The sequence below is a fragment of the Mesocricetus auratus genome, unplaced genomic scaffold, assembly GCF_017639785.1.
Source record: "Mesocricetus auratus isolate SY011 unplaced genomic scaffold, BCM_Maur_2.0 Super-Scaffold_100022, whole genome shotgun sequence".
Taxonomy (NCBI): Eukaryota; Metazoa; Chordata; class Mammalia; order Rodentia; family Cricetidae; genus Mesocricetus; species Mesocricetus auratus.
Window position 1 is genome coordinate 10,135,542 of NW_024429203.1, and position 71,009 is coordinate 10,206,550.

Here is a 71,009-nt window from a genome sequence, read left to right on the forward strand (position 1 = left end):
ACCCAGACCAATTAAATCAGAATAGCTAAAGACTGAAAGTTGGCAATGGCACTGAAAAATATTCTCTGGGCAATTCTGGTATATAATGAAGACTGAAAATTCATACTCATCTGATTTTGTCTTCTTCCTAATTATGAATCTATAAAAGGAGATGCAGGATTACAGTTAATTCATTAATAAAATCCATGAGCCACCCTACAACTTACAAACCATAACATTACCAATATTTTGTAACTACCTACTATACCCTCTCTTGAGTCCAATTCCCCTGAATATAACAAATATCCCAACTTCTATGACAGTCATTCTTAGCAGTTATCGTGTGTATATATGTATATATGTATATATATATATATATATATATATCAGATCAGCTTGTTGGTTTTGAGTTTCATTACTATACTACTATCAAGCTAGAGATGTAGTTCAGTAGAGAGCTAGCCTAGCATATACAAGGCCTGGATTTGATTCCCAGCAACACACACACACACACACACACACCATCACCATCATCATCATCATCATCATCATCATCATCATCATCATCATCAGTAGCTGTAGGGCTTTGCTATTCAAAATGTTACCCATAGACTTGTTAGAAATCTAGAATCCCAGGCACCAGCTCAGATCCACTAATAAGAACCTTTGCTGTAATAAATCTCACATACTAATGTTTAAGGACCATTATTCTAAAGACTTGATGCTGAGGTTTATCCAAATTGCGGCATGTAGATACAGCTCCACAGTGAGTGCTTTGGTGTTTTTATTTTTTATGTAGAAATATAATGATATAGTATTGTCTTACATGAAGAACATTACATGTCTTCTTATATATAAGTAAAGGGTTTTTAAGGACTCAGGCTGGAGTTGACTTGGTAGAATACCTACCTGAGATGCACAAAGCCTGGGGTTTGATCACCAGGACCATATATATACCAAGATATTACATGTTACCCACACATAATACCAATACTTGGAAGGACCAGAAGTTCAAGGTCATCCTTGATTATATACAAAGTTTGGGGACAGTCTACTGTACTACATGAGAAGCTATCAAAAAAAAGACATACCCAGAAGTATGAATATAGAAAATAAATTATATAGTTCCAAATTATTTTATTATACTTTTCATATACCCACCAGACTATGTAAAAGTTCTTACTACATCATAGCTTCTCTAATATCAATAATTGTCAGATTCCTTGATTTTTACCCACTTATTGGAGAATAACTGAGATCTTAATTCCTATCTCCCAGGCTTACTAAGTTTGACAATTTTAGTTGCTTATATTTATATTTTATGTCCCATGGAATGTCTATTCATTTATTTTGCCAGTTTTTAAATTGAGATATTTGGATGGTTTTCTAACTAGTGTATAGTCTTTTATGTTTATAGATATGGATATTTTCAATTACACACATTTTAAATTATGCCTGCTAATATATAGCTTGTCTTTTCATTTTCGTCTTGGTGGCTAACAATCAAGAGAAATTCTAACCTCTCCTGTTATAAATTATCTTTCTTATTTTAGTTAGTGATTTTTATCTTTTTCAAGAGAGATTTCTTTGCCCTAAGGTCTAAAATATATTCTCCCACATTTTCTTCTAGCAATGTTAAAGTTCTGCTTTCTTGTTAAAGTCCTTAATCCATCTGGAATTGATTTTGTGCTCTTTGTGCAGGAGGGATCTAATGTCATTTCTTTTGTGTGGAGAATCAATTGTCCCAGAACTGTTATTGAATAGTCCCCCTTCACTTCCAGTTGATCTCAAAGCCTCTTGGGTCATGTATATTCATCAGTTTGTTCCTGGCTCTCTGTCTTATTTCATTGGACAAATCGTCTCTCCTAGCACCAGTGCCACAGAGTTTTAATCACTACAACTTTATAATAAATCTTCATGTCTGGTAGGGCAAGGCCTTCCGATTTATTTTCTCTTTTAGTGGTCTGGCTATTTGGGCCCTTTAACTCCCATATAAATTATAAAATCAATGTGTCATGTTACACTCAAAATACTGTTTGGATTTTTATTAGAATTGCATTAAAAATCAATTTGGGGAAATTGATTTATTTCTAGTATTGAGCCTTCCTTTCTATGAACATTGAACATTCATGTCTTTCAATAAAAATTTAAAACCTCTCCACAAAGTTCTTGAATGTGTTTGTTTATACTGATACCTACATGTATTTTCTTTGGTTATTAAAGTTTTAATTCCTAGTTTTTGTATATTACATACAGAAACTTAAATAAATTTATTGGCCATTCACTTAGATAACCTGTCTCAATATTTCTAATACTTTTAAGAAATTATAAGCAAGTCATTTATCTGAAAAAATGAGTTTTGTTTCTAGTTTCTAGTTCATATTTGTTACAGAAGATATTAACGTCATTCAATATATATCATATCATGTCATCTTTTTCTCACTTTGAGTAAGAGAATACCATGAATTTTAGCTCATGGATTATTGGTTGGCTGTTCTCATCACTGATATAAAATATGTGATACTATTTTGTGCTGAGTCCTTGACACAGTCCCAGGGACCTAGACCTGATTGAGGGCAGCAAGGTCATGAAGAAAGACAGACAGATGGACACACACAAAAAAGGAAAACTGGGATTCGGTACTCTAAGCACTTGGGTGGAGAAACCTCAGTCCCTCAGAAAGTCAGTGTTTAGTGTATAGAGTTTAACAGTGAAGTGAGTTATTGCATACATCTGAATGAGGAGGCAGGGTTATTACATACAGATAAACAAGGGGGAAGGGTTTATGGGGCACAGCTGGATCAAGGAGACAAGTTTAGCTAATCTTAGTAGGAGTCCTTTTTGTAGAGAAGCAGTCTTCAGGCAGTGAATAAGTGAATATCTAGGGGGAGAAAAAACAATAGACACTTTCTTCACACACTATTTACATCTACACTTGGGCCAAAAGTGAAGGCTTTCCATTTCCCTCTGGATCTGAGGCTACAATCATTGCCATGCCTGTGCCTATTTCATCTGCACACGTAAAACTCAGACAGTTAGTACAGTGTCTATAATTTCCACTCTTATGGAGAAGAAACTAGTGGCAGAGATTGGAGAGTCCACGGAAGGTTATGGATCAAATATCCTGATACCACATGGCAGAAAACCATCCAAGAGACCTCATCTCAAGCCGGAAGGCAAGGCCCAACACCCGATGCTGCCCTTTGACCGCCACGTGGCGCACAGGTACTCTAGCTCCACATGAATTCATACACACCCAAAGAGAGAGAGAAAGAAACTGGGAAGGGAAGAGGGGAAGAGAGAGATGGATTGCATTGATCTGATTATAAAAAGTACAAAATCCAAGAAACTCAGCAAACTCCAAGCAAAAGAAATTTGAAGAAAACTTAGGGAAATCTGTAAATCAATGAAGCTGTGTGGTGTACTTTATATAAAGGAATGAAGATAAGGATGATACTAGATCCTTGGGGGGGAATAAAAGCCAAGGAACAGTAAAACACACCTTTTAAAGTACTAAAATCTAAAAACAGACAAAAAATTCCTTCCATCCCATAATTCCATACCAAGAACTATATTTCCCAAAGTCAACCACTTTCTATCAGTATTCTCATTTGTTTTCTATTGCTGTAATGACAACCATAACCAAAAACTTCTTGAGAAGGAAAGGACTTATTTCATCTTTTAACTCCCAAACACCTCCTATCACTGAGAGAAGCCATGGCAGGAAGTGGAGACGGAAACCTGGAAGCAGGAACTGAAGGAGAACCATGGGGGAGTGCTGCTGCCTGACTTGCTTAACCAGCTTTTGTAGACTACCCAGGACCACCTGGCAATGTGGTCATCATCAATTACCCATCAAGAAGATCCCCCCACAGACCTGCCCACAGGCTAATGTGGCTCACTCTTCCCAGATGACTCTAGCATGTGTCAAGTTGTGAGTAGGGGGGGGGGAAGCCACAGGACATGACACTAACCCCATACAAGACATAGGAAAAGTATAAGATAACACTTCCAGCAGAATGATTCCACAAAAAACAAAACAAAAACAAAACAAAATAATGATAAGTCCTTTAAACAGAGAAGAATAACAGAAGGCAAGTCATACAGAGACTTGCAGTACCACCAGCCTCAGTGTGTTTGGGAATGGAATGTTTGTCTTTATTACTAAAGTCTTTTTAAAGCAAAGTGATATAATAAAGTCTAGTGATTTCAAAATGAGTTGAGTGTACAACAATAATATGTTAGCCGGAAGTAGAGAAACAAATATCCACTGTTACAATGTTACTAAAGTATATGTAAAGTGTGCTGTATTAATTTGAGGTGAAAACATATTAAGTTAAAACAGATTTTATAAGCCCTAAAGGAAGTGTGTGTGTGTGTGTGTGTGTGTGTGTGTGTGCGCGCGCGCGCGTGCGCGCGAGCGAGTGTGTATCAAATGGGATGACAAAATAAAAAGACATGGTGTTAGTAAAATTGCAATTTGGGACTGGAGTGATGGCTCAGTGGGGTTAAGAGCACTGGCTGCTCTTCCACAGATCCTGAGTTCAATTCCCCGCAATCATGTGGCAGCTCACAACCATCTATAATGGGATCTGATGCCCTTTCTGGCATACAGGCATACATGCAGATAGAGCATTCATACATAAATAAAATTTTAAAAATTGCAATTTACCCGAGAAAATTTTCAAAAAGGAAAGGGAAACATAGATAAAACAAGCAAAAGGCAATTAGCAAGGTAAAGGGTTTAAATTAAGTAATCACATACATACTAAAGACAGACTGACATATGGGAGTAGGGTGCCATAAACTGTCTTCAAGAAACTATTTTTACTCATATTCGACAAGAGGAACTATGTGGTATATAGACTGTATACCATTCTGAACAAAAGAAAGCTTGGGTGTAATTTGAAAGTTATCTCTATAGCCAATTTGCATTCAGTTAGAGCATCATAAAGAATCATGGCAGATAAATGAAAATCAGAGGCCTCCCAGCTCATGTATATAAGATAGAATTGCTGTCACATCCAAACAAAAAGTCAGAAAGTAAAAACACACAGAAAAACATGTATTAAAAATGTGTGTATGGTTTTGTATGGTTTTCTTCCTTTTCTTGTATTTTAAATTGTACTGTTTTACCCACATGTACATTGATTCTTCATAAACTTTCTTCTGTTCTGGTAAATTTTTATGAACTTGACACTACATATAGTCATCTGAAAGAGGTAACTTCAATTGAGAAAATGCCTCCATCATGTATGGCATACCCCCCCAGGTAAATGGCTTTCCAGACTCCATCCATTATGGTATGAAAATGGGTATAGAGACAAAGCTCTTGTCATATTGGGAAGGTCCCTGGTCCTTGGGAGGTGCCTTTCCTGAATCCGAGGCTTACACTGCCTCTTGCTGCATGACTGTGGATGATAACGTCATTTTCTTCAACTTCATTTTTTATTTTTGATTGTGCAAATAGTGGATACTGCATCTCAAGATGCCTGGGCCTGGAGTGGTTCCTGGTATTATAAGTGTATATAGTTGATTTTTTCCTCTTCTGCAGTACCATGACTGATATAACTCATACCCTGAGTGGAACTAGAGAAACAATCTTAGTTTGTTGGGTACCCCCCACCTCGCCATCCTGACTCGTGGGGCTTCTGGAGTTACTTCTCTAAACTGATAATCTTCAAAGACATTGATAACTGTATTACGATAAAGAGGGCATTGATAACTCTTGGTGTACTGTGGAAATAGAAATGTATTAAATATTCCAGGCAAACTGTAAGGAAAGCATAGGCAATGGAGAGGCAGGAAAGATGGAGGAACGAAGTGCATTTTGTTATTGTTGTCTGTTTGCTTTTTGTCTGTCTGTCCTTGTTTTTGGTTTGTGTTTGTTTTAATGTTTTTAATTTGTATTTTATTTATTTTATTTTTATCTTTAAATTTTTCTTTAGAAAGGATGCTACAAGGGCGAAGAGCTGATATGGGGGACTAGGTGATAAGTGGGGTTGGGGTACATGTGTGAAATTCTCAAAGAATCAATGAAAATTATGTTTAAAATCTTCCAGGAAAATAGCACACACCCATAATCCAAGAACCAGGGAGACTGAGGCAGCATTTGAGATGTTGAAGCTTGCAGATATACAGAGAGGCTCAAAGACATACTGAACAACATAACCAGTCTCCATTTCATTCAAAATAAGTAAATAAACAAACACAAGGGAAGAAATTTATAAAATACCCCTATTGGATATTTCTAACCCAAATACAGTGAGACCACATAATGATACTCATGTAAATGATTGACCTCATTTGTGATGGGGTCTCATAAGCTTTTATCTCCTAATGAGAACAAAGCTATCTCTGGGTATGGAAGCACATTATATGGTTTTTGAAGAAGGAGCAAAAAATTGAAACAAAAAACCACCCAAATGACACATTATCAGACCATATCCTATTATTAAGTGATGCATGTACATGCTTATACAAGGCAAGGTTCTGGGTGCCTATGTATTCAATATTTTAGTTCAACTATCTGGTATAATTTAACTGTTACTAATAGAAAAACGGAAATGACCTTGAGCTCCAGTATTGAAGTTCCCAGTTCAAGCATGGTATAAATAAGAGAAAATGTCTATGTCATCTTGGAAAGAAACCCTATCACTTATGGGAACAGAGATGAGATTTCTAAAAGCCAAACTCATATTCTAACTGGTTTCTTGGATGAATTACAGTCCAGATTAACTTTTGAACCTCACAGAGTACAGACAGCATCCTTAGGAATCAACAAAATGAATATTAAAACTATATTAGATCCCATCAGAGTGGTTATCATCAGAAAAACAGAAACAGTAAATGTGTTGTGTGTTCATGGAAAGAGGAGCCCTTACACACTGCTGGTGGGACTGTAACTGGTACCACCACTATGGAAATGAGTAAGAAGCTACTACAATAATAGCACCACAAGGTCAACTTCACCATTCCTGGGTAGACAACAAAGGGCTCTAAATCAGCTCACTACACAAACTGTTGCATACCCATATTGTTACAGGATTCACAATAGACAAGAGATAGCAGTCTAGATACTAATCAATGAAAAATGGATAAAGGAAATGTGGTGTATATATGAGTTTTATTTAGTCATAAAACTAAATTATATCAGTTTCATAAAAATATAAGTGGACATTGTCATGTAAAGAGAACTAAACCACATTTAGACACATACTACATTTTTCCTATGCAGAAGAGTACAGAGAGAGAGAGAGAGAGAGAGAGAGAGAGAGAGAGAGAGAGAGAGAGAGAGAGAGAGAGAGAGAGAGAAGAGAGAAATGAGAACAGAAGGGGAATTAGTAAGAGGACTGAAGGATCTGAGACGAGGAGAAGAGGAACAAAAGAGGGCAATGGGAAGGAAGACAAATATATCACGTTTTCTCTCATGAAGAATTCAGGATTACACACACACACACACACACACACACACACAAGCACGCATGCACTCACGCACACACGCATGCATGCATGCATGCACGCCAGAATGGAAACTATTTGAGAAGATAGAGGGAACCAGCTGACCTGCTGGAGGGGAGAGGAGGGGAAGATGGGATGAGTGAGGAACACAAGCCTCACATAACTCTTTACCGTGAAGACATTATTCTGAAAACAAGTAGTTTGTTCAGCCATGTATTAGCTACTTTATACAATGTTGTGGCAAATGCCTGGCAAAAGCAACTTAAAGAGGAAAGGGTGTGTTTTGTCTCATAACCCATTGTGACAATGAAGCCATGGTGACAGCGGTTTGAGGCAGCCGGTCACATTGCATCCTCTCTCGGGGAGCAAAGGGGAATAAATGCTGGTGCTTAACTAGCCTTTTCCTTTTCATTCAGAGGTTTCCTTCCACAGTGATACTAAATATTATCAGCCATGTAAATAATTAACTAGAGATACACATTTTCAAAAGAAATTGCGATGTGGAGAGCAGGCTTGAAATTGGGATCGTTATAGGCAGTGGGGATAGTGAATCCCACAGTAGAAAGAGCTGAGTGATGGCACGTAATCACCAAATAGGAGTTAGGTGGGGATACCATAAAAGACAGAAAGTGAAAGCAGCAGGCAGAACTCTCAAGGAGATCCTGCTCTTGGAGTTTTGTGCTTCAAACAGAAATAGATGGACTGTTTATTAACTAAAGTAGTATATTCTTAGTCAGGCAGGAAAGACCACTAACTTCCATCGTCAAAGCAGAAGAGTCATTGCCCCTTAATCAATTCCCAGCCTGGAGATACTTTTACCCAAGTGGCTATGCACTGAGGGAACAGAAGTAACCCAGCATGCCTATGACCATCGAACACTGACCTGACACTAATCCAGGAGATCCCAGGTGTCATTTGTCCTGCCAGCCAAAGTAAAGATGTATAGACCAAGTGATCACTGAAAAGGTTTAGCTCAGATGTATCTTACTGTACTATTTTTTTCTCCTACTTCTGGAATGCATGGTTATTAAAGTAGATACTCTCAGCCTCTGGCAGAATCCCTACACTGGTTCCCTCACCAGTAGAGTGAGGGCTGAAACAGAAGGAAGGACAGTGAAATCCCTTGCAGTGACCATGACAGGAAAGCAGGAAACCAAAGCAATTTTGTGTCTGTGGAGGGATTTCAGGGATTGGAGCCACTTCAAGGCCTTGAAAGTTGGAAGGCTAGTGAGGTCCACCACATTGCCATTCAACTCCTATGTTGAAAAGTTGGAAACAGATGGGTTTTGAAAATACAATGGAATGTTATAAAATCTTAAGCAGGTGGTGATTCCAATTGCACCTGCTGTTCCAGATGTGATTTCATTGCTGGAACAAACTGACATATATGCTGCCACCTGGCATGCAGCTATTGAGGTAGAAAATGCTTTTGTCTCTGTATCTGTTACTAAAGACCATCAGGACTCAGTTGCTCTCAGGTGGTAATACAACTGCACCAGTCTCATTTCAGGAATATATCACTTCTCATACTTTAGGTCCACAGGGATTCTGATTACTGCACGTGTTTACAAGAAATCCACAGGTTCATTTCGTCAGAGGCATTGGAGATATTGTGTTGCCTAAACTTGGTAGGCTAGAAGTGGTGATTAGTGTAAACTGCATGCCAGGTGCTAGGAAAAAAAACTCACAAAATTTGAAGTCTCCCACAGATTCAATGTTGTTGCATGTGTCAACTTGTCTCTAGATATCATGGGCACAATGCAGAGTGGCCTTCTTTGTTCTAAAAAAAGAAACATGTTATTCATCTGAGTCTTTATATAGAGTCATCCAAGCAGCTTCTAATTTTGAGGGATGCTTAGGAGAAGGTTCACCAGCTATCCAGGATATGCCCAAGCTTCTGTACCACTTGAAGCAAACCATCCATTAGATCTAATGCATGTTAAAGAGACTGCCAAACAGAAGCACTTTTTGAAACCTCTGGATGGCCCTTTCGGGTACGTTATGAGTAGACCTTTGGACTATAGAGAAAGCAAACAACTACTTTCCTTTTTAGAAACAGCCTTTGGATTGTGACTTAATTAACTTTGGTATACATAAAACCTGACCTGCCCACTAATTGGGTGTTACCTGACCCAGCAGACTGGGCATATACAACATACCTACAAAACAGCACTTGGTCATCAGATGAATATATGTACAGGATTAGGTCCAAATAAACCCTGAAAATAAAACATTATGTGAATCAGTTGCCCATTTGTTTCTAGTTGTTCTCCCATTACAACCCCTTCTCTTTGTCTGTGCCTGTGACACCATACGGTATCCCTTATGATCAGATTGTGTAATGGAAGAAAAGACAACTCACGCTTGGTTCTGGGTGGTTTTGCAGAATGCACAAGAATCATGCAGAAATGGGCAGCAGCACTGTAGTCTCTCTATGGGACACTGCAGAAAGTCAAGGGTGAAGTGTAGCCTTTAAGCAGTGCACCTGATTGTCCTCTCCACTTGAACTGACATGCAACTGTATACTAACATCTAGTTTGAGTAGACGTTCAGGGCTTTGAATAGAACATGGTCAGAACATGGTATTAAGGAGGTCTGAGAAGTAATATTGTAAAGTTCTTTTTATTAAGCAAGCCACACCCTGGGAGAGATTATATTAATAAGGCACTTGTATCAAAAATTAATGCTTTAAAATAATAATAATAATAAAGCAAATAACCCAATGGTAAAATTGGGTAAAGATTTTAACACATTTTATCTATACACACAGACATACACAAACATAAGCACATCATAAGATGTTCACCAATATTATTCATTAAAGATATGAAAATAAAATAACAATTATGCTGCTCTGTGACACAACAGATAGCCCATTGATCTTCTAGTGATGAAAATAGCAACTTGATTAAAGCTATACAATAATTAGAATAGTTAAAATCCAAAAGGCAATACAGGGGGCCTGGAAAGGAGGATCAGATGCTCTTCCAGAAGACCAGTGTTTGAATCCCAGCACCCATATCACACAGCTCACAACTGACTCTAAATTTAGGTCTATGGGATGTGAAGCCATCTCATAGCATCTACTAGTATCTACACACACACACACACACACACACCAAGCATGCACACACATCTTAACAAAAATAAAATAAATCATTTCTAGAGGCTATAAGAAAATAATTTTTTAAAAAGAACCCAGCTGGGTGTGGTGGTGCACGCCTTTAATCCCAGCACTCAGAGGTAGAGGCAGGCCTGTCTCTGTGAGTTTGAGTTCAGCCTGGTCTACAAAGTAAGTTCCAGGACAGCCGGGGATGTTACACAGAGAAACCTTGCTCCAAAAAACAAAAACAAAAGCAAAACAAATAAACAAAAAGAACCCTGAAATCCTATCATCTGTAAAACTTGTTTTGAAGACAGTTTATAAATTTTATCATGCACCCATCATATAGCCCAATCATTATTCTAGTAGCCATTTTTTCAGAAGAAATAATATTTGTATCCAAACACTCATACTTTCAGACATGTCAGATTCATTTGTGACAACTCAAACCACAAAATAATCATCCACACACAGGTAAAAGAAGCATATTACATGTCTATGTAATGGAATACTGTTGAATGATGTTTTTGATCTTACTCTTTTGGCCTTTTCTGGGGCGGGGCACCACTCAGCTCCTAAATAACTAACATAGAAGGCTTATTCTTAGTTATGAGTGCCTGGCCTTCTCTTGGCTTGTTTCTAGCCATCTTTTCTTAAATTAATCCATATACCTTTTCTCTCTGGGCTTTTATCTTTCTTACTTCTGTGTATCTTACTTTCCTCTTTACTCTGTGGCTGGCTGGCTGGCTGGCTGGCTGGCTGGGTGACTAACTCCTGTCTTCCTCCTCTCCTTGCTCTCCTCCTTCCTCGATTTGTCCTCTCTGCCCACCAGCCCTGCCCGTTCTTGCTCCTGCCTCACTATTGGCCATTCTTCATTAGCCACCAGGTGTTTTAGACAGGCACAGTAACACAGCTTCACCGAGTTAAACAAATGCAGCATAAACAAAAGTCACACACCTTAAAACAATATTCCTCAACAGAATGCTACCCAGCTATCAAAGGCATAAAGTGTTGATCAAACAACATGGATGAATCTCAAAATAATAAGTATGCCAAGAGAGAGAAAAGCCAAGCACAAAGAAAGTGAATCATGTGTGGCTACCTTTATATAAATTTCTGGAAAATGCTGACACAGCAAGATGGCAGATCTGTTAGTTGTCTTTGCGAATTTTGGTTAATATGTGTGCCTATTCATCTGTGTCAAAATGTATCAGACTTTTCACTTTTCATTTGAAATCTGTCCGTCAATTGCACCTTAATTGAGCTCCCCGAACATAGGGGGGAAAAGTGAATGGGGAAAGGTGCTTCTAATGTCCCTCATTCAGATGCTCACTGGGAAGAATTTTCTAGGCAGGTTCTTTGCTCTTATGTGAAATCATGACCAGATATTGAATATTGTTTAAATGCTTTACTGCATTTATTGCTCACTATTATTATTGCCTATTTATTCTCCAACACATCATAGCATAATGACTCCCTCGTACTGATGAGTGCGTCATCTTCATATTAAAACATTCTGCAGGATTTTGCTTCCTTCCCTCCACTCTGGACTTAATCAGCTGATAACTTAGGTGTTTTTGCACAGCGATCGATGCAGAAACAAGGCGGTGTCTCTAGATTTTCCTCCATGTCCAGTTTCAATTTCAAGTTTATAACATGTTCCCAAGTTGTAGAATTTATATTAGATCCACAAGCGTAGAATGACCCATTCTATGTGAAATTAGTTGGAAAGGAGAAATAGTAGAATAACCTGGCATTTCCTTGGCCACAAACTTTTAAAATGTCATTTAATTTCATAATGGATAGAGATCTATCCAGGCACTCCAATGTTTCATGAATTATTTTGCAGTTTTTTCTAATATTTATCTGCTTTAAAGTTACTATCGTGAAGTTGAATCATTAATCTCTCATGTGTCTGTAATTATGTATCCTCCTTTCTGTACTTAATGTTGTTTATTGTATTTCTTTTCGATCAAAATCTATTTCCGTTGATTTCTATAACAAACACCCTTTGGGTTTATTGGTCTCATTTAGATTACTAAGGGTTTTTAAAGCTATAATTCTATGCTTTCATCGCAATTCAAAAAAATTCTCTGCCAAATGTGTCTTAAATGTTTCCTTCTCCTCCATGCTCTCTATTAACAGACGCTGGAATCCAGAGTGTATTAGAAGTTTCACTCCATTCTCCATTTCTCTTAATTTCTCCTTTAATCATCTATCTTCCAGCTCTGTATGCTACAGTCTAAGCAGTTTATTTCCACAAACGGTCTAGATCAATAATTCTCTCGGCCATTACATGTAATTAGCTACTTCTAAACAATTTGTTAAACACACTTATTAGGGATCTCATTTTATCTCCATAGTCACACAATGATGGAAATTCTATCCAGTTGTGTGCTGTCATCCGGACACTCTGTTTTTGTTTTTGTTGGGCTCGCCCTTCCCTCCTCCTGGGGCCACTGCCCACTACTCTCAGTTCTACCCTGATCTTAGCATCTGTTCCTCTTGTTTCTCTTCTCTCAAGATTGGATTAGATATTGAATCGCAAACTCCTGGCTTACTATACATCCTCTTATGTACTCATTAATCTGCCACAGTGTCTTCCCTTCAGTGTCTAGCTAGGTCTTCTGCAGTGGGAGCACCTGCAAGAGTGTGGGAACACCAGACCTTGAGCAGAGACCCACTTCCGCATTGGCCTGGGAGTAGGCAGCTGTAAGACAATGTTTACTAAAAACATGTTTACTAAAAACAATACAATGCCCAGGGCAATAAGTTCCTGGAAAAGGCCTGCCCACAGAAACCACCCTGACCTCCACCTTGTCCAAAGACTAACCGCCTCTTCTGCCACACCCAGATCAGTTTTTTTGGTGTCAGAGCAGAACCAGCCAGGGTAGAGGAAAGAGCAGAAGCTTCTCTGGTGGGAGCCTTTCTTAGGAAGTTTTCTTGAACCTTTTTGGGGCCTGCTTAAAGTTTTCTTTACATCGTTGAACAAGTCTCTGTGTTGTCAATCCCCGACACCCTCCACACATTCTCGGACACAGGCTGCACGGCTGATGCGACACAAGAGCACCTAGCATTCTGTGTAGCCAGACACGGAAGTTAGTTCCAGCACCATGTCTTATGAAATTAAAAGGAATATTGGAAACTATCAGAGCTATCTGCCTCCATTCAGTATGCTGATAATTGAAACACACTGATTCATATAACCTCCAGGTAGGAAGGAACTGTTATGAACCAAATTGCATCCTTTCAAAAATCATATTGTAAAGCCCCAGTGTTCAGTATACTTCAGAATGAAGCTGTGCTTGGAGATTGAAGATTAAAGTGGTAATTAAAGTTAAACAAGGTCACAATAGTGGAACCCAGCATGCCTAGTGTCTTTCTAGAAAGAGAGAGAGGGCAGGAATGCCCAAGCACTCTTTGAAGAGACAATGAAATGGTGACTACCTTCAATCCGATGAGAGACCCTCAGAAGATCTAACCATATTAGCACCTTGACTTTGAACTTCCAATGTCCAGAATTAGAAGAACCAAATTCTGTTGTTTAAAAGACTCAGTCTGTAATGTGTTCACATTGTGAGTCCCAGCAAACTAATGAAGGTTACCAAGAATTACATGTCCTTCTCATTCGTATAACAACTTGTTCCTCTTGCCCTTCTGGGAAATTTTAGCCATCTTTCAAGGCCAGCTCTAAAGTCACATCTTCTATGTAAACCCTTAATCCACCTCATTTCATATTTTGACATATTTCCATTGTAGTCCTTTTACACTGTTATCAGGGTCTGTCTCTTACAGTAAATGTGAACTCCTGAAGAGCAGTTACCTACAGCCTGTCTTTGAATTCCCAGTCCTTACAGTGATCCTTGTAGGATGTGTGGATAAGATGCAATTTCTCAGACTACCTCACTCCTTGCTGCCCTCTGGTGGCTATTTGTTCTCCAACACATCATTGAAGACAGAACCAGGACAGTACCCGGCTTTTATGGCATTAATGTTTCTCCACTTTCTACAGCATCTGCAACTTTCTGGTCTGGTGTTTATTAGTAACATGTATAACAATATCCTTGATCCTCTCTATCCTAAAATCGATGACTTCCAAGTCTAACTAGATCACATTCCATATAAATCTAGACTCACCCAGGCACTATGGTACAACTTTTAATCCCTGTATTTGAGAAGTCGGGGCACCAGCATCACAAGTTTGTGAGCTATACCATGAGTTTGATACCCTATCTCTTAAAAAAGATTCCAAATTCCTAATAATTCATTCATCTCTTACTTCAGAAACCCATTATTTGACTGCACTCAGACCTAACTATCAAAGCACTTTCATCCATATGCCCTTTAGCTTGGCCATAGCCAGTGTTGTCCAGGAGATCCTCCTTGCTGAGAACATGTTGCTTTACTTGATCAATGAGACCTCCTAGATGTGGTTAAGCAGAGGTAGCAGGAATGTGGAGCCAGGAGCCAGAGAGCACAGGTGTCCCCTAGAAACTGGAAAGCACACTCTCTCTTCTGGGCTCCAGGAATGGCACAGCTCTGCCAACCCATTTGAGGCTGCTAAGTTACCAAACTGTAGGAGAATAAATTGTGATGCTGCAACCCACGAAACTTGTGGCAACTTGACAGATTAGTAACAGGAATCTCCCATAGGCAGATCGATAGTCTGTCTAAGCCTTTCCTACTACACCCAAGCATGTTCTTACAGCCAGTTGTCCATCTAATGGTTTCATTTCATCCCCACTCTATCTAGATAGTAAGGTTTTAATTTGAGCACCTCACTTCTCAAGACGCTTAGGTTCTAACCAGTTGCCATTTCTCCTTTTCTACTCCAAAAATCTCAACAGGGCAACAAACATATCCAAACCCTGTTTGCCTCTACTCTACATTGAAGGTACATACCATCCTGTGAGAAAACATCTGAACAACAAATATTAATGAAGCTACAGACTCATGCCTGGCAACCTCAGCTAGTTCCCCCGACTCTCTATTTCTTTTGTGTGGATTTCATCACTCCCTGTTTTCCAGAAATAATTCTACACCATTATCCCTTGTCAACTCAACTATACTATTATCAGAATTCTCTCTGGTAAGTTCCCTTATCCTCTGGTTTTGTTTTCTTCTTTTTGTTGATAATTCCAGAGATTGAATGCAGGGCCTATAAAAGCTCAACAACACATGACCACCGAGCTACAGTCCTAACTAGTAGCATTGTTTCTTTATTTTTGGACAGGGCTTAAGTAAGTTGTTCAGCCTACCCTTGAGCTCACTCTGTAACTCAGGCAGACTTTTCAACCCAGCTGCTTCAGGCTTCCATGTTTCTTTTGCAGGTCCACAACAACAAGCCTGTCTTGTCTTCTGTTTTTAAGAGGAATGTGGGGAACGATATGGACTTGTTCCAACCTGGCCCTTTGTCACAGCGCCTCTTGCTCTCATGATACTAAAAGACTTCCCTTCTCTATGCCCCCATTCTTCCTAGTCTATATTTTCCTAAAACACACTTATCTCATTCCTGTTTTCAAATTTAGGGGTAAACATCCATGGGCCACCTATTCCCTGGGTGACTACCAATCCTCTGTGTTTGCATTTTATTTTACTGTCTTCTATTGCAACTATCATGTCATGAACATTACACATGACATCATGTTTAAATGCATTCCTCTTCGACGTGTCTCTGCTCTGATTAGACTGAAGATACCTTTAGGTCTCTGCCTTCTCATTCCTAATACTCTAGCACTATGTCTTTAATTCCTGAGAAATAGTAAGTAGAAAGGGAAGAAGAGACTCTTGGGAGGTGAATGACCAGTCAGCCTCTCTCACCACATGCACACACTGGCACGGCTCTCACCTCCTCCCAATGATTAATCTGTTTGGAGACTATGATCTGCCCCAAATCCCCAGGCAGAAGCTCATAGCCATCCAAATGACAAGTGCATTGGCACGTCCATCAAATCTGCTTCAGAATCGGGAAGACACTCTTGGCTGCCTCGGTGCTCCACACCATCTGGTCAGGTGGCATAATGCCCACTTACAAGGTCAGTTCCTTACTGCCCTGAACTTTCCATATTGTGATGCACAGGAACTTTTTTTCTGAGAGGCTAAGTGAAGTCGTAAGAGGTACCATTACTTCCTCCATTTTTAATTTTCTGCTGTAATCCTCAACTGGGCATCAGGGATAGTTATTTGTCCAGAACATTACTGTCAAGTAGCTATTCCCAAAAACAACAGAATGGTTTGGGAAGATGGTGTCAGTGAAGTGACATTCACCAAAGAAAAATGGACGAGTGTTTTCTAACTTCACAGATTGCCTTGCCTGCTTAGTGGATATGTTTATCCTAAATTGTATTGTTGGCCTATGAAATGATGTGCCATTAACTATATCCACTTGTAAATGATGGGGGTTTTTTTGCATTCAAATGAAATTATCACTCCAACACCAGAGGTGGAGGTGAGAAAGGTGGCTGTAATATACCTCTTGGTGGTTTAGGTTTGTGGTTAGAATTTGCTTGAAGATCTCTTCAAGCCTCTTGGGAGTAAATGGCTCCCAGTAGAGGACAGAATGATAAAGAACTGTGCAAATGACATTCATCTGTACCCAAATAGAAAGGAGAACCGCACTGCAGACACAGTTCCTAAGGACCATGTTTGAGACCTGTACAGGCTTCATACAAAACAGATATAAACACTTCTACACACCATCGGTACCACCACATTCTTTCAAATACTTACTCTCCTTTTAGGTCATTCTCTGAGCAGACAATTGGCAGATGTATTCAAAGCCGAACAAAAGCGAAGGCATATTCCAAACCAAGTGTGTGAGAGGATAGCCTAAGATCTATGTCTCTACCTTTGCCTTGCTCACCTATGCAGCTGGGAAGAAAAGGAAGCAGATAGAAAGAAAATTCTCTTCCTTCAAGATTCGGTACACAGGCTATCTTCTCAACAGGCTCCTTTAACTACTGCAATTCACTAAATTGTTCCTGAACACACCTAGGATTTTGATTTCACCAGATTCCATACAGACTGGCTTTACTGAAAGTTCACTTAGGTAAAAATAAATCATTTCCCCAATTAGCTGCAATGGCCACAAGGAACCACTCTCTAACCCAGTGACTAAATGTAAGACATGTTCACTAGAAATCTACTCCGCATCACCAATGGATACTTATCTTTTTGTTTGTTTGTTTTGTTTTGTTTTTCGAGACAATGTTTCTCCATAGCTTTGGAGCCTTTCCCGAAACTTGCTCTGTAAACCAGGTTAGCCTGAAACTCATAGAGATCCATCTGCCTCTGTCTCCCAGGGCTGGGATTAAAGGCATGGGTCACCACCGCCCAATAATACTTCCGTTTTACCACTCTGGAGAACAAGTGAAGTGGGCTGTGAAGCGAGGTCGGTGTTTGTGTTGAGAGGTGAGGGGAGAAGGGATGATTTCTAGAGGAAGTAGGGAGAATATTAAAAATCCATCAAGCTACTAAAAAATATGCCTCCCAGGGAATTAAGACAAATTGGATTAGTGGAAGTTTATATAAGCGGCTAAAGATATTTCCAAACAGCACTTTGTAGAGCCTGGGCGAGTTCTGAAGACTTCTAGACTTTTTGGATGCTGGGTGAGCACAGGCTCTGGGTCTCAGGCCAACAGAGCCCCTGGGCACGCCTGCCGTCACCACGGCTCCTCACCACCAGGGGGAGCCAGAGGCGCTCATCTACCGGGCCGCTCTCCCAGCGTACCCCGCTCCCGCAGGCCACGACCCGGAAGCTGTCGCCGGCTGGCGGCCAGCCGGCGGCTGTGATCGCTTTGGGGCTGCGGAACGCAGTCGCCTGGGCTGCCGGAGCTTGCTGCGGCTCCTGACCGCGAAGGTCGGAAAGAACCCCCCATGAGTCCGCACCAGACAGGGGCGCAGTCTGGGCACGCGGCCCCCGGCGACGTGTGATCAGATCTGCCGGCCGCTTCGGCGGCGTTCGTAAGTGTCCGTGGGCCGCGCGGGCTGCGAAGAGACTCTCCGCCTGGGACATGAGGAAGGCCGTCAAGCCTTCCTCGTCTCGATTGGGAGAGACTGGTTGGTGGTCTGTGATTACAGCAGCGAGCGGGAGAAGCCGGGCGTTCTCGCTTTGCAGTGCCTGTAGTACCGAGGGTCCAGAGTTCACTCACTAGCACCCGGGCTTAGTTCTTCTCTGGGACAGTTCATGCTCTCACTCCTGTCACCAAAGTGAAACAGGAGGCCGTCCTCTGTGGAAACCACCTGTTCTTTCAGCCATGAAGGCAGGAACGGCGACCCCTCCCCAGGAGAACACCCCTGAGTCCGGCTGTGTCTTCGGTAGTCTATGGAGTAGCCGGAAGCTGATGGTTGTGGGGGTCTTGCTGGGCTGGCTACTTGTCATCCACCTGCTGGTGAACATGTGGCTTCTGATCCTTCTGTGTGCATCGTTGGTGGTGCTCGGAGGATGGCTCGGCTCCAGTGCCATTGCAGGGGCTTCGGGCCAATTGCACCTGGAACGATTCATCACGGTCAACACCTGCCCGCCATGCCCCGAAGCAGAAAGGCAGCTGGACCATGAGATTAACTGCACCATCCAGATGATAATCCGAGACTTTGTGTTGTCCTGGTATCGTTCGGTGAGCCAGGAGCCAGCATTCGAGGCAGAGATGGAGGCAGCCATGAAGGGGTTGGTTCAGGAGCTCCGAAGGCGGATGAGCGTGGTGGACAGCCATGCGCTTACCCAGAAGGTTCTGACTCTCTGTGGCTGTCACCTGCAGAGCTACATTCAAGCAAAGGAGACCACTGCAAGGGAGCAGAGCGATTCAGGTCATCCCTCCCAGCTGTGGGATGCTTACTGCCGGGCTACTACCCCCCATCCTGCCATGCACAGTCCCACCACCGAGATGGCCTATGCACGTGGCATTGTGAGTTTGTTACTTCAAGAGTTAGTGCCCAAGCCCCACCTGGAGACCAGAACTGGACGCCATGTAGTAGCTGAACTTGTTACTTGCAATGTAATCTTACCACTCATCAGTAGGCTATCAGACCCTGACTGGATCCACCTTATACTTGTGAGTATCTTTTCCAAGTATAGACATGATGCAGCCCAAGGAACTAAACCCCCCTGCTCAGCCAGTGTCCTAGAGCAGTCCTCAGTGCCCACGTCTCTGCCACTGATTGTTGAAGTAGAGAGTCTGCCGATAGGAAAAGTGCCTTCTCCACTAGCCGTCCCAGTACACATAACCTGCAGTGAGCCAGCCCCCTCCCCAGAGGTCGAAGAAGGCCACGAAGCAGTAGAGGGAGATTTGACTGAGATGCTTGAAGAAAGAAAAGGAGGAAATAACGCGTCCCATTTTCTACAGCCGGATATTCGAGGCCCCTTATTCTTATGTGAAGACTCTGAGCTGGAATCACCGCTGTCCGAACTGGGCAAAGAAACCATCATGCTCATGACCCCTGGCAACTTCCTCTCCGACAGGATTCAGGATGCCCTGTGTGCCCTAGAGGATTCCCGGGCTCTGGAGCCTAAGGATGGTGAGGGGTCCGAAGGTCTGGAAGGAGCAGAAGCCGAGGAAGCCCCAGGAACAGACCCAGACACAGGCCTGCTGGTCTCCATGCTTAACTGCCCAGAGATCCAGATTGACACAGCAGACAAGGATGCAGAGCAAGAAGACGTCACCTCTCTGACACCTTTGCCAGAGGAGCCAGAAAACCCCTGCCCCCCACGGCCCTCATGCTTGGAAAAGGATGTCACCAGTGGTGTGAGCTCCCTTGATCCGACTCTGCCACCAGCCCCACTTTCTTCATCTCCACCTGGTCCCCTCAGCTCAGCCACCTTCAGCTTTGAGCCCCTCAACAGTCCAGATGGCCCGGTTGTCATCCAGAACCTTCGGATCACTGGCACCATCACTGCCCGAGAGCACAGTGGTACTGGATTCCACCCATACACGCTGTATACTGTGAAGGTAACAAGATTACAGTGGTGGTCGTGCACTCTGGAAATGAGTCTGGGAAGCAGAATCAGTACACAGACTATTGCAAGGGCAGATAAGAGTATGCTGTGTTTAATTAAACAAATGTGTGAGTGGCATGTCGCTAATTTGGGAGGCAGAATAGGCTCTCACCCTATAACTATACAAACAGCCCTAGAAGCTCAGTGTTGGAACACTGGGAGTCAAATTTTGGTTCTCAAACCTGGTTTCACGCTTTCCGGTGCTCGCTGTTCTAGGAGTGTGCAGTGGAGGTCATCACTCCCACATACTGGCTCTTTAGACACATGAAGGCAGCAGACTGACCTCATAGAACATTTCCAGTCATCATGGGATGTCTAATGATACAGCTAATATATACCTAAGACACAGAATTTCAGTTCAATTCCAGGAATAACAATAGGAAGATTAATCTGCCCAACACAACAGAAAGAAAAACTGAAATATTCCAGGCAAAGACCTGATCTATGATTATCTGTTGCTTGGCTTTATTAGTTCTTCCTCAAACTAGCATAATCTTTGGTGACTGGATATAATGGCAAAGTGATTTTCCCTTGATGAGGTCTCTCCTGTCATTTAGCAATAGTCACTTTTGTAGGTATTAGTGGCTTCTGTTTTATAATGAATTTAGGATCGGAAAAAAGTTGTGTAACTACTTTGGGGGTGGGAACTTTTGAATAAAAGCAATCCTAAGGAACAGTGAAAAATATTTCAGACTGAACAAAGGGTACCAGGAAGTACACCTTACTCATCCACCTTGGAATTTGGGTGTTAGTTACAACTGAGGGTGACAGCCAGATGCAGTAGGTTCAGGAACATGAATGAACGACTTTCTCCTGCTGTGACCGTTGAACAAGTCATTAAAGCCAGAATAGATTCCATAATCCTCACTGACTCCATTGATAATTCTGTTCCTTCCACAGTATGAGACAGCCCTTAATGCCGAGAACAGCAGCGGCCTACAGCAGCTGGCCTACCACACCGTGAACCGCCGCTACCGGGAGTTCTTGAATCTGCAGACTCGCCTGGAGGAGAAACCAGATCTACGAAAGTTTATCAAAAGTCAGAAGTTCCCCAAGCCCCAAATGCCATCTTGCATATCACTTGTAGTCACCCTGTTCTGCATGCATGGTGACCTGTGGGTTTGGGGGGAGAAGAAAGCACTGAGAATGTCTCATTCCCATATTTACTTGAGAAGCTGTGGGGTTTAGAGCAGGTAGCTGTGATGGAATCCTTTCTGAAGTTGTCCTTGGCTACATGCTTTATTCTAGTGCCCCCAATGATTTACTCTTAAAAAGAAGGAGTCACATATCTACCTGTGGGAATCACTTGAGCTAAATTAACTTTTCCAGGTCTATGGATTATCCTTCTTAAATAACCCAGAAATCCTGGTCTTTAACAACCAAGCCTTTGTGTGCAGTTTGACACATCCAAGGTTCAGGGAAGAGTGTAAAACATAGTAAAATTTAACTACAAACAAGCTAGGAGCTGGCTACTTTGTTGTTGTTGTTGTTGTTTTAGATGCTAATGATCACCTAAATAAATGATTGGTTGAATGTAACATAGCTAATACTAGGGCAGGCTACAGAATTGTGCCTGGTTCTCTTCTATACACTTTACATATGTTAGTTCATGTAATCCTCCTTCTTACTGTTCATGAGATAGATACTACTACTCCTTGTTAAAGACAAGAAACTGTTACAGAGCATGTGGCTTGCCAAAGGTTATTATTATAGCAGGGATTGGAGCCAAAACTTAAACTTGGACCATTGGGCCTGCCTTAACCACTGCATTGTATGTTCTCTCCGCATTAATGAGAATAGATTGTTGCATCACAAACACAGGGACAGTTGGAAGTCCCAAAATGAACAAAAATCCAAACACAAAGCCTAGTGAAATATATTCAGTGATTATGTTTGTTTTATATGGATTACTGCTACAAGGATGTCAGATGGATGAATTTGTTGTTTTGTTTTGAAGATATAAAGGGTCCAAAAAAGCTCTTTCCAGATCTTCCATTTGGAAACATGGATAGTGACAGAGTAGAAGCTCGGAAGAGCCTCCTGGAGTCCTTCCTGAAGGTCAGCACCTGCTCTCCTAGCTTTGCTCAAATTCTGACCCCAAACATCCAACCCAAGGTGCCTGGGATTCCTTCTGAATTGCTTGTCTCTTTCAGCAACTCTGTGCCATTCCTGAGATTGCCAACAGCGAGGAGGTGCAGGAGTTCCTTGCACTAAATACAGACGCTCGGATTGCCTTTGTCAAAAAGCCGTTCATGGTTTCTAGAATAGACAAGGTAACAGAACCACTATGCTCAGCATTGTCCTGTCTGCAAGTGTGAAATGTTTATTAGACTGGAGATCATGCTTGGGAAATAAGAAGGGTGAACGTAAACAAAGCACAGAGAGTCGTTAGAACGTGAACTAAAATTTTCAAGATCTGTTGCTAAATATTAACTGGATCATCAACTTGCTGAGTCGCAGTGAGCAGCTGTTGGAAGACAGTGCCCTTGCGCTATGTGTTTATATACCACCGGGAGTTACTGTGGTGGTGTTCTAATGGAAGCATGTGAGGATGTAAGTGAACCTCTGTTGATGGCAAAAGAATGTCTTCGGAGAGATAAGTCGTTCACATTATCGGGTTTTCAGCAGACAGCTCTAAGGCAGTACGTTAATCTGGGTTTGGGTTGGTGGAGTGACTCTCTGCTAGAGAACAGAATGTGCAGAGAACTGTACATTCTTCAGGAGGATGTCTCAGCACCTGTGTAGCTGGTGAGAGAGGATACGGGGGAATCCAATACATTGGAGCCTCAGTTCTTATCATCAGCAATTTTATAAGCAAATATGATTCTTTGTAGGAGGTGGGCCTTCTCATTTTGGCTGGGAGAAAAAAACAAGATGGAATTTCATGTGATAGATGTTAGGGAACATGCTTTGTTATGGGGAAAAAGCAAACTAGAAAGGGATCAACTAGGTAAAACCCCAGAGTTCTGAGCAGATGTGTTCATTTGTTCTTTCCTCATTTCCTTAGGGGGAAATTGCTTTATTATTGCCTGTTCCTTTGTTTTTGACTTTTTGAGACAGAATCTCACTGTAGCCTAGTCTGGCCTGGAACTACCAATATAGTTCAGTTGGTCTCAAACTCCTCCTCGTCAGCCTCCCAAATGCATCATGACACCCAGTTTTTGTGGGTGCTTAGCAATCTGAGCTTGGGTTCTCATGAGTAAGGACTTGCCTACTGCACCACCTCTCCAGCCTGCAAGCTGTGTTTCAGAAGCTGAATTATTTATTATTATTTATGCTCATGCCGTTCCATCCTCTGCTCCCTTCTGGTTTGTTTTTCCTAGTGTTCCCTGTGGTCTTTCTGATTGTCCAGTAAGTCTTGGCTGTACTTGCTGGGCTCCTGTGAGGGATTACCACAAAAATGAGTTACAGAAGGCCTGGCACTCTGCTGAACCAGCAGCATTCATTACCATTGTTTACTTCCATTTCCTTGATAGTTCTCTTTTGTGCATTTCCTTTAATGGCAAATATATGCATGTCAACTTATTCTGAAGTATAGACGGTTCTTGTTTCTCAAAGGTGGTTTTCTCTTTGTAGCTTGACTGCAGGCCTCAGTGATTTTTATACTTTCTCTTCCTACAGGAGAAAACTGTTACCCAACTTGTTACTCTGTGAATCCCTGCAGCATGCTTATTTATATTATTTAAGCTGCTACACCATATTTTTTCTTTTGTTCATTTATTTCTCCTTACACAGCTTTGAAGTTTCCACTAATTCATACTTTGGTGATGGTATTGTGAATTTGGAAGCTAGGAATCACCTTTCTATGTAAAAAGGAAAATATTAACTAAAAGTATACTCTAGTCTGAAGAACTCGCTTGAATTTTTGTTTCTCCCTCTTTTGTTTTTCTTTTGGCTTCTTTTTCCCTCTGTGGTTTGTCTTACTCTATAGAGAAGATGACAAAGAATTCTTGTCATTGGCTGGTGTCCGATTTTTCTCAAAGACTAAGGCTCTGTGGATGGCTCACTCTGTTCATCCTGTGGTATAAAGCACAAAGATGACTGCCCTGTTCTCCATCACTGCCCATCAGCGATGTGTATAGTCATACTGACCCTGTATCTCCAACCCTGCAGATGGTGGTGAGTGCTATTGTGGATACCTTGAAGACAGCGTTCCCTCGCTCTGAACCCCAGAGCCCCACAGAGGAGCTGAGTGAAGCCGAGAATGAAAGCAAGCCACAGACAGAAGGCAAGAAGGCTGGCAAGTGAGAAGCCCTTCAGTGGCCCAGGGCCCCTGTCCTCAGGTGTCAAAGCCCCATTCCGTTCTCAGGCCCTAGAAGAGAGGAGGTCCATGGTGCCCACCAGCTTCTTAGCCAGGCCAGACGCTGGGTTCCACAGTGCTCCACCCAAGGAGTCTTGAGTAGGCAGACAGCTGTGAAGGCAGCACTGCCAAGCGTTTGCTCCCACCCAGGGAACCCTGGACCCAGCTCACTGGAAATTGTTGACTAGAAGGGAAAACTAGAAGGTGAATACTCTTCTTTTTGTAGAAATTGAGGTATTTCTTTCCTGCTAAGAATTAAGGCTTACAATTGAATTGTTTGCCATAATTTCTGGAAATTTTGGCTCAGAGAGTACTTATACTAGCAATAAACAGGAAAGGACTAGAATGGAATCCTGAAGGGTGTATTTTGGTAACTGGTTGACTGCTGCTGCTCCCGCCACATTAATGTCCTAGCTGGTCCCTGGACACACTCCACGCCAACATGTAGAAGGCAAGAACAACACATGCACCCTTACTGAAAAATTTGTGTGAACATGGTACATTAGAGAGGATTTAAATGAATATGTACCTGAGTGGTTATCTTCATGTTCATGCTAAGAGCCAGTAATACAGTAATACTATCTTCATAGTACTTAGGCTTTAAAATAAAAAGGATTATTTATTTGTGTGTGTGTGTATGTATACATGTGTGGTAGTGCCCACAGAGATCAGAAAAGGATATCAGATCCCCCAGAGCTGGAGTTACAGGCAGTTATGAGCCACATGATATGGGTGCTGAGAGATCAATAAGTGCTCTTACTCTCTGATCATCCCTGTAGTCTCAGTACTTAGCCTTTTAGCTGTGCTTATATATGAAACAATAACCACGATGCCTTCCTGATTTATCGAAGTTGTCATTTGGAATTGATTGTCCAATATTATGTGGAGTACAAGGGGAACAGGTGATTATACCCAAAAGATACAAGAACAGTAACAAAAACCCTAGTCGATGGTATTTATCTATTTAATCTTCAACAAATATCTTAGCAAGCCTATCAAGTAGCCTCTGGGAATGTAGCCATGACAGACTAAGCACTATTTTACTTGACCAAAGCCCTTTCATAAGTACCCTGTAGACACAGCATAAATATGACACTATTTGAAGACTTATCGGGTATACATTGTTTGAGAGATTTCAGGGTCCCATCCTCCAGGTAGTTCTGAGCACACTAAGCCCCCCTGGAGTAAGTGTGGATGCTTCTGCTTTAATGTGTTGTCATTCCTTGCCAGCCTCTTTTTTAGGGACCACGATCTTGACTTTCATCTAATTCTACCTTTGTTTCTGTGTCAGGTCCAGACTGAGGTTTTCATCCAGTAAAATTGCTCCTGCACTGAGTATAACAGAGGCACAGGACAGGGTTCTCTACTCTCTCCAGGAAGGCAATTCGGTAAGAGCGCACACCCAAAGAACTGCTACAATCACACTTGAGGTTTTGATCCTGCAGATACAGTGTGTAGGAGGCTTCTCTGAAGTCAGGGAAGAATCAGGTACTCTGGTCAAGGACTTGGCTGATATCTGGGTCTTGAAATTTTATGCTAAAAGTGTTTCCTCTGAGTGCTTTAGAATTCTACCAGTTCTGAGTGGGCAAGTTGGCTTCTTAGGGTAATGGGTTTGTGATAATAATGATAGGTTGAGAAGGAAAAGGAAAACCAGCTTCTAGATAAGAACAGATGACCAGCAGTGTACAGAAGTGATTATCCCACAGCGGGCTGGTTTTACTTACAACCTGGGGAAGGAGTGAGAGCTTTCCTGATGTGGCCATGGCATTAGTGGGCTCTGTGCCCCTGGTACTTTTGCAGGTGGGAGATAGGAAACCTAGATGCTACATTTATCCTACCTTCTGCATTCTTGGTGATCTTTGCCACTGACTGTTTCTCCAGGAGTCAGAGATCCTGTCCATGTCTGGGATGGAATCCTTCATTGTAAAGCAGACAAAGTTACTGGAAATGCAGCCAGAAGAAGAGCCAGATAAAGATCCCCAGCAAGCCCCCAAAGAATGTGTGGATAGTTGCTTGCTGGGTACAGCCATAGAAGCCCAAGAGCTCAAAAGCAGTGGCCCCGGTGAGTAATAAGACATTTGCTTCCACAAAGAAGAGCCAGGGGAAAGTCCACTGGGACTCAGGGTAGGTGGACTTTGTAGTTCTGATTTCTCTTGTGCTTAGCCGAGTGAACTACTACAGAGTTGGAGGTGCTGGGGTCCAGAGATGGGTAAGATGGAAATGGTCGTCGGGTTTAGTCAAGCAGCAGGGAAAATCTGTATTCATAAAATATACATAGTATCAGTGTGTTGTTTTTAGCACAGGGGCTACTGTCTTTTCTAGACAATTCCCTCAGTGTCTGTGGTACCACTTTCCTGATCTCTCTCCTCTCCCTCTCTCTGCCCCTCCCCTCTTTCCCTCCTCTCCACTCATGTTTAGTTTGCGTTGTGTTCTCATTCTGTGTCCTCCCTACTTCTGCCTCTGCACATCTGCCAGTGATGCCTAATTATCAAACAGGGTACGTCTCCACGTGGGTAGACCCAGAACAACTGAAATACAACATCTTCACATAGAATTCATCCTCTCCCAGAACTGGTCCTCCTTTACTTCCTGCCATTGCAGGGCAAAAGAGGCAAACGAGGTGGAGGGTTTGAGCCCCACTTACAAGCATTTTCTTCCCATGAGAAGGTCAGATGTTTCCTACAGAGGAAAAATTCAGAACCTAGCTTTTAGTATGTTTGCGACATAGACTTAAAAAGAAGAAAGTTTGATTGATTAACTAGAACAAAGACCCCTGCGAAGTCTAAATGATCACAAATGATAAGAGGATGAAAGAAATAATTTCATATTTACCCCCAGATGCCCAAGAACAACTCACCTGGCTTCTGCTGTTTGCCCTCAATTTAAGTATGTGACAAATGGGATTTACTCCTGCCCTACCTAGTTGTAGCTGTCAACAAGACACAGCCTAGAGTTATCTGAGAGGAAAACCTCCACTGACTGAGGAGTTGCCTAGATCAAACTGACATGTTTGTGAGCCACTGCCTTGCTGACTAATGTTTGTGAGTTAAAGAGTTTATCATGTTCTTTTACAAGTTGTCTTGTAGTTCCTCATTTGCTTTATTTTTACTGCTATGACTACTTGTTACCACAGGGTGGCAGCTGCAGACAGATACTAATCCTGAGGAAAAGATGGTAGTGAGGAGGCCATCTTCTGAGGGAGGAATAGCCCACCTTCGAACAAAGGACTGAAAAGCAACTCTTCATTTTCCACACCCCCTTGAGATACAGCACAGAAAAAGAAAAATGTGTACTGGGCAGAGTTCAAAACTCTGCCCAAATTCAAAGTGATTCGTATTCTGAAATACCCTTGAAAGAAGAAAGCCGGGGCAGGCTGGTTCAGAGATCCCCAGTGAGCGTAGACTAGCACAACATTGGTAATAATAGTGATGACATTATTCACAGCAGAAATACCAGGATTCCCCCTAATCACTGTGGAACATCAGCATGCCCCTGGGACACTGACATGCCATGGGACACCCCCCCCGCCAAGCACAGATTTAGAGAAGAGATGCTCCTGTCCAGTAAACAGATGTCCAGAGCACTCCATCAGAACATAAACATGAACTCATGTGGCCCCTCAAGTCTTCCAAATAGGAAAGAAATTGGTAAATGTCATGGCTTTTTACCAGAGGTGTGGTGCTTTCTAGAACCACATGTTATCTTAGAATCAGACTAAAGCCTCCAGAAAAACCTCACAGCGCTGTGTAATGGAGATGGTTTTCTGCAGGAGAATGAAACCCAGCTTTTTCCCTAATGTGCCCACTCTTTTCCATCATTCACTGTGGGGGCGAGTGGAAGGGTCAAGGCCTTGCCAATTCCAGTTAGTCACCAGTTGTGAACCCCTATTGGAGTAGAATGGAGTCAACATCCTGGAGAAATACAGGGGAAACCGATGCCAGATAGGTAAAATAATTAAGTGTACAAATGTATTAGTAAGATAAAAAAAAAAAACCTGTGATGACAGAAAATCAGAACATTAAAAAGTTGGACAAACACAGAACATATCACTCCATGTTCTAGATACAAGTGTTTCTTGATTCATGTTGTATAGAGGGATCTCAAAACTCTCAGATAAGGATATGAAGCTAGAGAAGACCTGGCTGCTACCCAGAGCTCTGAAAGAGGAGGTCTCTCTCTTCCTGAGTTATTTGTGATGCCTTTGTCCTGCAGGAACAGAGACAGAGTTAGCCGACACAGCCTTGGATCTGATCCTGCTACTGTTAATGGAGCAGTGGAAATGGCTGTGTACTGAAAGCATGCACAAGTTCCTCCGCCTTATTTTTGGAACTCTAGTTCAAAGGTAAGATTGCTGAGCTCTCTGTCACATTAGAGCCCAATTTGCTAAGAAATTGGACATGAAACTCATTTCTGTATGAGGAAGTTAAAAAAAACCCATAGCCTCAGCAAAAGGTTAATTCCTTAATCTAGAGGTGTGGGGAGGAAGTCCCTCTCAGAAACCCTTTTGTAACCACCTTGTTTAAACTTTGAATGTATCTAATTCTCTAAGATTTCTGACATATATAGCACACTGAATTACAGACAATGCATGTGTTCTTAGAGTACTTAAACTCAGTCTGCTTATTCCAGTACAGCAGTTTAACACATTAGAGATTCCTCACTCAAGGTACCAAAATTCAGTCAATTTTTCTTTTTTTGGATGCGAAAGCAAAGAGTCTTTTATTGTAGTTGTTTAACGAGCTAACCCCTTAAGCTAGGGCCTTTCATCCATTCATGGCAGCAGAGGACTGGAGAAAAACTCCAAGAAATCACGAGGCAGGGATCTTATAGGGCAGCGTGAGAGGAGTGTCTAGGGGTATGAAACAGTCTCAGGATTGGTGCACTTACAGGCTTGGACGACCAGCCCTGTGTGGATTGGTCAACTGGTTGTTATGGGCCATAGGCCCTCCCAGGGCAGTAGCTATGCTCTGCACGTCACTGCCATGCACTTGTCCATAAAACACACCCAGAGCCATAAAGCACAGTCCCACCAGCTAACTTCTGATTGGTTCCTTGCCACAAGGAGGGCATCTGACCTAGGCCAGGAGCAGCAAGGTCATGCGAGCACATGTTAGGCTGTCATGGCTGCTGAAATGGGGGGTGGGGGTGGGGAGGCTGGTTCCTTCACAGGAAAATGGATAAATGATGGTAAATTCATACAGTGGAACACTTCAGAGCAGCAAAATAAATCCATCACCACTATATATTTTAACACAATTGAGAAACTTTATGATGAACTACAAAAGCAAGACAGGAGCACAAAGCTGTATGATTTCATTTATATATGAAAATAAATGCAGTCAATTTAAATACATTAATGATTACCTCAGTCACCATGTATGCACTAGTGTCACATTAAAAAAGAAATCAAAGCATTTCCCCTTGGAGTCATTTGACCAAGAGTGAGCCCAGACTTCAACTCTCCACTTCTCTCCTGTGTCACCTCTCTCTCTGCAGCTTATGTTTTCTTGCCTGTCTGTAATCTGTCTGTTGTATGAATATGAATTTTTGTCACTATGGCTGTCTGAATGTTGTATCCTTGTGTGTGTCCCTAACAAAAAACTTTGCTCTATATTTATTGGATAGCAACGAAACCTCACATGGGGAAGGAAGGAGGGTGCTTTACAGAGTTTTACAAGGAGTCAATCATGGACTCTGACTGACCTCAAATAACAAAAGTTATCAAGCAATACACATATGCTGCTTCCAGCATTTGCGGTAGATATTTGTTTTATAAGGTTGCTTTTAACCTATTTTCTGTTTTTGGCATTTATTACCATAACACACATACATACACGTGTTAACTTGTAGGTCAGAGCATGAAAAGAGTACTCAACATTAAGGCTATATATTACCTCAGGTTGTAAATCTTGATTATGTGGGAAATTCAAGACAAGTAAGGTTTCTTGTTACATTGTTCTATTAAATTCAAGTTAAAAGGAACAGACTGGGAACATACAGTCTTGTCTTATGTGACCTCAAAGTGTGTTCTTATTAACTCTGCTGCAAGGTCCAGCCAAAGTTCCAGTCTCCTAGAATGTGAGAAAGAGTTTCATCATAATGTAGCATTGTACCCTAGGATCAGTTCTCCATCCTTACTTTCCCAGGCCCTGTGTCTGTCTTTCACCTTTGTGCAGTGAGCATTTCTCTTAATAGTATGTACATCATGCTTGCAGGATGGTAAAACATAGAAACTTGGAAGCTTAGCTTTATCTGGGCTTTACAGGTGGCTTGAACAATTTATGATTAGACGGAGGTTTCTGTGGCTGATTTCTTACCCATTGTTATGTCCTTCCCCATTTTCTCATACTTGACATAGTAATAAACATTTTTCAGATACATTTTCTGTGGAACTTTTTATGGCACACTCTCTCACTTTCTCCTGAAATTAGGGGACCATCATCTCCACTCATCGTTTTTGACAGAGATACTTATGATAGTATATTATATAAATTCTCCACAGGGTTCTTTTGTTCTCGGGAGCATTAGCAGTACTGGGGGAGTTTTTGATGTCACAGTAGTGAAGGAGGGTGGGGCAGGCATCTGGTGGGTAGAGCTCATTGATGCTACTTTCCATCTATGTTACACAGATCACTCCCCACCATACTCCCGCCCCCACCCCTGTGCACACAAAGTGATGACTTACTCTTTCCAAATGCCTCCAGTGCTTCTTCACTGTTGGCTCAAGGGCCACAAGGACCTACACAGGTACTGTGCCCTGTAGAGCCTCTGTAAATATTGAACAGATAAACATTTTCCTTCTTCATGATTTTGCAGTTATAAGTCTAGTCCTGTTGTGTTTTCCTCTATCACATGTGAGTGTTGCTAACTGGGCTTTTATTTCTCTTCGCCCTTTACTGATCTTCCCTGTACTTCTCTAAGTAAGGGCTTTTGAGAGTGAAAAGACCCTCAACATTGTAATCTGAAATCTGGTATAATGAGTAAATGGCATCTGGTAGTATATGAGCACTGATGACCCTCTTCACTGAAGACATTTACATGATGAGCTGCTTTACAGAGAAGTATCAAGAGAAACTGGAAAGAAAGATTGAGATCTGTGACTTAGAAGTTGCAAGAGGTCAACCTTCAGTGGGAATAGCTCAGACTGTTAAAGGACTTGGGCCAATTCAGATGCAGAACAAAGAACTTTATCCAGAGAGCAGGAAGACCACTGAAGAACTGGTATGTCACGGGTGAGTTCAGTCCACATGAAGCACACCCCCAGGGATACATAAACAGAAAAAGCTGGCCTCAGTTCAGAATTCAAGCCAAGAGCAGTACCTCAGCAGGATTAAATGGGAGGCGAAAAGTAACGCTGTGCTAGTCTGAGCTGTCTTTTTTTTTTTTTTTTTTTTTTTTTTTTTCGAGACAGGGTTTCTCTGTATTGTTTTGGAGACTGTCCTGGAACTCGCTTTGTAGACCAGGCTGGCCTTGAACTCACAGAGATCTGCCTGCCTCTGCCTCCTGAGTGCTGGGATTAAAGGTGTGCGCCACCAACGCCCAGCTGAGCTGTCTCTTATCTCAACAGTGGAAACTTGTCTAAGCTGTCTTACAACACTGATGTAACTCTACCTTAAAGTGTTTGTCCTACTCTCTGACTGGGGATCTGTTTTCATCTTCTATCTTCAGTCATTTTTTAAAAAAAAATCACTAAATGCTGGGCAGTAGTGTAGAAAACAAACATTTCTGACTTTTTCGTATATTAAAATATAATGGGGTTAAGCACTGAAACTCAGACCTTGTCCTTAATTGAAAACTGAGTGAGTGGTGGAGCAGTATTCAGCCCAGCTGCTCCAAAGCCGGAGTTCCAATACCACAGACTGCTTTCCATGTTTTAGTCTCTGAACTTGGTTTCCTCATCTGGAAAATGGGATTAATAATGCTATTTTTACTTTATGTGTATTACAAACTCGCCAATAAATGTTAGGTCTTAATATTTATTCTTCAGGATAGGAAACAAGAACAAAGCTTTTGTTTCTAGTAACTCCTGCTAAAGGCTCCAAATTAGCTCTACTTTGAATTAAACATTCAAAGATCTTTAGCCCACGCCACTATCCTGTAGCTGGCTGCTATATCATCCATTTTGTGCCTGACTGAGCAACACAGGGTTGAGCTTGCAAACAGTGGAGGCTCCATGAGGCTTTGAAGGTAATTTATACCAGTGGGTTCTTTTGTTAAGACAACAATCAAGAAAGTTCCAGACTTACATCAGGACCAGAGGACCCATGCTCTGGTCCAAGACAGACAGACAAGTACAATGCCTATCACATTTTGCACATTTATGCTTCTGGTAGCATGGGCAGGGAGGGCTTCTGGAACCTATTCCTAATGAGAAGAGTGTAGGAGTCAAGCTAAGTACCCTCTCTTTCTATCCTTCCCTCGGATACTTCCCTCAGACCCAGCTAGCCTGCCAACAACTGTCTGGTGAGTGAAGAGCAGCAGAGCCCGTGTGGACTCCATCTGGAATGGGAATCAAACAGGATATACTTCCAAGTGCCCTGATTCATTTGCTTTTCCCTTTTCATTCTCTGGGATTTTGTTGTTTGCTTATGCTTTGTTTTATGAAGAAAAAATGCTATTTGGAAAAGCAGGAACACTGGAGTGCGTTTGATGACTGTAAGGCCTAGACAGAATTTAGTGGCTACCATGGAAACCTCTTAACTCTGGTCAGTACTTTTCATCCAGGCATTACCAGGTTTTGTTGTTGTTGTTGTTCTTCAGATACCTCCTGCCCAAAAGGTCTTATTTCCATTTCCTCATTTTCTCCTTGGCCACCTTGCTTTCTGTTCGTGCAAGGTTTAGAACAGCAGTGGTTGACACCCCACCCCCCTTCCACAGGCTGAACTTAAATGAAGACCATCTCCTTCCCTGTTCAAGACTTCTCTTTCCATACAAATCATTCCCCATCTTTTTATAGTGTTTTTGATTTGTTTCTCAGAATCCATTCTAGTTTTATAATGTTCTAGATTCTTTCTTAATAGGAGGAAGGTGGCAGGGGTCATGGTCTTTGAAGAATGGAACATTTCCCTCAACCCAAAAGCTTCCAAGGACCTGACACCTATGGCCCATAGTCTTCCATCAGCAAGTCCCCACATGTGTGGTAATATCCAGAGTATTGTAATAGATAATCTTACTGGCTTAAGTGTATTTACTATGCAGCAAATGTCTATTGAGAGATTAATTCACTCAGACATTATATGGGACACTGAGGCTATTTTATAGTGTAATCCCTTTAAAGAGCTCTGTGAAAGAGGTATTATGATCCCCACTTCTAATATGAGAAATCTATGGTTTGTAAGGAATTTGGGTTATTAAATCAAACCATAAAGTTCATAAATAACACATGCAGAATCTACAACATATTTTCCCACTTTTCATCGATAGTGATTCTTTTAACTTTCAGGATCAGACCTTTGCCCCATGATTTTAAGAGACAAGAACCACTAAAACTCACTGCTCAGAGTGGTAACATTCCCTTGGGTGAGCTTATCAGGTTTCATAGACTCCAAACTGCATGTCTATGTCTACATGGAATAAGGAGAGCCTCTGACATGAGCCTCCATCTGTTCCATGGGAAGGCCAGGGTCCTTATTTTTTTTTTTAAAAGTGTTTGTATGGTAAGCAAAGAAGCTGGGAATTTGATCTCTCCTAGAGCAGCAACATACACACCCAACACACCCACCCTGACCCCACTACAAGGGATAATGTATGAGGTCCTAATGTCCCCATGATCAACTCCCACATTTCTGTCTGAAACCTCAGGGCACTTAAGTTCCTGTCCTTTATGTGCTTTAAGAAGTTGGTGGTTGTCACTGGGTACAGATAGCTGCTATTGCAGCTTTAATTTTCCTGAACACTATGCAGTCTGGGTATCCAGGGTGGGGCAACCACCTAGATGTAGGTGCCTTGGCCCCTTAAAACGTTCCCGCTTTCTACCTCCAAACACACATGCTTCCTTCTGATGCTTCCAGCTTCCTTTACTCTCCCTGCTCCCTTAAAAGACCTATATACAGAACTGCCTTGGACTCCAGGGACTTCTGCCAAATTGTAAGCACACTCTCTGTAGTCTGCAAAGGCGGGGCAGGGGGAGACAGAGTAAATTCAACCCCATGACCCCTCCTTCTAAGCCAACTTTGGAGGAGTTCTGATCTGTGCCAGGCTTATAAATCTCCCTTGATTGTTGATGGTGTGGAGGGAGAGGGGGGAGGGAAGCTCAAGAGAAGTTAGTTGCCCAAAAAAGGCATGGTTAAGTCAAAGGCAAGTCTTGCACGCATGCGTGGCTGACCTCATGTCAGCTTCTGTGCTGGGAACATCCAATTATGTAACGAGGAGAGCTCCTTATTTGGGAGAAAGGGGAGTGAGGATAGCAGTCTAAGCCAAGGAACGAATGAATCCAGCTTGTGCAAACTTCTCGTGTCTGAAAACAGAAGAGGTTTAACAATTCTCTGGGTGCATCAGAACTGGACTTAGGAAACTGGAAAAGTACTCAGAGCTAGTCTGGGTTTGGGGGAAGGAGAGATGTACTCTGCCCCATTGATGGTACAAGGAGTGGGGCTGGAAGACCCAGCCAAGGTAAGGGGTAAAATTATTTTGGAGCCCTGATGTAGAGAGTAAAGGAATGAGAAGAAGCTGGACCAGCTCCCTGCCTAGATGCCCAGAGCCATGCCACGATAAAAATAGGAGCCAGGCCAGCATCAGAGTACGTGAATGCCATGTCCATGACTCTGCCCTCCCCATGGCCCTGAAGATGGCATCAGACCCTATGTCAAAAGGGCAGCAGACACATTCCTGGCATCTTTGTCTAGATTTCTTAAAATGTGAGTGAGAGAAAATGAGTGTGTATCTGTGTGTCCGGGACATACGGAGATGGAATTACCTGACACAGTAGGGAAAAAAAATTTCAGTGACCTAGGGAATAGAGGAGAGTAAAAAATACATTAAGTATAGCAAAAAGAAGAAACAAACATGCAGGTTGAAGAAATCCAACAAGCAATAAATCTGGAAATTAAATATTATATGCAATTTCTAGAGCTTATTCTAGGCCATCGGGTCCTCCAAGGAAAGGTCTTGCTCAACACCCACCTCCCACGTCCAGAAGGTGGTGGCAGAGCATGGGACTATTGGAGAGTGGGGACTACGCAGTGGATAGCCATGTCTCCTAAGGACAGCTGGCAATGACTGGTATGAACACTCCTTCCACCACTCTTCTCTTAAGTCACTCCCAAGTTGTGGTGTTACCTGGGTAGAACTCCACTCGAGGTTTCCTTCCTAGTGAGTGTGTGTATGTACCAGCTTAAGGGGCCTTTGTGACATTAGTTATTTTGTAAGGGAAACTCTGGGCCTGCCAGCAAAAGTATACAAGCAATTACAACTGTAAAAGAGCTTACATTTATTAAGTACTCACTATAGCAAGTAAGCCTACTTACTATACATACTAATGTGTAATTCTGTAAGATAGGCATGCGTGTTCATATTTTACAAGTCAGAAACTAGATCCTCAGATTAAATACCCCCAATCAGTTGTCCTGGTTCCACTGCCCTCACACTTCTTTCCCCTCACACTGACTGCTTCCCTTTTGTACAAAACTTCCTCACAAAACAGTACCCACTAAAACCTGCCTAGCTAAGTTCCAGAGCCCTAGTCCATATAGTCTTTGGCTTTCCCCAGACTGGTCAGATGCATCAGCATCAGCAGACTCTGATTTTATTCTTAAGCACTGCTGGGCCAGAGATCAGCCTTTTCTAGTGTTTCTATTCTACACCCTGTCCACAACTGGAGAAAGAGTATCAAAACAATTCAGAGTTGGCCTCACAAGTGCTGTGTCCCTTTACTCTGTGCCTTCTCTTCTTCCAGTACAGCTCCAGTGACACACTTTGTCTCAGACCTCATGTCTTCCTGTGACAGCTCCTTTAGAAAAAGTATGTGCTTTTGCAAGAGCCCCAGATCCTTTTTTGACTTATAAGTCTTCAGTTTCTTGTATTAGGCTATTTCAGGCCTAAAAGTATCATTGATTTGGGCTGTTTTTAAAAGTGCTGAAATTAGGGTTTGTTTGTCTTTGTAGTGATGGCTTTGTTCAATATATTTCGTCTCCTTGGGAAGGAGGACTATTTCATGGTATGCTTCTTCCACTAGGGATATTGAAAGGAAGCCTCTGACCTCTGTGAACTGGGCCAGGAGGGACTCCCAACAGTTTGGTCTACCTTGTCTGCCTTGGATTTGGGAGGATATCACTTGCCTTACTAAGTTGACATTATGTTAAAGACACCGTGTCCTATCCTATTACATATGAAAATCTCCGTGGAGTGTGTCTTTAACATTGTAATCGATGTGTGACTGTGAATTGTGTTTGTTCTTCTGTGTGTTTTATGTTTTTAAATTGTCATATATCCCAATAGAAATAGAGCACTAATCCTTAGAACATACAGGGGAAATGCAGAACATTGAGGCATAAACTCAAAGGGACTCTTTCATTTTCCAAGCCATATTATTGGTAGCTGTTGCTTAACTGCAACCATAAGTAGGAAGCTGAGGTTTTGATAGTAACTTTGACTGTGTAAGATCCTCGAGGGTAAAGACTGTCCTTCTCACAGTTGTGTCCTAACCCTCATCTGGCACCTAGAACACACATGCATTTCTGGTCATGACAGTGCCTCTCCCATTACTAGTGAGAGTCGCAAGCATCCTGAGCAGTGCTAGGGGAACAAAATTCTCCCAGCCTTGCCCTGACAGGAAGTCTGCAACTGGTAAATTAGGCAGCTCTGATACTCAGAGCCATGGTTGTGCCTACACACAGAGGCTTTCCTTTGCTCTACCACAACGGTACCATTTTACTTTCCAAAAAAGCACAGTGCCCTTGAGCATCTCCTCCCCGAACTTACCCTGTCTGGTAGTGTCCTGTTGTGATGCGGTCTATATCCACTGTCTATATTGAAAGAGCGAGTGTGGGCATTGAAATCAGACAGATCCAAATTTAAATCTGGTCATGTGTCTCACTACCTGTGTGAATTGAAAAGCAAGTCACTCTGCTAAGTTGCTCACTGAATGGGAGGTTGTTTAGAGGAAAGCTAATGTGGAATAAATTTTAGGAAGGCTTCATAAAGAAAGGTATGTGTTTGGAGCTAGACTTTATAAGACAGGCATCATTTAAGCTAAGTAGTATTTCAAATGATGACACATTTTTAAATAGAGTGTGTTACTTGTACTTTTAAGTAGAAAGTGTCTCATATTAATTTTGAATATTTTTGATCTGGGTCTCTGTAGCTTGGGAAAATGAGTACCATAATTCTCCTTGTAGACACCAGGTGGCGCTGCAGGTTAAAACATGTGCATCCACCTTCTTTGAGGAAGACCTGTTTTGCAATAGAAGTTCCCCTGTCCTGCTGGTGATAATGCCCAAGCCTTGCTCCATAATTCAGAAGCCATTCCATGGTGCCAGTGACATAAACAAGCTGAGTTTCTTTCATCTCTCACATTCCTTCTCCTCCCTCGCCTCTGATGGGTCCTCAGCATGCTGCTTTTCTCTGGCCAGGCCCGTCAGAGATGCCCTTTTGAGTGGGTTACATCCCTTAAGAATTCAGGGCTAGGACTGGTACATTCAGAACAGAACAAACTAGAGCTGTTGCACTAATGAGCCAGTCAGACATCTGAATTAGAAGACTTTTGTTGGTACTCTGTGAGATAGCTCATATTCCAGCCCTTTTGGATCCCAAAGCCTTAGATGTGCATGATGATAGATCTGACCATCAGGGCCTGACTCTCTTAATGCTAGGGTTTTTAGGAACCTATGACATAACCAGGGATGTTAACCGTTTCTGTTAGCCAGGCATTGAGATCCTGTGGCTCACTGCTATTAGCTTACCTTGGAGAAGCAATCAATGTTAATGCAATTTATTTTATTCCTCCTTCCCCCAGATGCTGGGGATTAAGCCCTGGGTCTCCCACACGTTAGGCATGTGCTGTGACACTGAACTAAACCCCCAGCTCCATTCTGATCTTTACTCTGGCCTTAGAGTTGCCATCAAGTGTCCTGTAAAGGAAGAAAACTTGACTTTGGAACAGGGAAGGAGCAGATGTGTACTCCAAGAGATATGCTTAACTGTCACGCTAATGTTAGGGCTAGTGGACTGCAGTTCTCTGGGAGAATGAAGCCTCCCTGTGTAAGACTGTGGCAAGACTAGCCCTCCAAAGCCCCCTCCTCTCTTCTCTGGTTTCTCTTCTCGGATTTTATGCATTACTTCCCATGTTTTCTAGCTATAGCCAATTCCCACAGAGACTCTGGAGCTGCCACCATGCTGTCCTTGTATCCTGAGCGTATTCTTGGTGTCAGGCTTGCAAACCATCCTAAGGACAGGAAAGCAGAAGGTGGTGCCGTTAGAGCACTCCCCCCGGGGATTCCCCACCAGTTCAGTTTTCCTTCTCTCCTGCTCCCCTGTGAGTGTTTCTCCTGTTTCTTGCTCTTGGACATTTGCTTCTCCTGTTGATCATCTGTTTTCAGGGCTGCTCTTTTCCAGCGTTCTGTGGCCATTTCCACAGCCTCATGTGAAGCCCTGATATATATATATATATATATATATATATATATATATATATATATATATATATACATATTTAAATAGGATTCCAGCAAATTCTCCTCCAAATACTGGCTGGGCACACTCGAGCTCTGGCACTTCTAGCGCTTACAATAGTGGGGACATGTGGAAGTGTGTCCCTCTGAATAAAGGGCTCATAATTACCTGCCTCTTCTCCCTCTGCTTCCTTTCTCCTTCCCTGCAGTGATGACCATGCCCTCAGCCAAGAGGGGAGCACTCCCAGTGGGTTAAAGTCGGCAGGATCAATAGGGACCCTGGTTGTCAGGACAACCACTAAATTACTGCTTCTTCCTTCCTTTGTATCTTGCCTTTCTTCCAGCTACTCCAGTGCTAAGGACTTCACACTCTCTTATTGCCCTTTTCCCTTCAGCTAACTCCATTTTCTTCCGAGTGGGTGGTCCTTTTAATTACCCGTGCCTTCTCAGCCACCCCCTGCCTTTGCACACCACTGAGAAAAGCAGGCTCTGGATAACTACCTGGGGACTGTGAATGAGCCAGACCTGCAGTTCACATGGGGTCAGGGAGAGGGAAAGGGACATTGTGCGTCCTCTCGTCCCTAGAATAAAAGTATCGCTGTTTGGGATGCAGAGCTTAAGCTTTGGGAGGATTCTGACATAACTTTTGTGTTACCCTAACTCCACAGGCTTCGCTCCAATCTGGTTAGTCACTGTACCAGTGGCATACTTACTGTTTCTGTCTTTGTTTCCCTGAACCTGCTGGGCAGGAGCGAAACTGAGGCATGGAGTACACAGCTCACTGTCTTCTCTTGTCCTGTTCTCTGGACCTGGTGGGTTTTGTTACAAGGATTGGGATGGGTCACTTTCTCTGTCACATGCACAAACAAATCATCTTCTAAAACATTTTTTTTTCGTTTTTCTCATTTGATCTTGTGAGGAAGACAGCATAGGAATTCTGTTTTAAAAGGAAGGAGGCCTAAACACAGTTCATTAAAACTTCTAAGAGGTCAATCCAGCCAGAGGTGCTTATAGTTATACCATACCTTCCTAACAAATGGCTGAGGGAGACTTGGATGTCCTCAGAGGCACACTAATTTATGTAATGAGCTTCCAAATTAAAGTCTGAAAGGCATCACAATGTCCAAATCTGGAATGTCTTGTCTGCACATCACCCTTGTACTCCGTCTTATTTATCCCCAAAACTGAGGATCCACAAATGTTTCCTTTTCGTGCCGTATTTGTTAGAAAGGGATGCTGCCTGGCTTTTGATCTTTCTGTGTCCCCACCCCACCCCACCCCCATCCTGCTACATTCTTTTCTTCTTTCTACTTTCAAAAAATTGGTTGGAAGCAGCTTGATGTTGTTCCATCCATCAAAGACACTTTCCAAAACACAGGGGTGACTTAGTCATCATAGACCTCTGTGTTTGACTTTCAGCCTCTTCTGTCCTCAGGGCCCATTTGCCAAGAAAACCAACAGACACATAGGCAGCCGACCGGCAGCTGTCTCCCTTCTCTGAGATTTATAGTGTGCAGAAAGAAGCCATGATTGGACCACTAACCCTTGCCTTTCACCTCCTGTCCCTTCCAGCAGGATGTATAAGTATTTGTGACTTGCCCATCGCATGACTAGTCATGATAAATTCCTCATTCTAGGTAAACTCACTTATTACCAACGTACTCCTGACAACGCCCACCCTGCAGCTGGTGTGTTGCCTACATTTTAATTTGATTGCTAGCTTTCAAAAAGGTCATTGTTAGGAAAGTAAATCTAAGGCTTATGACCAGACATTTCTGTAAATACATATGAAATGTAAATACAAAGCATTTCTATATTGTATACAGTCTGTTGGGGTTTTGATTTTTGGTTTGGTTGGTTGGTTAGTTGGGTTTTGGTTGTTGTTTTGAGTTTTTGTTTGTTATTTTGTTTTGTCCTTCATACCAAGAGTTCGCCATGTAGTGAACTCTTGATCATTCTATCTCACCTTCCCAAGTTCTGGGATTGCAAGGGAATGCAACCAATGCCTGCTTATTTGTTTGTTTTGAGACAGTCTTACTTTGTAGCCCAGGTTGGCCTCACTCCTGATCCTCTTCCCTTGGCCTCAAAGTGCTGTGTTTGATGGTTTACACTGTCATACTCCATCTTGTCCACAGTATTTGAAATCTATCATAGTCCTCCACCATAAGCATGAATAACTGAAAGCTTTTCTTCTTAGATATTGGAGCATATCCTTGGTGCAGAGTTTACTTTGTACTGTGGCCATACTCTAAGACCAAAGGCTTCCCCACTACAACAAGTATGAACTGATATTTACTGCTCAGCTACTTTGTTTCAAGTGTAGTGATTAAAAATTTGTTTAAAAGGCCCCAAGTCTCCACAGTAGGAAGTTGGATATCCAGCTGGAGGTACAAACTTATAAATGAGTTCTAGTGTAAAAAGGAGGCCTTTACAAAGGAATCCTGTGTTCCTCCAAGAAAGACAGAAGCAGTCAGTTGTGAGAAGCCCAAGGAAGGCTTCCAGACCGGGTGACATCTGAAGTTGACCTGGAAGAGTGAGGAGAGTTACAGCAGATGTGATGTGCGGAGCATCAAGCAGAGCGGTGGAATATGTAGTCTGTCTGGTCCTCATAGGAGCTAAATGGTTCAGGATGTACCATATACCAGACGTGAGAGCTGACTCACAGAGTCTCGTGAAGAGCACAGCAGCTGTCTACCACTTGATGGGATGCAGTTTACAAACATTCATTATGATGACATGATCATTTTGGCAATTTGGAAAAATGGCTTTAACAGTGCTGCAGACAATTAATGGAAAGAGGCAAAGCTGGAGCCAGGGACACAGACTATGAAAGAGTTAATCTGAAAGAGCTAAATGTTGAGAAGCTCAGTGCAGGCCCCTGCCAGCAGGGTGGTGCAGGCGATATGTCTGTGGGATGTTGAGGTTGTACGGTCAATTAGACCTGAGATGTTTGAGTGGGGTCAAGGACAAAAAGAAATCAAGAATGATATTTGCAGAGATTCTGTCTTGTGGATTGAGGACTATGACTGATAGAATGACAGAGTCTTTCTGAACGGTGTATCCAGATTGTGATTGAAAGGCTGTCACTGCCTAAATCAAAAGCTTTGACTTGAATGCAAATGAATTACACTTGAAGAAGCACAGGTTCGGTCTCTAATAATGACTAGACTTAGAAAGTTTAAGGCCTAGATCATCTGTCTCTAAGTCCTTAGTTTTTGCTTCTGTGGTTCCTTTGTTTGTTTGAGATAATGGCTTCATGTATCCCAGGCTGGCCACAGATTCCCTGTGTAGCTGAGGATAACCCTAAAGGTCTGATTCTGTTGCCTCCACCTCCTGAGGGCTGGGGTTACAAGTGTGTATCTCCACACCCAATTTGCGTTCAGCGCCATCTTCTGTGGTAACTCAGGATGGATTCTGACCACAGACACCAGAAAGCATGTGTTATGCTGGAGATCGTCATCCAAGGACAAGGGAGAAGTTGAAGATTAAGGAAAAAAACTGGAAAACAGCTACCTCACATGGAAAAAAACGGAAGTGGAAGAGAGATATTAGCATTCATAGACAAACAAAACAGTGAGATTTTTTTTTAAAAGCATGCCGGTTTATGAGCTATATAACCAATGGAATTGAAACATTGTCATCATATTCATGAAACAATCTTAAAAGTTTTAGAACAGAATTGAGTTAGATATTTGACAGCTCCTTGTGGGTTTGTCACCATTATGCTAAATGCTCCAGGAAATAGCCTAAAGAGTAAGTTGGACCCCTGCCCTCCAAGTCCTAAGTATTATTCTTTTGACACTTAGAAAAAGCTATACCAATCAGGTTCAGTAAGTATGTCAACAAATTAAGCACACGAATCTAATGAGAAAAAAGAAGAGTCAGGATCAAGTGAGATTAAGATCAATATTGAGATCAAATTCCAGATAAACACTGAAAGTTATAGAGAGAATATAGACTAAATAATACAGATCAAGTAGTAGTGGAACTGATGAGAATAGTGGACAGCACGCTAGCAGGAAGAAGGAGCTAAGCTGATTAAAAATCAGGAAAGAATGACTTCTTAAAAGAGCCAGAGATCGATTTCAAAGTCATGCTGGTTGTTTGGGATATATCCTAGACTTTTAGCTACTAACATTAAGAAAGCATTATTCATTCGCAACAAACAATGGGTCTATATTCTAGGCTGTCTAAAATCTGTTTTGGTCTCCTTGAAAGGAAATGGTCTAATAAGAATAATAAGAATGAACATGATGAAGCTAGTCTTGGTAGCTACAATAAAAATGGAAATAATAATAGGGCATTTAAAGCATTTTGTCTGTTTTGTCTTGTACTGAGAATCGAACCTAGACCAAGTGGATGATATACAAGCATTCTACTCCTGAACTGTGTTTTCAGGCCATAGATACAGCTCAGGCTAACCTGGAACTTAGTAGTCCCCCCAACTCATCCCTTTTCAGCAATTGCTTCCTCCATTCACCACAACCGGCATAGATGAATTCTGTAAAACTGGATAAATTTATATTTACTACTAGAGATCCAAGGTCCATAAGAAATGATCATTTGTGGATGGATTGCAGATGGACAAATTTGTCTTGCCTTTAAAAAAAGTCAAAGGTTATGGACTCTGACATCAATCTTTGGAAATTTCTGAAGCATGTTATAAAATAGATATTTTCTGAATACTCAGGAAAGGAAACAGTGAGTCCAAGATAATGGAACAAATTCTATAGGCACATTTTCTGTCTGGTTATGGTAGAACATGACAAGATTATAGAGGGAAATAGTGATGGTAACATATGTCTGGATTTCAACAGATGTTTGTTATGATATGCCTATAGATAAATATGGACATTTTTGACCAGAATCAATTAGTACTTTTAACTGATTTGTGGCTAGTTCAAGTGCGTTTTGCACATACGCGCTTGCATGCGTGTGCACGAGACACACACACATGGGGGGTGTGGGGGTAAACTGTCCTGGGAAGCTATTTCTAGTGATGGAGTGCTGCTCCTCCACTTCCCCTCTTCAGCTCTTCAGGGTTTTTCATCAGTAGCTTTGGAAGCAACGCAATCTTAGAGCCTTGACAAAATGAATATTCAAAAAGATTTAAAAGGTTGGTGTTATTATCTAAGACCATAAAATAGAATTTTTATGGCATATTAGCTAAAATATAGATTTTCTTTTTGTTTTTCTTTTTGGTTTTGGTTCTTTGAAATAGGGCCACTCTGTATGGTCCAGATTTGCCTGGCATGTAAAATCCCCCTCGTTCTACCTTCCTGATTCTGGGACTACAGGCATGTGTTACCATACTGACTACTACATATTTGCATTGCACAATTACAGGTTTAATGGCATGCTTCTGTTATTCCTCTAATGTACATATATGGACTTATGGTTTTAGTTGACTGCCAAGGCAGTGTCAATTAGTGCCTTTTGTGTATGCCCAAAAGCCAGCATAGTCATAGGCTGCCAACTGATAGACAACATCTAGATCCAAGAAGGCTCTGTTCCCTACATGCAGCAGGGGTCAGATCACCTCTCAGGCATGTTTGATTCTGGGACTCTTAATTTAAGAAAGGAATCATGAAGCAGCACAAATCTAGAGGATGGAGCCAGGATGAGAAGTAATAAGTTTCTCTCCATCATTCAAAAAAAAATCATTAGGTGGCTGATGGGTACCTAGCTTCGAGGCTAGAAGAGTCATGTCTATAGAACTTACAGGAGAGATTAAGAGAGGAATAATTACTGAATTAAAACTGTAATGTACCATCTTTAGAGATAGATTTACCCTAATACCTGTTAACCCAGACGGTTGAACTAAAACAAGGGACTGGAATTCACAAGGAGACAATATTTAAAAAGTACTTCTAATATGCTAAAATGGTAGTTTGATGAAGCATCCCGAAGGTCACATTGCTAATGAATGGCAGAAGTAAAATAAAGGTCTTCTAGACTCAACAGATAAGCCCTTGTTTATACCTTGAACTTAAAGATCAAGGCTCTGCTTCAGGAGGAGGTCGAATAGGATAAGTTCCCTCCCGGTTCTTAAGTTGTTTGTTCCTGTAAGCCACTTGTGAAGACTTCTCATTGGTTCTCAGAGTATACACATGTGCAATTGGTGAGACTGAGAAAGGTCACCTCTGTGGTTCATCAGAGGATTTCTAGAAGTTCCTTGCTTAAGATCCTTGAATTCTTAATGCGTATTAAGAATCTTAGCATGTATGATTTATAGATTGCTAATTTAGAAGAAAATAGTGGCTGTCTGGGGCTTGAGAGATAACTCCAAGATTCAGAGCACTGGCTGCTCTTCTGAAGTCCTGGGTTTGATTCCCACCACCTACGTGATGATAATTCCAGGCCCAGGGGATCTGGCACCGTCTTCTGGCCTCTGTAGGTACCAGGCACACATGTGGTATGTAGAAATACATGGAGGCAATATACCCATACATATAAGTTCAAATATATATATATATATATATATATATATATATATATACTATTGCCTATAATTCTCAAAAAATTATTAAAAATATGTTTGTAAGACCATTGCCTGCTTGCCCTAGATATAAAAGTAAGGAACCAGATTCTTAAGTTGTAGTGTTACGGAAGGTTAGGTCTTCTTTTAGTGGAAATGTGGACCCATGATCTAAACCATGAAAGCAAAGTTCACAGAAGACTTGTACATACACAGTAAGCCATTTCAGGCTTCACAATAAGAGCATGGAGGAAGAAGCTGAACCTCCTCGTCCTCAGAGTTCATTTCCTCCTCATTCATTCTTCTCCTATAGAGGACAGGAAAGGTTAGTGACCTAAATACACATCAGAGGGCAGCAATGTTGAACTTTCTCAGACAGAGGAACTTGGGTATGTCTGGCTATCAGACTGAGATGTGTAAAGCTGCCAGCTGACAACACAGATTGTGACTAAACACAAGAAGGGGCCATGGCAGAAAAAGAGACCTGAGAACGGAATCTGGGAAAGACACTGCTCTATCAAGTGTGAAACTGACAAGAGCCACTTACTTAATGGGAAAGGCCCCAGGTCCACACTGCGCCTCCCCAGGGCCTGTTTTCTCTTCTGCTCTATAGATTGGTGCTGCTGAGCAGTGAGTCGGTGCTCTGTGTGGTAAGTATATGACATACAGGTGGCAGATATTTCTAGGCAATGAAAAATGTTTTGGGCTGTCTCTGAATCCCTAGTCCATTATACTATATTATTATATTAAAACTTTTCTGAAAGCTTCTGTCCACAATAAGAAATTTTATATTGAATTTTTTACTGAATACACGTGTGTACAGACATGCGCACACATACACATACATATAATACATAGACACATGCATGCATGAGAAACAAAAGTATCCTAAAATGTATAATACACTTCCGTATTTTCTATTCAGTGTCTACTTAGGTTTCTTAAAGTGTTATACAAATGACAGCACATGTTCTCTAATGATGTCCAGCCACAATTTGAAATATACTGTGCTAAACTGCCAAGCTTTTTAAAATTCACTATGGAAGTAGCCTGATATATTGGATCTAAACAACCCTAGATCTAGAGCAGTGAATCTCACCAGAGACATTTTATTCTCAGGGCCTATGGCAATGTCTGGAGTACTTTTGATTGTTGTGGCTACCATTGAGTTAAGGTAGAGAATCAGAGATATTAGCTGAATACTTCCTAATACACAGAACAGCCCCTCACTGAAGAATTAGCAGTCAAACCATCAGGAAGAATATTGCTGAAAGGCTTGCTGAAAAGGTCCCATGGTGAGTCACCACTGTCAGTCTACTGTAGGTCTGTTTGAAATGGTAGAAAATGTCTATAAACAAAAGAACAGGTCATTAAAATTAGCTTTAGCCTGATCATCTTTTCCCCCTTTTTCTTTGAACTGTATTTGATATCTTACAGTGAGGTTAGAGCATCTCCATGGGCTATGAGGTACAGCTCAGTAGATAATTAAGAATTCAGTTATTTTTTTCATTCAGAATGTGCTGGGAATTTTTGTTAGAATGTTATTAATACACATATTTTCTATTTCATTCCTCAACTGTCATTTCTCTTCCATTTAAGTCATTTAATCCAGGACCCTCCCCCACTTAACCTGCAGCTCTCTTAGACAAGAAGTGAGAGGGGAACCTAACTGTCTCCATTAGACACAATCTCCAATGTCTTCTCCCCTCCCTCATGATATTTGATTCTGCTGTTTTGACGGGAAGTGACCTTCTGCTAACCTTGAAGTGCTGTCCTAAGCCCTGGTATTATACTGTCTCCGTTTTAGCCCCTGCTTCATTTCTCTATCTGTAGCTATTTCAGACAGGTTCTTCTGAACATGGAGTAACATGCACTCCTCCGTGACTGGGAGCCCTAGTTTTGACATCCTCCTTCATATCTGACAAAGTAGAAGCCCCTCCAATGTCCCAGATGTCACCATGGATGTCCCCATGCAATCTATTGTTTGTCCTTTTTTGTTATTGTTGCTTTGTTTCGTTTTGAATTTTATCATGTTATTTGCTATTTTGGAGTCTTGACAGACTAAGTTTGTGAGTGGGGGTTGGGGTTGAAGGGATAAAGGTAGAGTGACAGAAAAAGACCTCTCTAAATCAAATATCAGACCTGGACTGGTGATGGGAAATAAAACCAGTGCTGCTGGAGGCTATTCTCTACCGTTTATTTCAGTGTGTTTACTTCAGACGTCTTGTGTTACATAAACAATGGTATTTGTGCTAGTAAATGATGCAGCAGAAGTTACTTCTGATAACTAGAGAGAGATGTGTGTGTTTATAGCTACCTTGAAACTTTAGATTTAGGCTAACCAGAGGGTAAGTGAGCTGGTTATAGTGGCAAGCTCTCGTAATCCCAGCATCAGGAGGGAAAGGTAGGAAGATGACAAATCAAGGCCAATCTGGGTTACTTGAGAAACCTTACTGCAGTATATAAGTTCCATCCCTTTACTAAGGGAGCAACAGCAATATAGATCTCTTTTTAACCTTTCCATTCTTGTCTTAAGAATAGAATAAGACAGGAATGGAAAGGTAGTTCACCAGTCAAGAGGACTTGATGCTTTTACAAAGGACTGAGGTAGGTGGCTTACAACCTAACTCTGGCTCCCAGTGGCGCTAAAGTCCTCTTCTGGTCTCCCTGGATATCCACATGCATTTACACATACACGGACACACATGTACACATAAATAAACAATAAAATATTTTAAAGAAGATTTAAAAGAGTAGGATAACAAACATGGAATAGAGAGAGGAAAGAAACAGATGAGGAAAGGTCACAAGGTCATGCTCTGTCGATCACTCCTTCACATGTGCCTTACCTAAGGTAGGTAGCTTGGTGAGCCCTGTATGACTCAGGGAGTTAAAGTTTGATAAGGAAATGGAAGGGTGGAGCTGGAGAGGTGGGTCAGAGTTTAGGGACATCGCCTCTCTTGCAGAGGACCTGGGTTCAATTCCCAGCACCCACATGGTAGCTGGTAGCCATCTGTAACTACAGCCCTAGGGGAGCCAACCTCCTCTTCTGGTCTCCAGAGGCCCTGCACACACATGGTGCACAAACATATGTGGATATAAAATACCCATACTCATAAAATAAAATCTCAAAAGATTTAAATAAATGGGTTTAGAGGGGGAAAAAAGACAGAATAAAGGAAAGGGAACCTGGGAATAGAGAATCTCATCCCTCTTTGTTTTCTAGAATCTCCTGGTGTTTGTTTCTATCTAGACATCAAGAAAAGCAATTTATACCAAATGCCTGAACCTACAGCTTTGAGATACACCCTGAGTAACAACTAAAGCATGTCTTCAAGACTGGATTAAGTGACAGCTTAGGCACTTAAGCAGCAGCAGTGTTTGAAGAACGTGGCATTTGGGAAGGGGTAGTTATGATGACACTCTTCTTAGTTTGTACTTGATTGGTTTTCCCTGCTGCACTCAAGTGTTCCTTGTCCATGATGAGGTCTCACCTCACCCTCAGTTAGAGCACAGATGTTCATGATGAGGTACCACCTGCCCTCAGAGCACAGGTGTTCGTGATGAGAAACCACCTGTCCTCGTGTTAGAGCACAGGTGTTCATGATGAGAAACCACCTGTCCTCCTGTTAGAGCACACGTGTTCATGATGAGGAACCACCTGTCCTCCTGTTAGAGCACACGTGTTCATGATGAGAAACCACCTGTCCTCCTGTTAGAGCACACGTGTTCATGATGAGTTGCCATCTGCCCTCCAGTTCGAGCACAGGTGTTCATGATGAGAAACCACCTGTCCTCAGAGCACAGGTGTTCATGATGAGGTACCATCTGCCCTCCAGTTAGAGCATTTGATGACTAGGACCAAGAAGTGTGATGGGGCCGGGAAAATCAGGACTGCAGGAAAACCTAGACAAGAGGAGAAGGCTAGAAAGAACAGGTGTTTAAGTCACATGTGACCTGTGAGATACCCTCTAGAACCTCCTCCACCTCTGTTTTGTAGACCTGATTCTTTTCTGTTTCTGCCAGTTTTCCAAAGGCTTGTTTTGACATTCCTCAGGTTGACTTTGGTGCCTTCAGTTGACCAGTTCTGTGCTTCAACTTTGTCCTGTCTTCCAGTGATTGCTTCATTAGCCTGGAGGTTCCAGTCCTCACTGACAGTTCTACTGCTTGGCCTTCCCATATTTAGCTTGCCAACTCATCCCCATCACTGGGAGCTGAATTTTACCTATTTGGACTTTGATTAGTTCTCCCAGCATTCATAAAGTTTGAAGAATTAGAGCCAGACTTGTATAAGTTCATGCTTCATGACATACTGTTTGCACCCAATATCTGTGTATGGGATGCTAAATTCCTGTGGAAAAGAGCAGAGGATATCCTCGCCATAATGAAGTTTGAGGTCCTATCCTCATTGGATAAATTAATGTAGATTCTAAAGACTCCAACTCCTGACCCCTGAGATATGCCTAGAAGATGTTTGAGGTACCCAGATGCACTCTTGTGTAAGGAAAATTTGTGTGGATGCTGTGGCTGCTTGGGAGAGTTTGAATGCCCAGAAAAAGAGGCAGACCGGTTTATTCTATGCATGTGTGAATGAAGCTGAGCTAAATCTCATCCTGGTTAATGTGTCTTGTGCCAAGATTCTCCAGTCTCCTCGAAGAGTTAGCAAAGCTTTACCCAATTCCCTCCATTCTTAGATGAGAGCTAACACATGTGGCTCACCTTAGTAAAATGTGCAAACGTGTACATGGCCTTCAGTGAAGAGGGAATACTGGAGCAACCTTATCCCATGCAGAGAACCTGATCAGGTCATTGCAGCTACCTCCCTCTGGTGCTGTTCTTCTATAAACAGGAACAAGAATTCTTCTTGCCACTAGATCCCTCTTGTCAGGTGGCTTAGGCTTGCTGAATGAAAAGCCCTGTGAAAAGGAGATGCAGCCCTAATAATAACAGACACGATCCTGTTGGCTATTCTGGGCAAGAGCGGCTTTGTGCCGCGCTTGATCTCCATCAATGCCTGCCATTCTTGCCCTGCTGTTACCTTTGGACTTCCTATTCTTAGAATCATTTGTGAGCCCTGGGCTTGGGGGATTGTAGCCCCCAGGACTGGAATGCCCAGCTTGAGTGGAATGCAGACAGTCTGACAGAATGAAGGTTAAATAAAGTTTGCCTTGTCAGCCCCTCTTCTCCTGGATAGATGACAAGTAATTTGGGTATAGGAGCAATGGCATGAGTTATCATGTAGTGTAGTCCCAAACAGCCTTTTGTATATAGGTGCTAGTGGTGGATGGTCCATATATGACCAGCATAGCCATGCCAGGCTTCAAGGAGATGCATACTAAGGAGGCCTCTACAGTGACTAGGTATCACTAGGAAAAAAAATACAGAAACAAAAAGAATAACCTTTGAGGTTTTCAGCTTATTCAGAATTAGCTTATTTGCTCCTTAGAGTTACTGAATCATGTTTGAAAGCAAAACAAAGGGAAAAGCCTTCATAGTTGTGAAATCAGATAGGCAACAAACATTTCTTGAGCCGCAGGTACTTCGGGAAATTTTTAAGAAGTACAAGACATCGAATTCTTGTGGTATTGACAGTCTAGTTAGGACACAAAGCTATAAACACATGGGAAAGGAATCCATATGCCAGAGTATGTTAGCTACACACCTTTGCACCAGCACCAGGTGCCAGAGGAGGTGTCAGGAGGAGAACACTTCAGCTGGGCTTCTCAAGGAGGGTTTCAGGTAATGTTTACATGAGGCTTTGAGGAAGCAGAGAAATAAGGCTTGAAGCAGTGTGTAGGTGTACAACATTCTGAAGACAAAGACCTTGCAGGCCCCTGACTATACCAGAATGGCTGGGGATAAGAGTAAGAGGTTGTGTGAAAATCGCCAACATCTTAACTCCAGGGCAGTGTGTACAGGAGAGATGGAGATTCTGGGTATAGCCCTGCTCCAAGATTGGGGCCTGTTAGCATTTTCTCTACAAGTACCTAGTGTAGTATTACCACAGTTGCTTGTTGAGGTGGCTTGGTTTCCATCATGAAGGCTACTGCTGACTCTGGCTACCTACATGAGTTATGCTGTCAGTCTATCAGGACCACTCTAAGAAAATATAGAGGTTACCGTAAAGCTTGTAAACAATGGAATCTGCTTCTCACCCTTCTCAAGACTGAGAAGTCAGGGTCCAGGCACTGTAGACTTGGACATATGCCTACAATTTGGCTCCCAGACTTCTGTCTCATTCCTATATTCTTACATGGTAAAAGGGGAAACTCCTGTTTTGGAGGCTTAGGTCTCTTGGGATTTCAGAATGTGAGTCTGAGAGGAGAGCAGACATCTAGCCCATTGCCTTGAAAACGCCTGACTTTTCCGAGCTTTCTTCTCTCTTCTCCCACAGGTGGCTAGAAGTACAGGTGGCTAATCTAACATGTCCCCAACGCTGGGTGCAGTACCTCCGGCTTCTTCGGGAATCTATCTGGCCTGGTGGAGTGTTGCCCAAGTTTCCACGGCCTGGAAGGACTCAGGCACAGAAAGCAGCTACTGAGAAGCAGGCTTTGCAGAGCTTGATGAGTATCCTGCCAGGTAATGAGACTGGCAAGATGGTGGTACTGGTGATGTGTATTCTCTCCTCCCGTCCTGCTTTGCCAGTGATGCCTGACACCCTTCCCCATCTCCAAAAGGGTGCTCTAAGTCCCATTGCTCCAACTGATGAGAAGATGGTCACAACTGTGATTCTCTCATCCCTCCCTCAGTGGTGGCAAGGGAATGGAAGGATCACTTTGGCCACAGATACTAAGGGACGGTCCTGCAGATGTGTGGTTTTAAAACTGTGGGGCAGTTTTCAAAAAGCTGTTACTGCAACAGCAGCTGTCAGCACCATTCCCACCACGTGACGATGCTGAGTCTCTGCTAACTCCTGGTGTTTGGGGACCAGAGAAGAGCATGATATATCCTGTAGCACTCATATTTGATTGATTGTGTCCTTAGTAAGTAAGAAAGGTTCTTCCTTCTCTTCTGTTGTTTTTCAGTGGCAGGGAAAGCAATTTGTTGCCTGTGGCTGTGGTAACCAAGGAAGAGTAATAAACTGGGCTCTGGACAATCCCCTTGAGTTACCGTTTCTCCAACCTGAATGATGACCTCAAAAATATCTCTGCACCTTTGTGGCAGGTTACAAAGCCCTCTTGAGTCTCATTCTTAGATACATATTCTTTTTTTTTCCAAGACAGGGTTTCTCTGTATTGCTTTGGAGCCTGTCCTGGAATTTGCTTTGTTGACCAGGCTGGCCTTGAACTCACAGAGATCCTCCTGCCTCTACCTCCTGAGTGCTGGGATTAAAGGCATGCGCCACCATCGCCCGGTGTAGATACATATTCTTAAAAACCTTATTTTTCATGACTTTTCTCTGTTCTATGATATTTTCATTTGGCTCCGTACTTAAGGCTATTCTAGAACTAGCCAGTCTATGAGATGGCTGAAGTCCTGGGAGATGTTCTTTGATTGTAAGGCTGCAGTAGTAACTCAACTGTCTTATTTGGTTTTCTCCTTCAGATTTTTTAGTAGAAATCCTGGGGGTGAACAAGTGCCGGCTGAGCTGGAGTCTAGTCTTGGAATCATTCCAGCAACCCCTAATCAACAGGTAGGCTGGAGTGTGCAATACCCAACATAGTGTAGAAAAAGCTCTTCGCTGTCACAGGTGGCAAGGTTGGTAAATGCAGAGCCCACTATTAGAATAGGTCTGCACTTGACTTATGCTGACCGAAGGGTCCGGTATTCAGATACTGCACATACTCAGTGAAAGCCGTGCTGCCAACTTCTGAGCAGGTGACTTTGTTGTAGTAAGCGGCTAGAGGACCAGCCCCTGTTTGTATTTTGAAAAACTCAATGTAGACCCCAGCAAGAGCTACTGAAATTGCTCTGTTAACCTCCAGGCAAGAACAGACCTTGTGACTCAATTTCATAAAATACCATACTTTTTACACAATTGCATTAGCACTTTAGCACTATACTGAAGAAGTATACTCGATGGTTTTTCCCAACATTTGTCAGTCCCTGTGTCAGGAGCATGCCCTGGCCTGTGCAGTTCAGGCTACATGATGTCTTCCACTACAGTTTCCCAGCCTCACAGCAAAGCTGTGATTAGTATTGAGATCAGAAATTGTCATTATTTAGTAGGATATATTCAGAATAGTAAGAGTTGCATCATATAAAAGAACTAGAACCTAGAAATTTCAGGAGATAGATATCATCTCTAAAGCAGGAAGGCTTTGGGAAAGTATCAAGTACCTTTGCTCCTGCCTTCTCAAGCCTCCACCAGTGTCTAATGTCTCAACTCTCAAACTTGAGGACTCTGTTCATGGGCAGTAAATTCAGTGATCCATCATTAGGAGCACCAGTTGGCTGTAATGACATCACAACAGTTCTTCCCAGGTTCTGCAGAGCAGTGCATGTGCACTGATGTAACTGCAGAGACTGTTGTTTTGTACAGTCCAGTCTCCAAGACCATTCTTGTCTTCATTGAGCTGTAGCTTTTAGTAGTACAGTGCACATTGATTCTACCACAGCTGTGCTATGGACTTGGCAGCTTCTAGTAACAGTTAGGCTTCTTAGAGTTCTCTGTAAGGTGAGAGCTATGTGAGGCGGGCCCTCTTCTCAGTTGGTTGTTCTGTCCATTTGTTTCAGACATTTGATTTACTGTCTTGGAGACATCATCCTGGAGTTCTTGGACCTTGGTGCCTCTGTTAAAGAACCTGTCCCAGCCACCTCTGCCTCAGACTCCCCAGGCAACCTCAAGAGAATGGCAACCTCTACTTAGATCATTCACACAGTCTTCAAAGGCTTGAAAAAGAGAGCTTTTCAACCACCCAGAGACTGATTAAGATGCCTGTGCCCTCTGGAGCTAGGCTACCTTAGCTGGCCTCCATCTCAGTGGCTCAGTTCTCCTTCAGGTCTCCTTTAGTAACAGGTGATGGGGATATAGAGCCCAATTGCATACATATGTGTTTCCATAGTCTTATGGCATGTGGACTGCTGCTGGTGAGGAGGTCTTGTTTCTTTGGGAAAGGAAATTATGAAGCAGAGGTTTCTCCTTTGCATTCTTCTCAGCATCATGGTTTGCCAACAGCATGGCTCTGTGCATGCATACACCTAATCCACATATGCACAAGCATTGGGTAATATAAGAGAAAAACTATAGCCAGATTTCCTGAAAGGAGAAATAGCCTCCTGAGCTCTCTTTTCCCACCTGGAAACTAAACATTCATTCAGGAGCACTCCCTCACCCTACCTAGTTCCACAGCAGTTCCAGAAGAGGTAAGGAAAGTGTGTCTCAAGGGACTTCTTGCTCTCTGGCTATTTTCTTACACAGCGGCCCTCTAGAGGATGTCAGGAATGTTGCTTCCTCAGCTGGCTATACTTTTCCTGTCCCGAAGGTTTCAAAGCACACTATCAAACTTGTGGTAAATCCACCCCACCCTTCATACCCTTTCCTGCAAGGGATTACACCACAGAGTTTCTTAACTCTCCTCTCATCTCCTACCTAAGAGCACATGAGTTTTGGATTTGTAAGTTTGCCTCTGTCTTAACAGAATTACACAACAAGTTAGATATTCAGCCTCAGTGTTTCCAGTGAGAAAGGAAAGTACTTGTTCCATGGCTGAGGGTGTACAAAGGATAGAAGTAGGGAGGCTAAGTGGAAATCCTTTCATAAGACTTTGGCAATAACTCTTTATTCTGAACACATAATGTAGCAAACTTACAGGATATAGATTTTACTTCCAGATCCCTAAAGGTTGAATTTCTTATGAGCCCAGTGATAAAAGCAGTAGTGCCCTATGCCCATTGAAAACACGGAACAACTCAGAGGAACCTTTAGAAGAAAGAGTTGGAGGGAAAGTCACAAGGGAAAGGCTGCTCCCAGGAAACGCATGAGTTGCTGGCATTCACATGGTACCAGTAGGAGAACATAGTCAACCCCCAGCTCATTAGTGTCTGTGTAGCTCTAGTCCGAATTTCCCTGAACTACAGGATCCACATGGAAGGGAGTCTTGAAGGAAGACTGGTGAGAATGGGGTGAAGCATCAAGAGCCAGCATCACGATTTTCCAGACTCTGAAGTATGTGATGAGCACACAATTAAAGTTGTTAATAGAAAAAGGTTGTGAAATCGTTGCTCTCCTGCCCTGAGAGGCTCGTAAGCATACATCACCCTCTGATGTGACTGAGAGGCTTAAGATGCTGCTCTTGCCAAAAGGCAAGAGGTGAATGAGCTAAAGTTTCATGGCCTCGTCTGGCCTTGAAGCATGACTTGATGGCTCCAAAGTTCTTGAAGTATCCCCTTCTCTTGGCCCTCAGAGGCAGAGGTAACTCTATATGCTGTACTCTGAGTGCCTCCCAAGGTATGGTTCCAGGGGACACCTGGGATCTGCTCCTGCAGTAAGGACCACTTTATTCTCTTTTGGTAGAGTGAGAAATCCCGATCTCTTGAACTCTTCTCTCCCCACATCCACCCTCCACATATCCATAGCCACCTATGTCACTTTGAATCTGTGTACACATGTACTGGTAACCCAGAACATCATGAGTTCCCTATGGCAGTGAAGTCCAAGGGATCTTTTCATGCCTGCTGCCCAGAGAACTTCCTTACATTTGATTTTATGTACAAGACCCCATTTTTACTCAACCTGCCCCCAAAAGGTAAGCTATCCACAAGAGGAAAATGGTAAAGATAACCAGGGAGATCATCAAAACACATCTGGCTTTGGGAAAGACCTGCCAAGTTTGAGTAGCATGTTCAGACCACGTAATCATCAGCATTTGGGAGTGTCAGGATGATGCTCTAGGTTGGGAGAATGAAAAACTGAGCCCACACTGATCTGCTGCTTTTCTCTCCTTTTTGTTTGTTTATTTACTCTGGCTCTCTTTGTGATAAATTTACTTGTTTAATTCAAAATATTAATATCTGAAATAAGACCAACACCCTTTCTGCCTTGATTGTAGATCTAGAAAAAGATGAAGGATGGGAGGATACTGTCAAACTCTAAATGTGATCCTTGCCATTATTTATTAAAGTTCAAGAAAGCTGTATTTAATTATATAATGCTATATAGCTATAATAGTCCACAATTTTTGTTTTCAAGATTCTGGATTAAGTATGACAGAACTTAGAAGTAAAATGCACTCCTAGATCCAAGCATAAGAAAATACTCAAATTTAATATTAACAGAAGTAACCCTGACTTCCCTTTTGAAGTTTCCAATATACTATGATTTTTTGTTATAAGAGTACCATGGAAGGCCGGGTGGTGGTGACCCATGCCTTTAATCCCAGCACTCGGGAGGCAGAGGCAGGCGGATCTCTGTTAGTTCGAGGCCAGCATGGTCTACTGAGTGAGTTCCAGGACACTCTCCAAAACAATACAGAGAAACCCTGTCTTGAAAAACCAAAAAAAAAAAAAAAAAAGTGCCATGGAGTTTTGCCTTTAAACACTGTTGTACACCACATCTCTAGAAGGTTTCCATCATACATAATAACTATAACTTTATACTCAGTGAAAAGCAATCTCTCCTGTCCCCTGCAGGGTGGTGGTAGTAGACTGGATGGTCACCCATTCCACTTTCTGTGTATGTGAATCACACTTGCAGTGTGTGCCCCATGACTGGCTTATTTCAATTAGCATTATGGTTTCTGGTTCGTCTTTGTTGCAGCATGTGAAAATGCTCTTTTAGACTCAGCAGTTCTGTTTTATGGATATACCACATTTTCTTCATCTATTTTCCAGAGGTGGACATCTAGGCTGTTTTCATTTCTTGGTTAATGTGAACACAATGGGAAATGGCAGTGCAAGCATTTCTGTGGAACCCTGCATTCAATACTTTTAAAGTACCCAAAAGTAAGATTGCAAGGCTATATAATCATTGCATTTTACTTTTTGACTAAAATTACTGTTCTGTGTAGCAGCTGCATTTCTACCAATAGTGCACAGAGGTTCCAATGTCTGAGGTGCATGCACTCACACGTTTAGTAATGCCTCCTTCACACATGCGGGGTGCTGCTTCACTGTGGTTTTGAATCCAGACCTTCTAGAGTCCTGCTTTGCCTTGCTTGACCCATTCATTTCTTCCTTTGCTCTCAGCACCTAAGAGTTGTTGGGTCCTAGGTGGGGTGACAGTGTGTAAATGTGTGGCTGTATGAGCTAGAGTATTGTGGACAGGATTAAGTTGCTAGGAACATGTGTTTTCTTCCACAAAGGCACTGCATAAGTAAATGAGTCCCAGGGGTTCATTGATTCAACAACTTTGGGACATCACAAGACCTGTTTTTGTTAGAGTTGTTGTTTGTTGTTCTGCTCTTGTGTCCTAAACATTTTAGGTCTGTCCTGAGACAACCCCCCCCCCATCCATGCTTACTGTGCTTCCTGACAACTCATCCAGACTGACTGTCTGAAAGGTAGGGCATCTCTTTCAAAGAATGAGGGATCCATCCAGGGACCCCTCCAGGAATCTTCTTACTCATTGCCCCCACCCACAATGCTAGATCAATCACATTATGAATGGTTGGCTTGCAGTAGTACTTACTCCCAAGGATATGACAACTATTAAATGAAGGTCAGACAAATAAAAGAACAATTTATTAAGGAAGACTCAATGAGTGTGCATTGATAGACATTGTCTCCCTAGGGATTCATTCTGCCTGTAAATCTCCCATGGAAGTCTAAGAGCTGCCATTTGTTGAGGTCATTGCTTGAAGCATTTTGTATATATTATCATTTAACTCAGGAGTCAACACCATGAGGTAAGTTCTGCCATGTTCGTATTTTATACATGTGGAGCATGACGCACAAGTTGACACATGACCTATCAGTTACTTGCAGGAAAGTGACAGAGCCTAGATCCAAGTGTCAGCAGTCTCTCTCAAAGCATACGTACTCAGCTGCCTTTTTGACTTACCAAGCAAAATCTGACCAGGTTCTCCGTTTTTGAGAAGTCTCTCGCCTAATCCAGTAGACAGAGAGCTTCTGTAAAGGATCAGAAAGCAAATGTTTCAGTCATTGTGACTGCATCCTCAGCTGTAGCCACTCAGTTCTTCCATGGTAGCATGAAAACAGCCACCAACAGTTCATAAATAATTGAAGCTGTGTTCCAGCAAAGTGGGAATTAAACATGGGCAGCTGGCCAGATCAGATCCTTGAGTGGTAGTTTTCAGACCCAGTCCAGTGAGTTACAGGAGTGCTGCTCAAACTGTTGTGCCGGAAATTCACCTGCAATCTTGTAAAAATGCAACATTTGCCTTGGTAGTCGGATGAGACCCAGTAAAAATACAAATGTCATTCTATGAGATGTTGACGACATAACTCCCACGCCTTTCCTGAGGAGACAGGTGAAGGGCTTCCTTAAGGGACCCCACCAGCACCTGTCATATGTCTTTTCTACCACAGCAATATGACTTTCCCCTGGCTGAAGACTAGCCTGTCCTGGATAGGAAAGGGATGGGCACCAGGAAGAGCTGGTCATTGGCAAGAAGAGGAACTATGATGCTTTTGCAGTTGAAGACCCAGCTGAACAAGCTTTGCCATAATTTGGCCTCCTGTTTCCTTTCCACTGGAAATGCCAGAAATCACAGGACAGTCATTCTCACTGCCTTTGTGGAAAAGAGAATGAAATCATTGAAGGGTGAAGTTCAGCTAGCAAGCCTGTATCACTACTTTGAGGTGAGATACTGCTACAGAAAAGGCGGGGGGGTGGATTTCTCAGGAGAGCATCATGAGGGAGGCATTATCCCAGACAACATTCCACAGCCTGAGCCTTACCTGAAAGTTCCCATTGCATAGAGACATCTCTCACTGCCCAGGGCAATTAAGTACTGTTCTTGCATAGAGGTAATTTTCCAGCATTCATATCAGGCAGCTCACAAATATGCCTGTAACTTCTGCTCCCGTAGATTCAACAGTGTCTTCCAACTCTGCTGGCACCCACACTCCATGTGCATTCTACCACACAGATACCCACATACACACATAATTTAAAAATCTAAACCCAAAAGAAAGTTCAAGCACCATGACAGAAAGGAATGAAGCTCATGAGGACCTGTTTCTGCAATGAGGGGGCAGCAGTGAATGGGCAGATTCTGCTGAGGTGGCAGGGAAACCATGGACACCATGTCACCTGGCAGACACAGAGCTATTCTCACACTAGCTGTGTCTGCCCACTGCCTCCCCATTACTCCTTGCCTGTATCTAGTTCAAAGATCCGTGTCAACTCTGCTTCTTTGGACACAGAACAAGCATGCAGCAGGAGGGAGAGAATGATTTCGATGTCTCCTTGCCAATATGACATTGGATTTCTCCAAAGACCTCCATTCTGCCCTTCCCTGCAGGCATGTCTATAGAAGTCATGTTGTAGGCTCTGAAATGTCAATGGTTGGGGTGGGGTGAGGGAGAATGAAATTTTAAAAAAGGAAGAACTGAATCCAAATACAAATGTAGAGAACATGGCTTGCTTCTTGAGACAAGGTCTCTTTGTAGCCCAGGCTAGTTTGAACTTATGACTCTTCCTCCTGAGTTTCCAAAGTGCTCTGATTATAAGTATCAGGCCCAGCCAAAAAACATTTCCTAAAGTAATGTTATCTACTTTGTCCAAAGTAGACCCCGTGATCACTAATCAGTGCTTGTTTAGGGAATACAAGCTATTCTAGTACTAAAGTGTTACAGTGGTAGACAATAAGTCTATGTGTGAATAACCCACACTTGGGCTTTTGCCTTCTCCCTCACTCCATGACACCACTGCTCTCAGTTGTTACATGCAAGGGAGAATTGGCTATGATTACCCCAGAGACTTTAATTTATGAGGGTGAAAACCAAGCACAGAGGTCTCTGAGAACGAATAAATAGACTACGGGCCTGTAGAAATGGCTCAGGGGTTAAGAATGCTTGCGGCTCTTCCAGAGGACGCAGTTCAATTCCCAGTGCTCTAGCTGTGCAGCTTACAAGCACCTACCTGTAAATCCAAGGGATCTGATGACCTCTTCTGGACTCTGAGATAACTACACTCACACACACACACACACACACACACACACACACACACACACACAGATATACATGCACATAATTAAAAATCAAATGTTAAAAAGAAGACTAGTCAACAGAAGCTCTGACCTGCCTATATGTGTTAACTTGAGTTTGGAGACCTGTACCAGTCCACTGACCCCTTGCTGTCAGCCATCCTGTCCTCACAGTTATTAGAAAGATTAACTTGAGAATGTATAAAGTGCCTGTCACCAGGATAAGTAGACTTTGCTTAGGGAGGGAAATCTCTTCTAGAATTTACACAGTGTATCAGGACAGCTCCTGTGAGGTATGCAGCAGTATGAGAGCAGGCTAGCTCCTTTTCATCTTCATGTGATGAAGGTAAAACGCAACCTTCTATTTAGGAAAACAATTCTTTCCAGTAGAGAGAAGGCATCTTTCATTAAGGCTTCCTGGGCCACTGGAAGAGTCACAGACTTGCTTGGCAATAGGGATGGAATCTATTATGGAGATGATGGAGGCAGGGGCTTAGGTAAGAAAACTTTGTAGAAATCTTGTGGTCAACTTTCTGCCTCAAAAAGCCATGCTCATTTCTGATTCTTTATACCCTGTCCCCCATCTTGCTTTCGTTTCCACTGGGGACATTACCTGATTACCTTCCCACCTCTGTGTGGGTGCGTGGCTTCCCTCCACCTGTCAGGACCCATTCAAGTTCCATCTTCTCTAATAAACATTGTGTGATCTTCAGCCAAAACTTTCCCTCTCCCTCAGGGTTTACATTGCCTCTGCAGTCAAGTCACATATACATAATGCCTTCCATAGTTATTTGAGGGCAGTTAGCACATGTATCTCTTTTGTTCCCATTATATCCCTATGGCTGGCTGACTGGCTGGCTATATATCTTTCTGTGTGTATATACATTTGTGACACCTATACCATACGTGGGTGTGTGGGTGTGTGTGTATCAACTGTGCCATATATATGGCATATTTGGTTATATATATATATATATAATAGTATAATAAGTATGTGGCGTAGTTGATACAAAATAAGTAAAGAATATATTTGTTGTAAATTTGATGTAAAACATGAGTCATTCTAAATAATTTTCAAGAGACTCTTAGAGATAGATGCAGAAACAAAAGAGGGTGGTAAATTTTCATTGTTAAGACCTTATTATGCCCTTATTTACAGCAAATATCAAGCATCAGAAGTCTATTCTTATATTTCCTAAGCAAGAAGCCATACAAGTTTAGGATGTACTGTGGGCAGTGTATGTATATGGGTCACATAAGGTTCAAAAACTGTGATCCAGGTTGGGCTCAAAGTTAGTGGTCTTCCTGCCTCTGTCTCCCAGAGCTGGGATTACATGCATGTGTTACCATTCTGCCACCCCCCCAAAAGAAACCCTTAAGCTCTTCAAATGAAAGGATCCTGCCATAAAAAATTCCTTTTAAAGTCATCTGATCATAAAATAGACAGCATCCCTACTGACTCCCTCACTTGTACTTATTTCACGTCATCAAGATCAGAAAAAATGCTACGTCTACCTAAAGAAAACATCATGAGCACCTTCCCACACCAGACTATCTGTAAAGAATGCTGCTACCAAGAAGAGACAATAAAGAATTCTGCTTCAGCTCACTATCTGAATTCCTTAACCCTTTCCTTGAGTTCTTTTGGCTCCAAGTTTAAAATCTTGTCTTAAGCACCTCAACTGGTATCTAAGCAATGCCTCTGGTGCCATACAAGAAACCCTCCAAAGTTGAAGTAATTTTTTAAAGGGTGTTTGCTGTCTTCTATACTGTGTTTGCTGTTGTAGCTGTGTATCCAAACCCAGATCAAAATGAGTCTGCTCTCATAAGAATGAAAACTAAGGACCCAAGCTCTCTGTAGGGACAAGGGTACCTGTTTCTGAGTCTGCAGCACCAGGTGGTCTACAGCCACCAGGCCATGGTGGGAAAGATGAAAGAGCAGGTGGAGGAATGAAAAAGAAAGTTCAACCAGAGAGTCAAGGCAATATTGGGTTTCATAAAGGGAATCTAGGCACCTCAGTGCTTGGGTTATGTTTATACTTGTGCAAAGCGTGCATCTTCCGTGGAATAAGACCTGTTCCTTGTTCCAGGGCACATTTGCACAACACATGATGTAAAATAGTATGGAGCCAAGGCTGATTCTGTATCCACCCCTGGGGCAGATTGGTCATTCTCCAGTGTAAACCTCCTTGGGATTAACCACTTATTCCAATGGAGAGCACTGGATAATTAATCCCAGACCTGCCCCAGCCTACTCTGAATGTCTTACATATGGGTGAGGGAGGACACATAAAGTTTCCTGGGCCTATTTGGATGAGGTAGGGAATCTGCTGTTCTAATATATGAAAGGAGAGTGTGTGGCTTGCACAGATGCAGCCATGTGGGGAGCATATGCATTTATAGAGCAGATCAGAGGGGAATGGTGTGCATTGTGACTCCAACAGCAATGCATGTGAGCTCTCTGCCTGCCAGCAATGGAATTATGTCCTTCCTTTTAATATTCTGGAGAGACTGAGGCAAGGGCTTCTGTTTTAGCAGCTCTGGATCCTGCATCTTAAGAAGAATTGCCTACTGTAAGGCCAAAATGACCTGGCTTCTTACGGGGTTGGGGTTTCTGTGGAATTTTTCCAAGTGATAGGAATTTTCCTGATCTGGTGTCTTCCATGGTAGCCAGCCTGGAATCAGTGGTTCACTTTGTCCAGGTCCTTCTCTAGGCACATTCCTGGGGTGCTATTCTTACAAACTAGGCACACAGTAACAAAACAAAACAACAAAAACAAAACCCAACTTAAAAGCTCCTCCTAGCTCTCATTTCTCCTCACTTCATACAGCCCCAAAATTGATTTTTTTTTCAGCGTATCTTCTCTTCATGGTAGACTTGGACACCCCGATGTCTTTTTGATAGTTAACATGGGTATCCACTTAAGGGTATGTGCCTCATTTCCCTGGTTGATACTCTGTTGGGGAAGGCAGGCCCAGTGAAATCAAGAGTCATTGCCAGGTTTAACATTTTGATGAACTTTCTCCATCTTGCACAATATTCATAAGGCTGGAGTTTAGCTTCCCTTGATTTTTACCTCAGATTTCAAAGCCAAGGGGTTTTAATGACCTCTGTGTGAGAACTGTTTTGATGCTGGGCTGGTCACCACAGCCTCTAGAAACATCAACTAAACTGCTCTCTGTCCCTGCGCCCCCTCCCCAATTCCAGTTATTTCTACAAGTTCAGCCTCTTAGAGAAATCTCCTGAAGATATAAGAACAAAGTTGAGCAGATAGGTCTCGGGTAGAACAAAGCAACGTGTGAAAACCAACATGCTGTTGTTCCTTGTACCTGGCCACTGCTCTGCGTATCTCCTGTGTAGCCTGCTGAAGGGCTATGTGGATAGAGATCCCTTTGAGAGTGTATCTTCAGTCAACTGCTTGAAACATGCAGCTGTCTTCCTGAGAGGTACCCGGATGGCAGAGTTCCTTTTGAGTCTGCCTTCAGACTGTAAACTGTCTTCCCTTCTGGGCTGTAAACTCCTCACAGGCAGACTCTGATTTACTATCTTTCCAGCACTGAACCATGTGCCTGGCTCCCAGTTTCCTCCTCGTATATCCTGTCACGTAGCAAATTCTCAGGCACCCAGACTCGTTCCTCTGCCTTCACTCAGACTAGTGGTGTTGACAAACTTGGTGCAACATTGCTTGATGCATAAATGAAATCGGCCAGTACCCTTTCACAATGAACAACACTTTTCTTCCCTTGGGATAGACTTAGAAGTCTGTCTGCCATCTGGAAGTCTTCTTCCCAGCTTCCTACAGACATGAGCTCTCTACCCCCATAGCCCCTTCAACTATCCAGAGACAGCAAGAACACCCTGTTCTGAGTAAGCAAAGGGGATGTCTCAGGCTTTGCCTCCCCCAGAACTCTCTTCTGCTGTCAAAATCTGTCAGGGGAGGGGAGGTCATTTCACCTTTCTCTCCAAAGCAGGGTTCTCAAGTGAGTTTCACAGCTTCAGTTGCTTCTATCTGAAACTTTGTGAGCCCCTGGGCTGTTGCCACAGTAACCAGTCAGCTCCTGTCACCAATGCCTCAGAGTTAGCCTGTCTAATCTGAGGTGGAAATGGACCCCAGGCTGGCAATCTTACCGTGATCTCATAAGCGCATATCCAGCTGCAGTCTCAGTTGCTGGGGTGAACATGGGGAATCGGATGGGCGCAAAGAAGGAGCATATTTTTTTTCCAGTACCAGACTGACATCCCAAGCCCTAAACAAGCCCCATGATCAAGGGACTTTTTAGAATTTTTTTCTTTGCAATGGGCTTTCTGGTGTTTTTCTTGCCATTTAGTAGCTCCCGTGGTTCTGCCCACTCCCAGGAGCATCAGCAACCACAGTCAGCAGGTACTGGTTTCCAACCTGAAGGGAAGCATGTCCTTACCACAGGAAGACAGATGGCTACTAACCCTGAGACTCCTTAGGTTATCCATATTCAACTCTTCAGCCAACACAAAGGAAAAGATGCACACTTTGAGAGATGAGCTGACAAAGAAAACCTCGTGTCATGCTTTGTGACCGACGTCGTGCACACTGTGGATCTTTAGTGAATTCCTTCTCACCCAGCCCCTCCTGAAAGGGAAGCAATGAAATGGGGGGAGATCTGTTTTCCTGTCATCAGAGTAGCTGACTTGTAGTCACAGGTGCTGCAGACTATGGACCAGTTGTCTCGCCATCCTGGTCTTTCATTTCTTGCACACAAAGAGGACAGATGGACCACACCGTCCTTGTCCCACCCGACAACTTCATTAGAGTCAGATCCAGGCCACTTGGTGACAGTGGACTCCAAGGATGTCATAGGATGGATGAGTAGCCACTGTGTTCAGCTCGGCTTTCTCTGGAAGTTTTCTTCAAGCACATGTGGACGACAACGTAGGGAAGGAAGAGCAGAAGCATAATAAAAGATGAGAAGACAAAAGGCATCTTTAAGAGGAACATGTTTGACTTGGTTCCTCTAGCTTCCTCAAAGGTAAGGTTCTTTCCTGCATATGTCCCCTCTAAACCTGGCACAGCCCAGGTGATTCAGGAGGTCTGAAGAAGCCACACCCTCAAATGCTCATGAAATGGAAGGACCTTACCTGGAACTAACCTTTCCCCAGGAGGGTGGAGGTATGAATTAGTGGGGCTCACACCTTTATTTGTCCACCTACCCATCTCACTTTATCTTTTGATCATTCTCCTGAGAAATATACTTCACATGTGTATAGCCTTTCCAGATTCACAAAGTATTTCTATCCTTTATCCAACTTAGCTCTTAGCAACAGCTTGGGTAATTTGAAGTTACCCATGTCCTCATTTGACCAAAGGAAAACCTGAAAGGCAGTTCATCTTTGGCTCAGGTTTGCTCTCCCACTGGACAGGGATAGCCAAGGGTCACTCCAACTCTGCCAGTGGCTAACTCTGGATCGATGGGTCAGTGGTGTAGAAACTCTGTGCCTTAGATCCCTTATTTGTGAAATGGGAACAAGCATGGTGCTCTCAGAGAGACAGGCAGGCAAGAGGTCTCAGTGAGTCAGTGCACCTAAGGACAACATCTGGCACACAGTGTAGTACACATCCATTATTGTCATTGGCAAACTAAGCCTGGGGCCTGAGCCTTGGGAGCTCCAGTGCAGTGATGGATGTTCCTGCCGCCCTACACCAGTGTTCACTGTAACATGCAGATGCCGATCTCAGCCTCTGCCTTCCAGTGAAGAGCAACTCCACCCATGGGTTTTCTGCTCCATAAAGTCCAGTATCAAAGTCTCTGGACTGCACTCAAGCACAGGTGCCAACCTTCATGTTTTTAGATGACAAGCTAGGCACTTTCTTCCCACAAGACTGTCAGCTGAGCACAGACTATTCCACGTCTCTGGAGAAAGGACCATCTGCCAGCAGAGTCTTGTAACTCATTGCTACAGTTGTGTGGTTGCCTCCTGTCCCCTGACCTTTCCCCATGTCATACTTCCATTGCAGTGATCAGAGCTACAGACCATTGAATTGTTGAGGGTGTGCAGTTTTTGGAGTATGTGTCTTGTTTCCATGCCCTCTGTGTGTTCTCCCTGAGAATATAGACTCCGTGGAGTGCAGAGGGACAACCTTTGATTGCACCTAACAAAATGCTTGGTAGATAGTGGGCACATGCATATTTCCTGCTTTAACAGACCTCTCAAAGAAGACAATAGGTTCCTTTCTCTATTGTTTACAGTGATCAAATACCATGTTTAGATGCATTCAATCCCCTAGTGCTGAAGCTGAGGGAGAGATTTCTGGACCTAGACATGAGGGAAGGGTTCATTCTCCTTGAGTCACAGCATGCCATCTGCTGTAAAACCCAGAGTGCGGGCCATGACCATTGTCAGCTGCACACTGAGCACAGAAAACCAGGCCAGACCTAGGGTTCCTGCTCCCAACAGTATCTGAATACTTTGTGGTGAATTGCCAGTAAACACAACGTTGTTCTCCAGTTCAAAACAAGTGAAAGTCATTTGCCAGCATCACCTGGCACAAAAGCCATGTGGCAGAGGGGCTCTGAGTAAAGGGCAGTTCAAATCCAGGCATTAAAATAACCCAAATGCTGTTTTCTGACAAGATTCCTTTCCTTGTCGGGTTTGTGATTCTTGAGCCTGAGAATATCCTTCTCAGGTCAGGTTTCTCTGCTGTCACACTCGTCTCAAGCCTGGAATGTGAGCACTGGCCATTGAGATCTGATGTAACTATGTCACCATCCCAAAATGGAGAGACATTATCTCATAGATGGTGGCAGCAGGCAGACACCAGAGTGCTGCTGGCACGCATGGCCTACCACTCAACCGTGGACACCCCCAGCATCCACAGTTCTCAGGGAGCCCAGTCTGATGCCCCATACCCGAAGTTTTGCACACCATCATCCCTGGGAGTGGAGACAAGAGCACACTCATTTTTGGTAACCTCAGCAGTTGTCAGATGATCTTTGGTAGTAAGGTCCCGAATCACCTGAAGCCTTGGACAGAATGCAGATTGCCCTTCACATGGTGGAAGACACTCAGGTAGTGCTAAGCCTCCATCCTTCCCCAGACAGCCCCAGGAACAGGACTGCTGTATTCAAGGGCAAGTAGGTCCACTGGCCTCTGAGGCAAGCATCCCTTTCAGCACTTGGAGAGGATGAAACAACTGGGGAAACCCAATAACCACTCTTCAAATAACAGCATCAGAGTCCTGGTCATATCGACTCCAGATGAGACTTTGGATTAAGGAGCAAACCTTATCTAGCCTTGGAAAGAGGGAACATTTCTGCTTCCTTCCTCCTTAGTGTGCTCCCCCAACATTGTGTCCTATTACTCCGCTAGGAGACAGTTGTCAACTAGGCCATATCCTGCCCACCCTTCCTTAACTAGGTGGACGCTTAAACTGTCCCCACTTATCCAGACATGCTTGAGTACCTCAGCCTCCTTCTCATCTCTAGAACTCCTTCAGAGCTAGTACTTCAATGTGCCACACTCTCCCACTCCAGAAAGGATCTCACAGGCACTAGGCAAATGCTACCTCTGAGTTGTTAACCCCTAGCCCCTGAATGTGCATTTAATGCTTAGCTTACACCTTCTGTCACCATCAGTTTCTACCTCTCCTATAAATTAGTGCATGTCCTCTAGAGCATCCTCTGGTGCAGACAACAGATGCAGATGTTTCCAGAGACTCGCTCACTCGCTACACTAACTCAGGAATGCTTCTGCACCTCACTAATTGCTTCTTAGGGTCAAAGCCTAAGAATGGCTCTTGGATATATCCTCACTTCCCATCTCTCCCCGTTTTCTCTATCTTCTTCAAGCACACTAAGCACATCCCTAGTTCAGGCCTCTGCCCGGAACCATCCTCCCTGGGTGTCCAATGACTCATTCCCCACTCTGTTGTTTCTGTCTCACTGCCACCTTCTCTGAGACCACTGTCCTGACCATTCTGTCTAAAAGATAGCAACCTTTATACCCATTATACTGACTTGCCTAATTTTCCTTTACTATATTTACTAGCAGATGATTTCAATGAGAGCGTGTTGTATTGACAATCAGTATGTCATACTACATTTTGCAGATGTTTAAATGGAAGCTTAAAAGTGGTGTTTTGAGGAATAAGGCATTGCATTATGATATGTGTATGAACTGAGAACTAGATAACTTACTATATCATATGTATGTATATTTATATATGTATATATATATATGATCCCTAACATTACCTTTTGTGATGAGAAGACTTAAAATATATAATCTGTGCAATTTTCAAATATATAATGTGCTTCTCCTTCTGGAGACACTGTGCTATGTGGTTGATCCTATAAAGTTATGCCTCCTATAGACAAATACTGCCAGGATACTGTTTCATCATTCTTCCTTATCTCCTGTTTAGCAGGACCCTGAAGGATGTGTGCACTCTGAATAAAGGGGGAAACCAAGAATATGAACAAAACTAAGTTGTACTTATGGGACTTGGTCTCCATCTCCCAGGCACTACAGTTGGCAGCACCTTATTCAGGGAACCTTGAGTATGGCTGGCTTGGCTGCACTGTCAACAGCCATCGGCAAGTGTTTCTGTTGTTTTGAGTTCCCCCCAGGGGTCTAGGGGAGTCCCACCAAGGCCTTCTCTTCCAGCGGGCCTTCGGGGGCAGCTGCCTGCTGCTTTCCTGGGAAGACTGTGTTTGACAGCAAGGAACACCAACAGTTTCACAGCAGTCACTTCTTGGCAGGACAGATGGCTATGAGACGTGTCCCCAAACAAAATAAGCCTTTCAGGGAAGTATATTTCAAGCCTAGCTCACGTTCCCAAGACGCTGAGATTCTTATATGGCTGACGCAGGAGCCGAGGCTGAGCCCAAGCCAGGGACAGCTAATTATTGCCAATAACACAGAGAGCCCATCCGTTCAGAAAGGGGGAACCAGACATGCCATGAACTCCTCCTGGGAAAAGGCTTTGTGCTCCAGCTTCCTCCTCACTGGCTGATTGTGTTAGTGGTTCCAGCATGGGGCAGAACACCCCCTTCTCTTTCCTCCCAATTTTTTTTCATCCCCAGCTCCTCCCCATCATGCTCTTTTCCTCTCCATCAACACCATTTCCACTGCTGTATTTGCCACTTGGAGGCATGTGCCTGGAAACTCGTTATATCTACGCCTCTGACCCTCTGCACAGAAGTTGCTCTAAAATCTTAACTTCTATGCTTTCTTTTACACCAGCCCATAAAAATCAGACATCCCAGGGTTCTCCAGCCACCCTGTCACTCTGTGCCTCATTTTCCAAAAGTCCACAAGAGGGCACCCAAGATCATTCCAGCCAAAACACAAGCTGTGGCACTGGGACCAGCAGGTGGTGCTGTTGCTTCAGCCATGGAGCTGTGAAAACTAACCTGAGGGTAGAGCTTTCCTGTGTAGAGAGCGATCGGAGAGTGATGCCAAGAGATGCTGCACCTGTCCCAGACCAATGTCACCACCACCCTGGGAAGCACATCAAACCCCAAATACAGGCCGTGAAAAAGAAGTGATCCAACCTCTGCAGAGCCCCAGTTCCTGGGCTCATATTCTGGCTGTGCCAGAAGACTGAAATTGGGGGTCATTCTACCCTTCCCCCGCACAGCTCCCTTCACCTTCTCTGCATCCAACACAAATCTATAATGTCAGATGGCCTAGGATTCAGGATGGAAAAATGCTAAGCTCCCGCTCTGATGAATTCATCCCAGGCACAATGGTGACAATGCTAAGGGTTGAGAAGTCACAGTGTCACTCACTTGGGAGAATGACCTCCCCCATCTGGGAACTGCAGAGGGCAGAGTCAGACAGTAAGGACTTCCTTGGGAAGGGTTTAGGAAGGGCGTCTTAGAGAAGGGCATGAGCAGGTGGACAGCTCAGGCCGTGGGATTCACACATGAAGGAACGCAGCTAAGGAAGGGGTTGGATGGAAGCCAAGGCCCAGAGGGTGAGAACAGCAGGTGGTGTGCAGGCCTCTCCTGATAGGCTTCCTCCTAGACATGCTTTGTGCAGTTACAAATAGCAACAGTGTC

The 71,009-nt window shown here is 42.9% G+C and overlaps 1 protein-coding gene and 1 long non-coding RNA gene across 5 annotated transcripts; one reads left to right on the top strand and one right to left on the bottom strand.

The window, feature by feature from the left end:
• Window positions 1–7,251: 7,251 nt before the first annotated feature.
• LOC110342534 lies at window positions 7,252–11,209 on the bottom strand. Its single transcript, XR_002384630.2, has 4 exons — window positions 11,081–11,209; window positions 9,803–9,882; window positions 9,600–9,659; window positions 7,252–9,220 (listed from the first exon to the last, which is right to left on the bottom strand). It is a non-coding gene; the product is annotated as an uncharacterized LOC110342534 (long non-coding RNA).
• Window positions 11,210–18,286: 7,077 nt separating this feature from the next.
• Window positions 18,287–58,549, top strand: Snx19 (sorting nexin 19). Of its 4 annotated transcripts, XM_005078485.4 has the most exons (11): window positions 18,289–20,487; window positions 21,435–21,573; window positions 22,492–22,592; window positions 22,688–22,807; window positions 24,648–24,778; window positions 26,126–26,222; window positions 26,716–26,896; window positions 29,047–29,176; window positions 52,313–52,497; window positions 53,464–53,551; window positions 54,595–58,549. In XM_005078485.4, exons 1-11 carry the CDS (start codon window positions 18,799–18,801, stop codon window positions 54,725–54,727), a joined length of 2,994 nt encoding a protein of 997 aa, XP_005078542.2. In that variant the 5' UTR covers window positions 18,289–18,798; the 3' UTR covers window positions 54,728–58,549. The 4 variants fall into 4 exon arrangements, 3 of the variants coding, with proteins under 3 accessions (XP_021087723.1, XP_005078542.2, XP_021087725.1); XR_005870251.1 differs by lacking the exons at window positions 53,464–53,551; window positions 54,595–58,549 and adding an exon at window positions 31,756–32,066 and having other exon boundaries at window positions 18,288–20,487; window positions 52,313–52,432; XM_021232064.2 differs by lacking the exons at window positions 29,047–29,176; window positions 53,464–53,551; window positions 54,595–58,549 and having other exon boundaries at window positions 18,287–20,487; window positions 52,313–52,457.
• Window positions 58,550–71,009: the final 12,460 nt, after the last annotated feature.

Bases quoted from the DNA above. Each gene is read 5' to 3' on its own strand.
- Snx19 (XM_005078485.4), top strand. From the start codon at position 18,799: ATGAAGGCAGGAACGGCGACCCCTCCCCAGGAGAACACCCCTGAGTCC. The intron at 22,593-22,687 runs GTCAGCACCTGC...TGTCTCTTTCAG, and splicing joins TCCTGGAGTCCTTCCTGAAG to CAACTCTGTGCCATTCCTGA. The intron at 26,223-26,715 runs GTAAGAGCGCAC...CTGTTTCTCCAG, and splicing joins CTCTCCAGGAAGGCAATTCG to GAGTCAGAGATCCTGTCCAT.